Raw genomic sequence first — 72,089 nt, 5'->3', positions numbered from 1 at the left:
GTAACAGTGTCCAGACCCCCTCCTTGCCCCACACAGCAACTTTCCCCAGGAGGCCCCGTGGCTTTCCTAGGACCAAGCAGGCCAAGGGAACTCTCGCGTGCCCTTCCCCAGCCCAGCCCAGCCCAGGCCATGTCTAAGAGCTGCCACTCTGCTCTTCTGGAGGCACCACAAAAAGGAGGCCACCGATGTCCAACATTCAAAGTTCACTTTCCCCAAATTTCCCAAATAATTTTTCAATTGACTCTGTAAACTATAACATGACACTATGAAATTCTTATTTTCATTCCCACATGCTAGTGGTTAGAAGAGGAATTAGGCACTCCCAAGAGTCAGAATCAAACTCACTGACCTAAGTTTCTCCAGCAGAGGATCCAAGAGGAATCCAAATTTTTAACTCTTTAACTCTCAAGTGGAGGATTTGGTAAAATCAATTGTTTAATCCTTATATATCTTAGGAAGGTGATATTCTCATTATTTCATGATGAGAACACAGTTAATCGTCACAAAACTAGTACAGATGAGCATCCCTGATCTAAAAATTCAAAGTCCAAAAATGCTCTAAAATCCAAAAGTTTTTGAAAAATTCTGAGCATTTTGGGTTTGGAATTTTAGGATTAGATATGTTGAGTTGATAAACTGTGTGCAAATATTCCAAAATCCAAAAAACTCTGAAATCTGAAACACTTCTGATACTCAATCTGTAAGTGACAGACCCAAGCAAGCCTGATTTACCTAAAAATTAAAGGTGAATTTTCAAAAGCAAGGGAGGAAGCCATTACCTTGTGGTAAAGTCTCAGGGTAGTAAACACGAAATACTTGGCATAAAATCAGGGACCTCGTATTTAGTCAGAGTTTTAAAACCTAGGAAATAAAGTCAAGAGTATCTAATTTTATCCTGTCTGTAGACAGATTCTCGTCCATCCAAGAGGCAAAGTGAGGTCTAGAATTCCTTAGCTAATTAACCCTGGCTAAATCACTTCACATATTTAAGCCTTAGTTTTTATCATTTGTACCTAACTATATTTGAAAGAAACAAAATGGAGGAAAACAATAAACCTGCATATTAGTAGTTATTTTTAATGTATAAATTTCTAAACCTATAGAGCAAGAAACCATGAACTAGAGTTACTAATAAAAGAAATCCGTATTATAATCCAATAAAAGATATTTGGCTCTGATTCAATGGGGGGAAAAAATCTTCCAGACAACTGAAGAACTTAAGAAATCTTATTTGCAAAAAAAAAAAAAAAAAGAATTTCAAATCCTAAATTGATAATGAATAATTCCAAATATATACATGCCTGAATAGAGATGAACAAAAATTTTAAATCAAGGCTTAGTAAAGTAGAATAGAACAAACATGTTAGATGAAGTAAAAGAAATATCCTCTTGAACTAGCTGTGGGTGGAAGTGAATCCCCAGCCTCTTCATGGACCTCTCTCAAGCAAGATGTTTTGCAAGAGCCACCTCAGGCCAGCGAAATCTCAAGGGCTTCTTTGACTCCTGCGCTGCATGTTTGCTTCCAGCTAGTGTGTGTATTTTCTTTTTTGGGTTTGACTATTTGTTTTTCTAATGAAATCTGAATTTTTCTTCATGATTTTTTTCATTTAATAACCCAATTACTTAAAATATCCCAAATACTTTAATACATATAAATATATTTTGTCTTGATACTTCTAAAATATTTTAATTTGAATGGACACATAGTAATTGTGCATATTTCTGGGGGACGGTGTGACCTTTCAATGCATGTCTAATATGTGTAATGCTCACACACATCAATTATTGGTGTAACCATGACCCGAAATGCTTGTCCTTTCTCTGTGCAGGGACTATTCAAAATCCCCTCTATTGGCTGTTTTGAAATATATAATTAGTTATCAATCATAATGATCCCACTGTGCTGTAGAACACCCACCTATCCAGATGCATTGCTAACCATTCTCTCCTCATCTTCCCCACCCACACTCTTTATTTATACTCCTTTAATTGTCCATTCATGAGTAATTCTAATTTATCATCTTGCCCTATTCTCTTTATGAATCTTATGTTTTTCTTTAAAAAGTGCAACCATTTTTATTATGATTTTTTTTGGTCCTAACTTTTTACTTCCTATTACTGGTCCTTAATATTCAACCCTCTTATTGCCAGCTGTTTCACTGCTGTGACCAAATGACTTGATAAGAATAATACAGAAGAGGAAAAGTTTATTTGGCTCATGGTTTCCGTGGTCTCGGTCCACAGATAGCCCACCCCCTAGCTCTCAGCCTCAGATGAAGTAGAACAACATGGCATAAGGGCATGGAAGAGGAAAGCAGCTCAGGACATAGCAATCAGGAAGCAGAGAGAGCTCTGTTCACCAGGGACAAAATATAAACCCCAAAGGCATGCCCCCAGTGACCCACCTCCTCCAGCCATACCCTACTTGCCTACAGTTACCTCCCAGGTAATCCATATCAGTGACTTAATCCAATGATTATGTTAAACCTCTCATAACCCAATCATTTCACCTCTGATAATTCTTTCATTGTCTCACACATGAACTTTTGTGGGACTCTACAAATCTGAACCATAACAAATCCCAAATATAATATGCATATATTTTAAACTTTTCAAATTTACTGGGTGTCATTCTCTTTAACTTTTGAGTTATGTGATGAAATAGATCTTATTTTTCTTTTATTTTAAATCTTACAGTATCCTGTTTTAGGTCTATTTTAACTGGTTTGACCTCCAATGTCTATTACTCCCATTCTCTTGAGAGACAGATGATAAATGATAGGAAATTAACATCTCCACTTGGGATCACCGTGACCTTAATACAATCAGTGCAGAACCCATACTGGGCAGGAGAGACCTGGGCTCCCACTTACTCTGTGCACTCTGATACGTCCTCAGGGAAGTGACTTGCTCTGCATCCTGGGCCTATGACCCTTTCAAGAAACAAAAGCAAACATATAGGAGAAAAGGAATGCAGAAAACTGAACTTGGTAATACATAGCAGCCACTAGAAGCTGATGTTTGTTATCTAATGACAGGTGATTTAAAGGCACGGACAATGATTGAGTTTCAGTAAAGAGATCCACATATCATGACTGATGAGATAAGATGCAGAGAAAACTCTGTGAAGATTCAACAAAGAGACCTAACTCTAAACACTGGACACTACAGCTCTCAACAAGGAAGGGCCATTCCTGACAAATTACCTCTCCTTAGACCAAATTAATGTTTTGACATTCCTGCAGGCTCTGTGAGTAAAGGCCGGCTGCCTAGAGGGGGGAACCCAGCTGACAAGCTGTTGCCTATGTATCTGCCTTAAACCTCTGAGGCTGCCTTCTCTAAACATGGCCATGGTGTTAATGGAAGGCTGCAGTTCTCTCTCAGATGAGAATTTCATACTGAGAGAAACTGAAAGTTTGGACATACAGCAGATGTCTGAGAGCCTAAGAAAGTAAATACTACATGAGGAGATGATCTACTGTAAATAGGATGAGCATATTCCCAGAGGGCACTGCCACCCAGACAATCAATATATTAACCACTTAGGCTTTTTTACCTTCTTGACCTTTATCCTTGAAAGAATTTCAGTAGAATAGTGCCTGAGTCAAGTCCAGGGTTACAGTCCATATTAGGTGAATAAATAAATGAACAAGTGAATAAATAAATAAAGTCACTGCATGGCCACTGGCAAGCAGCCGAAGGATCTCTAGAACAAGAGGCATTGGGGTCTGGCCCAGGTCCACCATTAACCTAGTGTGGATGTGCTATAGGGTGAATGCATTAAATGCATATTTTTATTGGAATAAAATTATTTATAATATTCTTATATTCGTAGTATTATTTGCATCAATATATTCTCCTTTCATCTCTTACATTGTACAATCAGCACTGTGTAATCAGTCTTAACAGGATTTTGTTGATTTTACTACATTTTTTTAGATAATCATACATTGGGTGGTTGATCTTTTGAAATATCTTCAGTTTTAATTTCCTTAACTTTCGTCTTTTTCATATGGAATTTGCTTCCTTCTTTTATTGAGTTTTGGGATTTTCTTCGGCCATTTTCCCCCTATATCTTTGTTGTTATTGTTCTTATAATTGACAGTAGAATGATAGATGGAGTATAATATTACTTCTTGTGGTTGCACATGATGTGAAATTACATTGGTCATGCATTCACATATGCACTTAGAAAAGTAATGTCCAATTCATTCTACTACCTTTCTTTTTCCCGTTCTCCCTCTCTTCCCTTCACCTCCCTTTGTCTAATCTGAAGTACTTCTATTCTTTCCTACCCACCCCCTGTTATTGTTAGTTAGCATCCACATATCAGAGAGAACATTCGGCCTCTGGTTTTTTGGGATTGGTTTATTTCACTTAACATGATAGTCTCCAGTTCATCCATTTACTGGCAAATGTCATAATTTCATTTCTCTTCATGGTCAAATAGTATCCCATTGTGTGTAGATACCACATTTCTTCATCCATTCATCTGTTGAAGGGCACCTCGGCTAATTCCATAGAATAGCTATTGTGAATTGAGCTTTTATAAATGCTAATGTGGATGCATCACTGTAGTATGTTGATTTAGAGCAAGAAGTAAAATCAAGAATCAACAAATGGGAGGGAATCAGACTAAAAAGTTCTTTACAGCAAATGAAACAATCAAGAATGTGAAGAGAGAGCCTACAGAATGGGAGAAAATCTTTGACATCTGCACATCAGAGTATTAATATAAAGAACTCAAAAAATTTAATATCAAAAATAACAAATAACCTAATTAGTAAATGAGCAAAGGAACTGAATAGATACTTCACATAAGAAGAAATACAATCACTCAACAATTATATGAAAAAAATGTTCAACAACTTCCCCCAATCTTATGTTCACTATTGATCTTATTTAGTAGTAGTCAGTCCTTCATATCTTCTAGATTTCCATTATTATTTCTTCCTTGATCTTTGAGTCATTTACAATTGTTACTTCTATTTTCCAAATATATGGCCGGTCATTTTTGAGTTAACTTTTTGTTATTGATTTCTGTCTAGCTGTATTACATCTTGGGAATGAGCTATTATACCAATTCTTTTCAATTTATTGAGTCTTTTTGTTTTTGCCTTAAATGTGTTTAATTTTTTGTAAATGTATGTCTCCAAAGAATATGCTTTCTACAGCTATGGCACTTTTTTTTTCATTTTTTTCCTTTCTTGACTTACTTAGATTCATTGAGGTAATTCTCTTTCATTTCATATTTACCCCTTTGGTAATTAATGGTTATCAAAAATATTAAAATGTGTGTGTTTAACATTATAGAGTTAAATAAACATTTTCATCTTCTCCTGATCAACAGAAGGACCTTGGAATGATTTAACTCTGATCACCCACATACCAAATGAAACATTATTGTTATATCATATTTTACTTCTATCTTAATTTTTAAATTCCTTAAGTTTAACACTATTATCATTTTATAATGTCAATAAGCTAAGACTTACATGCTTATTGATTTTTCTTGCTCACTATTGCTTTTTGCATCTCAAATCTTTCTGATATAATTTTTCCTCTTTCAGAAGCACATGCATTTAGGTGCTTCTTTATTAAGAGCTATGATTTAAATATGTCCCCCAAAGTTTATGAGATAGAAACTTGATCTCCAGTATGGACAAGTTAGGAGGTGACACCTAGTGGGAGATGTTAGGGTCAAGGGCAAAACCCTCATGAGTGGATTAAGGTTGTTATCATGGGAGTGGCTTCCTTACAAAAGGTCAAAATTGGCTTCTTCTTACTCACCAGCATTCTCTCCCTCTCTCTGTCTTCCCTCTCTCCTTCTCTCTTTCCTCTCTCCCTCTCTTTGCTCTTCTGCCATGGAATGATGTAGTGAGAAGGTCTTTATCAAATGCCTGCAACTGGCACTTCCCAGCCTCCAGACTATGAGAGATACGTTTTTGTTCAATATAATTCACACAGGTTCAAGTACAGATGGTCCCTGACTAATGATGACTCTACTTAACAACTATTTTGTCTTATAGTATGCATTATTCAAAAATGACATGCATTCAGTAGAAACCATACTTTAGATTTTGACCTTTACCCAGATTAGCAGTATGTAGAAAGATACACTCTCAAGATCCTGGGTGGTAACAGTGAGCAACTGCTCCCAACCAACCACATGATCACCACAGTAAATAACCAATACTCTACAGTGCATAGTGTTGCTAAGTTATTATGCTCTGTAGGGAAGGTGTATTAAGTGCATTTTCAACATACAATATTTTCATCAAGATGTAACTCCACTGTAAGGCAAGGAGCATCTACATTCTGTTCCAGTGACATAAAATAGACTAACTGTCTACTGAGAATAAATTCTTTCCATTTTTGTTTGTCCAAAAGTGTCTCCAGTTGACTTTCCTTGTTGAAAGAAAGTTTTGCTAGGTAAAAAAAAATTCCAGAAAGACTTAAACACTTTATAGATGTTATTCTGGCTTTGGTTTTTATTCTTGAAAAGTTAACTTACTCATTTCCTTGTTTACTATTGATTTTTGCATCATAAATCTTTGTGATATATTTTTCCTCTTTTGGAGGCACATGCATTTAGGTGCTTTTTTATTAAGAGCTATGATTCAAATATGTCCCCCATGTATGATATACAACATTGGTCTTTTTTAGTAATCTATCCTTTCTCTCTGCTGTTTAAAAGATTTCCAAATTTTAAAATATATATTTTGCTGTATGTAATCTATCAAGTTTTGGATTTCTTTTTATTTATCATCCTGCAATATGGATTTGAAAATTGTCATCTTTTACAGATTCTGGAAAATTCTCAGCCATATTCTATTCATATAATGCTGCTCCCTTACTTTCTTTAAAATATGCTTTTGGAATTCCAATAAGCATATAGTAAGTCTTCTCATCCTTCCTTCATGCCTAAACCTCTCATATTTTCCATCTCTCTGACTTTCCATACAACATTCAGGATAATTCTTCAGTGCTATTTTCAGGTTTATTAATTTTATCACTTAATGCATATTTTTAATTTCTAGAAATGATTAATACATCCCTACTTCATATTTTTATGTATGAAATCATGTTTTTCCCCAGCACTTTCACTACAGATTAATTCAATGAATATATTAATTCAATGAATGAATATATTGATTGAACAATGTTTAAACTTCAGCCTCTGAGTCTTTGTTATAGGAAAAACAGCTGACATCACATAAAAATATTTGTGTCATTTATAACACCCCATGGAATGCCTTGCTCCATGCTTCTTACCCCTTGAATCTCAAAGCGATACAATCTGTAAGTTAAATCAGAACACCAAACCTTCAGTTATTGTGGGAGAAACTTCACAGGTCCAAGGGTATGGACCTTATGCTTCTCTGGTGGAAAATTTTACTTCTTAAAAAGGTTCTTCCAAGTAAGACAAAGATTAATAGCTGTGCTATTCCATGCTCCCTTTTTTAGCCTCCCTGTCCTATTTGAAGACTAGGATTTTCTAATTTCACTACTGCAGAAAGTAAACACTAGACTACTGGGAGTTTGGAATGGGATTCAGGCCAGTATGTCCATCTGGGTTCCTAACTGGGCCTGTCCCACAGGCTGTGCATCTAGAATCTAAAGGGTTTAAGGTCCTGAACCTACCAGGGAATGAGGTCCATTTGACCTGGAGTGGATATTGTCGGGTGACAGCTGCCCCAGGCTGCAAGAAGAAACCTGGTTGAACTCCAGGCCTGCAAATAAACTTGTGGCTATCTGCATTCCCTTTCATGACTCAGCCATCTTTATGAAAGGATTCACTGTGTGAGAAGGAGGCTAGACAATCTGAAATAAGAAACAGCAGAGGAGATTGTTGGGCCATTCAAGTCAAGGTGCAAAGCAGCTGATCCTAGGCTGCGGCTGCTTTATAACAGCAGGAAGAGACTTTTCCACTTAAAGAATAATTACCATGGAGAAAATTAATCTTCATGTACACCATGTACACACTACTAAAACAAAACAGGACCAAGTGCCCTCACCGGGAACTCAGAGAAGAGCAGTCACAGGTGAGGATGAGTCAAGGAGAGGCTGTGATTGTAACCTAAAGTCCTATTCTGTTCAGGAGAGTGGGACCAGGACTCAGGTCTGAATCCTTATTCCAACCTTTCTCTCTTTGGGAATTTGGGCCAGTTTCCTCCCATTCTGAGCTTCAGTTCCCCTTTGTGAGAACTAGAGATGACACATATGCAGGAATGATACAGAAACTGCTGGCCTACTGGTGCCAATTCTCCTCTTCTCCCTTAGTAATAAGAGCCATGGTTTTATATGGGTTCATCACCAAGCAAAATAAAGAAGAGGCTTCCCCAAGTTCCACATCTGTATATGTATAAGTTGGGGCTAATGATAGATTTTAAAAAAAACATTGTACATGATTTCCAGGAATTCTCTTAAAGGCAGGGGAGTAGGTAGTCTTTCCGCCTCCTTTATTCTATTTTGTTACTTGACTAAGTCACTGAGCTGACATTTAGGACTAGGAACACAAAGGCCATGCCTGAGAGATTCAGAATGAAAAGTTGGAAGAATACTGTCTGTCTGTTTGTTTTTAATTAGAGCTTCATAGTGATACATGGTATTTGGTTTCATCCAAACTCATACATGCATGGAATTCAATTTTAGTCATATGCTTTTTATCTCCAAATCCCTTCATATGGAAAAATAAGTTCCTATGCATTTAAATCATTGTTATTTTGAATTCTTGATCACACTTAGCCCAAATAATCTTAATACAAAGAACCAGGCTTACTATCCACCAAAATTTGAATTTTAAAAAATATTTTTTCAACCCAGCAATCCCACTTATAAGGTTATATCCTATAAATAGTATACTGAGTGTATATATAAAGGTATAAATAAATATACTTATTTTATCATTGTTTGTGATGTCAAAGGACTGGAAACAGACTAAGTGTTCCATAGAGGTGACTCATTAAGGAAATGATGTGTTGTCAAGCTGTACATCATTATGCAGCTGTCAACAGTCTGAGAGATCTGTATGGAATCTCTAAGAGGAGTAAATTCCCTTTTCTTGATAAAATATATATTTTTCCAAATATAGCTGCAACCTTGTCTCTCCCCTCTCATGATGTGACCTTGACATTTTTCCCATCAAGAGGTGGGGTCTAGGTGGCCTCCTCTTAAATCTGGATATCAAAACTGACTGCATGACTTTCAAGGCTAAGACAAAAAAGACAAGACAGCTTTCTCTTTCTTGGCCAGAGGTCTTGTGCCTGGAGCCTGACATCTCCGTATGAGAAGCCGCCATACTGTGAGGAAGTCAAGCCTTTCGAGGTGGCCCTGTGTAAGTTACCTGCTCTGGGGTCTAAGTTTTCAAGTCTGCCCAGTCCAGGGCCTACACATGGGGACAAATAAACTTTAAGATGACTCCAGCTTCCTGACCTTCCAATTTTTATGAGCTAAGGATACAAAAATTATGCAGCAAGATTGCCCCTGCTCTGCGCTTGATGAATTTCTGAATCACAGAATGACTGATAATAATAAAATGGTTGTTTCTTTACCACACTAAATTTGGGGTGGTTTGTCATACAGAGCAAATTCAGTTTTACATTTTTCCTGTATGCTTTTTCACACTCTTTCTGTTTTTCTCCCACCATGTTCATGTGTCATTATACTAAGCAGCTGTGAGAGTTGAGTGGTTCTCCTAGCTGTAGTGCTTCTTTGCTGGTGGCAGGAGGATGGGCGCACAGGACCCTCCTGTTTAGTGGGGCTCCAGAGTTTCCACTATCATGAAGCTCCTTAGACGTGTCTCGAAGGCCCAGATGACTTTCTGGAACCCAGGCTAGCTACATTTGAAAAGAGTTACCTGGTTGTAGTCAGAATCCTTACTCCCTTCCCCTCTGGTCTGAAACTTAGCTTATGGGTGGCTTTTCTCCCAGAGGCTCTCTCAGCACCCTGCACAGTCTACCCACACTCTGCCTCTCAATTCCTGCTCCACTGGATCAACAGACATGCCCACGCAGCTCTAGTCCCTGGGTGTGAATATAATTTGGGTTATTTCCTAAGAGACTCCTCCTTCCTGATGTGAATCCTGGGACCTCTCCTCTACCAGGCTGGTCTCACCAGCTCACCATGAGCCAGCAGGTGAAGACATGTCTCATGCCACCATGAGATGGGAGGCTGTGGTTCAAGTGCAGCTCCACAGGAAAGCATGTTTGAGGGAGAAATAGCAAGTCATTGCATAGATGAGAAAATCCATAAGAGAAAGTCACAACTTTTCATATGTGTCTCTATCATAGAAACTCAGGAGGGGTTTTAGGCTCAAGAGAAAGGAAAATGCCTTCCCTTTTTGTTTGAGGAGGGGTGTTAAAAAGAAACCATCTAGGGACCAGTTTTATTCCCCATCCTTCTGTTTTCTCTCTCCCTTCTAATATGTGGTTAAACAAAATTGGAAGCATACATTGCACATAGCTTGTATGCTCTAGGGAGTGTTGGCTCATATTTTTAAACATTCTTTTATTCACTCCCATATGTTGAACATTGTGCTTGTTTCCAATTTTTCATTTTTTATAAACAATGCTGGGGTGAATAATTGGTTCATAAAACTTTAACTGCCTATTTGGTTATTTTTGTTTTTTAGAAAAGAGACCAAAAAATTAGATTAATAGGGTAAAGGATACTAACACAATGAAGACTATTTACATTATAAAACCATGTCCCCCAAGAATCACAATGTTTTTTGCTTTGTTTTGTTGGTACCAGGGGTGCTTAACCACTGAGCCACATCCCCAGCCCTGTTTTATATTTTATTTAGAGACAGGACCTCACTAAGTTCCTAAAGCTGGTTTTGAATTTGCAATTCTCTTGCCTCAGCCTCCTGAGCCACTGGGATTACAGGCGTGCAACATGACACCCAGCCAAGAGTCACAATTTATAGTGCTGGGAGTGCATGTGATTTATTCCACATGCTCACCAACCTTGCTTAATACCACTACTTTAATATTGGTAGTTACTCTTTAACTACCATATCCAGGTTATATACTTTGTTAATTCTCAGGAACCATTGCTCCCCTGCATTTTAACCTCTCTGAATGCACATGCACCATAAAATAGCTGGCATCCCTTCATTCACAACTTGGTAGCCATTGCGACTCTGTTATCTGTGATGAGTGAATGTGACTGTTCCTTCTGGTTTGACCATTGGACAACTACTATCATGTACAACATGTCAGTGAGAAAGCACTCAGGGACCATCTGAGGAGAGAATGTACTTAGAGACCATCTGAGGAATGACCGTAAGTCACGGTTGTTGACTTATTCTGGTGAGATTAGGACAGAACCAGCATTACAATGTGCAGTGCAGGCATCAGTGACCCAGAAAAGAATCCTGACACCCAAAGTAGAGTACATGCTTTAGCAAGCTGTGACCCCCAAGCTCAGGATGGCACAGGGAACAATGGCATGCATAAAACACAGGCCCTGATAACTCTAGTGGGGAAAGCAACTCTGGAAACTTGGACTCTGCCTGTGAAGTTTTAGGCATATCTCAGTTCGTGTAGTTCTCTTTTTTCTTCTTTTTATGTGTTAAATGTTCAAAAGAGATAAATATCTCTGTTTCCAAACTCAAAAGAGCTCTTTTGATAAACATAAAATAAACAAGTGACAAGAATTGTGTTACAGTCAAAATTGAAGCTTTTCTTTCTTTCTCTGTAACATAAAAAATTTGACCTGATGAAATACCATATCTTACAATATGACAGTAGTCTATAAAAATGGAAACTGAAGACATTTTTAAATATTTAATACTTGTAACAAGTCACTTGGTTTTTACTTTAATCTGCTTGTAGGTCTTGCCCTCCTAATCTGTTGTCACTTTAAAAAAGAATTAGTAGAACCGGGAATCTTCCTGGGGACTTTGTAGCCACTCTAAGAATCAAGATCAAAGCTTCATTTGGTGTTGATTCCTGGGAAACTGGTTCATAGCTTCAGGGTCCTCAAGCCAAAACTATTTTGAAAAGAATCCCCTATACTCTTTCTTCTTTCATCTTTCTTCTACCAAAGGGACCTCATATTTCTCTTTAACAATCTCTGAAAACTATTAAAGTATTATCTATACCCAGATCCATTTTATTCAACAAATGTTTCGTGCCCACTATTGGGAGTTCCCATGCTTGGCACTGAAGATAGCCTGGGGAACACAGAATGCTTCCTGCTAACTAGGAATTGAACATCTAATGAGACAAATTGCTTATTAGTTACAAAAGAAGATATTACTATACAATGGAGAAATTAGAAATGCATGAATTAAATGATTAAAATTAACATCACCAGAAAGGGGCTAACAGACATCAGCCTTCAGATATGATATGGAAGACATCTGACTTACACAGTATTCCACCCCCAAGGGTATAACAAGTATGAATCACAAGGAAACATTAGACAAACTAAACTGAAGAACATTTTATAAAGACAGGCCTGTAATTTTTTTAAAAAAATATCAATGGTATGAAAGAGAAAAATTGCTGAATTCAAATATTAATTCAAGTTAAAGATGACTAAAGAGAGAGAACAACAAAGCAAAAAATGGAATCTGATTGCATTTGTTAAAAAAAGAAAATTCTATTGATGACAGAAAAATCCATGAATCAGAAATGTAGATTGAATTGTATTGCAATGTTGTGTCAGTGTTCAACTTCCTGATATAACAGAATTTCAAAACTGTAAGGAAATATTCTTTCTTTTAGAAAACATATCCTGGAGTATTTGGAGGTAAAGAGGAATTATGTATGCGAACCATTTCAAATGGTTCAAAAATAATAAGTCTAAACACACACATATACAGAAAGAAAAAATTGACAAAGCAGATATAACAAAATGTTGGTAGGAGAAATTTCTTTGGTATTATTTTTGCAATTTTTCTGCAATCTTTGAAATTATGTCAAAATTAAAATTAAAAATAGATAATTCACATGAAAGTCTATTGTGTATACTTGTACAGTTGTGATATAACTAAGAACAACTCCATTCTTAAGCTGAAAGATAAAATTTAGTAGATGAGGAGTCTGGATGAATAAACCTGCAAACCTCAGTGTTAGGAGTTCCGCCACATTAATTACCAGACCTTCAGAAATGAACCTGAGTGAGGTCAAGGTCAAAGAGGAAGTTGCCAGCATTAAATGTGATTTGTTAAATGCAAATTAAGAGAAACAAAACCTTCCATCTGTCTCAGCATTCCTGAAATTGCATTTTATTAAGAGATTGACATTTTTATAATCAACATAATTCCTTCTAATCCTTTGGAAATAGGTGAGGTGTAAGTAAATTAACAGATGTATGATTCTTATTTTGGTCTCTTTCTCAACCATATGCATTACATTGGATCATTTTTTCCAGAAAGCTCATAAGTCTAAATTGTAAATGGCAATTCTTCAAATTATGTCCACTTTGTTTGTGCTCTGCCCGCCTCGCTTTCTCTAAACATCTGTTGCTGTGCTTCTTTCATAGTTTAAATTACAGGTCATCTTGGGGATTCTTTTAAATTTTCCCCTTTGGTAAAGGGATTGAACCCAGGGCCTTGTGCATGCTAGACATGTGCTGTGTCACTGCTTGACATCAAAGCCCACATCTTGGAGATTTTATTCATATTGTCAACAGAAAACAGGGCTATTTTTTTATTTTCCAAATCACTGAATACCCAAACACGGGTAGTGATAGTCCAAGAAGTTAACAGACAGAGAAAGTTAAAAAAAAATTCATCTGAAATTCAAAACTTGGGATTATTATATGATTTTAAAATATAACTTCTCTCACTGCATCTTGGGCATAATATATGCTTGTTCTTCTCTTGTTTGTGTTCTATGGTCACCATAGAGCTGAGGCCATAGCTTTACCCAGGGGAGGGAGCAATGCCACACACACCATCAGACAGCCAAAGACAAGGATGGTTTTCATAAACAATGTCCATTTCCAGATTTCTGCAGGTGCCAGGGGAGATGCCAACTTCTGTGGCTTCATCAAGCAGGGGCTCCTGCAGTGTCTTGTCACAGCATAGAGAGGTTCCAGACAGCCTGAATCTAGGGTCCATCTAGGTTTTATGCCTATACATCTTCACGGAGCAGCCGGTCAAGTCAGTGAATGAAGTGAGTGAGGGATTCCATGCTTAGGGCATGGCCACTATGCAGCCATTTGGAAATTCAGACTTAGTGAAACCTCCAATTCTTAAAGAGGAGATGAAAATCCAGGTTTTAATAGGAAATCCTTAAATATTGCAATTTTAAAGTAACAAGTAATGCAAACCAAATTAACATTTGTAGACTGAATATGACTCATAGGCACCCAGATTGGGATCTTTACTAAGGGTATTCACCAACTGTCTTCTCACTGAAGATGTTGACAGTCAGGGACAGCTCTGCTACATAATCACCAAATATCCCCACACTTCTCCAAGACCTTAAAAGACACCAAGTTTAACTGAACTCCAAAGCCATCATGGTGATTTAGAGGCAAAGACCACAGTTTTTTCAGAAACAAAGAGATATTTCCCACCTTCCCTCCTACCAGTCTCCCTCTCTCTCTTCTTAAAGGACAAGGCACACAAGCCTGAGAAAAAAGACCCTAGAATTGTGGCTGAAAGAATAGTGGTTATTGTGAAAACCGAGGGGAAAATGGCAGAGCATCTAACATTCTTCGACAAGAGCTGCCAGATGCCCTGCTTTTGACCAGGAGGAAAGGACTTCAAATTTTCTTTGGTTTCAGTCTACCTTTGCTCCACAATTAATGGCCACCTCTCAAGCAGCATCTACAGAATCTCCTGTCCAGAATTAGGAACTGAAACAAGTGACCATCAGTTCCCAGGAGATGGGTGACAACCACTGGGCAGGAAGCTGGCAGTGCTCTATGGCCTAGGAAGCAATAACAGCCGGTCAGCAGGGAGGAAGATCTGTTTTAAATTCTCAGTGGCACCATGCTGTGGTCCAGTAAGGGACAAATTAGGAGAAGGCCATTGCCTGACATATAATTACCAATGGCAGCAGTCTACTAAAGAAGCTAGTGGAGATCCCGGGCTTTTCAAAAGCAGATTCAAAACTATGTCAGGACAATGAAATCCACATTTCCTCCCTCTCCCTAGTACACGTCCCCACCTCAAGTGGAATGCACAGGACACCGTGAAGAGTTCTCAGTGGATGTGAGCTAGGCAGGCTCTCATGGTTTGTTTGGGGAGCTTATTTAATGAAAGCTGGAATCTGGACCAGTACAGCTTTCATTTTGGCACCTATTCTCCAAAATAGTTCTCTGATGACTTAACTGATAAAAAAAAATTTCTTATCCCAAGGGAGACAGCTACTGGAGTCCATCTGCTATTCGCAATCTCCTGTCTCTTTCCAACTCACTCCTGAGTAAACCAACCTTCACTTACCTGCAAAGTTCTCTGCTGAAACCCTCTCGCTACTTTGCTGCTGCCATGTGCTATACAAGAAACCCAGACTGCCTCCATCTCTAGTACCAACTCTGATGTCAGCCAGTGTGTGCAAAACTGATGAACTCGTTCCAATCAGCTGTCGTGCTTCTCATCACTTTAATCACAGGGTCAGGGAGCATCCTCTCTGAATTGCAAAGGGTCACAATTTTCAACTCCCCTTGTTCTAATTATGTAGTTACTATCAGCATGCAATTCTCCTGTCTTGTGTCACTTTCAGGGTGTGCAACTCCTACATGTGAGTGCAACAGCTGAGGTGCAAGTGGGCAGCCATCTAGGTTCTTGGTTAATATGTGCCCAGACTGTTTATGTAAACCAGTGTGCACTGGAAGGAAATGCAACTCCTACAAATTCTCGGCATTTACAATAGCTTTTACTGTAGAATACTGTATTCTAATTCATAATTTTGTGATCTCTAGGGAGAATATGAAAAGAAGGAAAGGGGCAAAAAATGAAGGATTATTTTTGTCCTCTGTCATGCTAGCTGTGGATGCATTTGTCAGGCTCACCGACCCCCCCCCAAAAAAAAGAAAGAAAAATAGAATAACAAACAAAAGAATAGAGAGCGTCTACGATCTCCTGAACCTAGCCCTCCATGTACCAGTCCTTCTGTTTTTGCTGCCTCTTTCTCTGAGATGGAGAGTGCAAGTTATTTTTTGGAATCCACTATTCTTCTAAGTATTTTGTGCAAAAGTTCTTTGCAAGTATTTTAGAACACTGTACAATACTGCATCAATACAAACACCAAAAAGAAACTACTTGATCAGAGATTTCAATAATCACTAAATCTAAATCCAGCCCTGAGTGTGGTGGGATCCTCCAGCATCTAAGATCATTAAAGGAGAAATACATTTCCTCTAAACCAAACGAAAACACAAGGATGGGTCATATTTCAAAATCCTTTTTCTCAAGAGAGAGAGAAAAAAATATTGAATCTAATTTTCATGGTGAAGTATGGATATCTCTTTGAAACAAAGATTCACAGTTTGTTTTTATTAAACTTAGTATCAGAATATATGAACTGTATATTTTCAGTGTGGATGTGGAAGTTCTAATAAACATAAAATTCTTCCTCACTGCTGTGCACTTTGAAATGCATTTATCCCTATCGTCAAATAAGCAAAATTTTTAAAAAAGGGCTCCACAGAAGAGAAATTAAAATAGCTATTGAAAGCAGTTAAAGGAATGTTATGGGAGATGCATGAGAGCACACCAAGGGTCTCAGGCCAGATTTCAGTCAGTGCCTGACATGACTGAATGATGAGGCTACCAGGAGAGGGTAGGATCTGTTACAAGTTTGGGAAAATACATAAGTTAATGATAGAGGGGGAGATGGGGATCCGGCAAAGAGCATCCACGAAGGTCCAGAGGCCAGAGAGATTTGTGGCCCCCTCTGGCATTTCTATACTATTGCTGCAGGAGAAACAAGGGCAGGATGGGGAAGGATGGGCAGGGGAACCAGTAGAATCTGATAGCGTGCAGGGCCTGGTGTGCCTTTCCAAGACAAATGGATTTTACCTCCAAAGGTCATTCATGGTTTGGGAGTGGCGTGGCCAGTTTCACCTAAAGGCACAGTACATACTAGCAGTGTGGACAGTAGGTGGATTGGTGGGGGTTAAAACCAAAGGCAGAGCAATCAAGATGGGAGATGACCTTGACATGAAGGAAGGAAGCGACAAATAGGGAAAAGTGAGAACATGCTAGAGGGTTAAGTAGGTAAAGCTGGCAGAATTTGTTATAGAGAGAAGTCCCATGTGGATGTAAGGTTAAAACGCACGGGATCTTGTCCTGGGGACGGCCAACTTCGCCAGCCTGGCTCCGCGACCCTCCGGGCTCTCAGGCAGGGCCTGGTCCTGCACCACCATGCTCTGTGGGGCTGAGCTTCTAAAGGGAGGGAGGCGGCAGTTCACTCATTCCTCAAAGTCCTGTCAGTGACAAGTGTTTAGTGAATGAGTAAATAAAAGAATGTGGCCTTGCCCTTGCACATCTGCTAATTTGGTAAAATGGAGCCTGTTGTTCTCACTTCCCTGCACGGGGACCTACAGAACATTCTTAGTTGTAAGTTCCACACAGCAGGTTCCTGGGCCTGCCATGAAGTCATTCTGTTGAAAGTCAGGAAAGAAGCTACAGAGAGAACAATAGCAGCAGGTGACAAGCCAGAGAGTTCTCAGGATGCCTCCTGAGCAGTGCAGGAGATTTATTAAAGGAAACAAAAAGTTCTATATGTAAAACTAGGAAGAGATGCTAAGCCCCAACAGTGGATGTGATAGACAAGTGCAGTATTCAAACATGTTAGAAACTCTAACTCATTAGGATTTATTGACAGTCACTACCAACCTTAGTGAATATGCTGAAGGACTTAAAATGTCAAAGGTAATGCTATAAAAATGAATTCTTGCACCAAGCCTCAGATTGTCATGGGTGGTTTTATTTATAGGCACATGGTAGTTTCTGAGGCCATACACAGTTAATAAATGTGACAAAATGATTTTTATGCACAAAATGACCCTTAATTATTAAAAATTATCTCCGTGTCAAAATTATTTAGAATTTTCCCCTTAGATTATAAATTATCAGCCACTAAAATTGTTGTCATTCACTGAATTACTCCAAAGATCCAGGAGGGAATGACGAAGCCAGCTGGAAGTAGAACTCCTTGGGCTAAGAACTGTGCAAATTCATGGTGGCAAAAGCGGCCATACGGAATGTCTGAAAATCATTTTTATTGTGGGAAATGAGTGTGAATGAGTGTGAGTGTTAAAATACTATTCTTTAATTTGGGGATGCTGTTTTTCAGTAGTGAGATTCAGTGTTGAATAAAGCTTAATTTCATTAATCCAGAAAATCCTGACATGAGCTTTAATGGAAAGATCAGCTGGTTTGTGAGATAATCAAAAGTGAATGCAAGATTTTAAAAGGAGTCTTTGTACCATTCAAGTGGCACCGTGCAGCAACAGGACAGGTGCTGGGTTTAAATCCAAGGACCTGGATAGGGTTGAATCCAGCTTTTATGGGGTTTTAGGCCCCACAAAAATTTTGTACTCATTTAAGAAAAATATAAAAAATTCTATGTGTATGAATATACAAGTAACTATTTTAATATCATGTAAAAGTATATAAAGTGAGTATTTATTTTGAATGAGAAAATAAATTACAACATTTTAAAAGCTGAGAAATACCACAAACATCTAAAACCCACAAAAAAATTTCATGAATTAACTGCCTGATATTCTTCTATAAATTTACTTTCTCATATTTTCATTTATATACTCTCAACTTCTTCCCAAACAGATATATATGATATATTTTTATATATGCAGAATATAAATTTGCTTTCTTCCTTTAAAGTTGATAAAAATTTCCTTTTTATTATTAACAGTTTAGAAATTTGCAAGCCACTGCTGTATTGGTGGCAGTTCAAATGGAACTTCCAGGCTTTGCCAGGGCAAGATGCCTCCAGTCTGCCAGAGTACAACCTGAGGGGTTACTATGTAGAAGACACTTGTGAATTTGGACCTGTGGTCTTGTGTACTCACTGTTCATAGTGCTGTCATAGGCTTGAGTTCTTTAAAAAACAAAAGTAGTTCTGAAACCTTCTGCTTCACATGGTGCCCATAGGAAAAAAGAAGTGTGTCTGGTATTTTTATAATTATATTCAACTGTATCTGCTGTATTACTAAGTATATTTCTGACATTAGTTTTGTTTTGAGCAGACATTAATGAGACCCACATCATTCACTTAAAACTGTCCATGTCTGATGAAGTTATGTTAGTTAGTTTTTTTGTTTCTGTGCTCATAATACCTGACAAAAATACCTTCATGGAGGAAAAGTTTATTTTGGCTCACAGTTTCAGAGTCCATAGTCTGCTGACTCCATGGCTCTGGACCTAGGTTGGGCCCACAGTGCAGCATAACATCATGGCAGAAAGGCATGGCAGAGGACAGCCAGCCCCCTCATAGTAGCCAGGAAGCAGAGAGAGGGGTTAAGGGGCTACATGGAAGATGACCTGGGCATGCTCCTCGTGACCCACCTCCTACCCACCTGCCTACAGTTAACACCCAGTTAGTCGGTTTAAACTAGGATGGACTCATTAGATCACATCTCTCATAATTTAATCATTTACCACTGAATATTCCTGCATGAATATAGGAATTTGGTGGAGGACACTTCATAACCAAACTATAATGAAAGTATTTTCCAGAGACAAGGTTCAATTGTTATTTCTTTTCTACACCCCACTTACTTCTCATACAGGTCCTTCATCTGGGTGCCAAGTGGACCTTAAGAGTAAAGCACTGCATGTGGAAAGAACTGTGAGTCACGTGATCCCACCAACCCCAAATCACATGCATCCTGAGTCAATGTCCCCTGAACCAGATCACAGATATGCCATTGCTGCTCCAGGACCACCCAAAACAAGAAGTGTGATGGAAGGGTCTTAGCCAATTTATGATTAAATATTTCCTTTTGCTGATTTTATGAAAACAAATGTGAATATATTGTGATGGGTCCTCAGCAAGGGGACAGAGCTCACCCTTAATTTGCCTCTGGTCCTGGGCTAGGTCACTACTACTAGTAATTATGTGTGTTTCATGGGATTATTGTGAGTTCACTCATGGAAATTTATCATAATCCTTGGCACACAGGATTCAATAAACATTAGCTGTCATTATTAAGTGAAAGGCATTATAAAATTCAGGGTGTTACGTCATATAGCAAACTGTTCAGAAGAATAATTGCTATGCTAGCAATATATATACACTAAACAGACACAATTAGTATATATTAATTAAAATATATTATCTAAGAGTATCAACAAACAACAAAACTACTTTTAAAAATTATATCTGAGAGATCTAGCTCATACAGAGGACACCCTCCCTCTCTCCCTCTTCCTGCCTTACTACATTTGAGATGGGCTGGGTGATCTGCTGCACAAGAGGGGAAGGATGCTTCTTTTCTAGTATTAATTATTCTAACTGATGTGTTATATTTCCTTTCCTAGGAAGCATAGACAGAATTCCACTCCCATAAATCAAGCTTTCAAAACATCTTCAGAAGCAAAGCAAACAAGATGGGAAACAAATCCGAACAATGATTTCATTCATAGGAAAATTTTTTTTGATTGCTAATAAAGTCAAGGTGCACTAGAAACCTTTTTTTCAGGCTATACACACATTCTTCACTCTACCTTGAAAATCTAAATATTTAATAAGATATAAACAGTAATGCTGCACAACATATATAAATGGAAAGGTGTGAGATATTTTGGAGCCAATTTTTGGCACAGAGACCTGTACAGAAATGAATATGCAATCTCTGAATGTCATAAATTAATATGCTGGAAGATTCTCTAGACAGCAGGGATCAGAATAAATTGAGAAGGAAGAAATATTTTCTGCCAGTAGCAAGCAGTAAGAATGCCAAATGCAGGGGAGCAGGGGAAGCCTTTTGAAAAACAAATCGAATTTATTGTGGAATCATACATCTGCTTAAAGCAAACCAGATTGCAATTATGATTTTTATTAGAGATTAGACTTCGAAACATCTTGAATTTGAAAACGCGCATTTGAACAGCTGGGGTCTTTCCCTCAGTCACTGTCCATGTGCCCCTCCCTTTCAAAATAAATGAATCATTGCTCTCTGCCTTGATATTTGGCTCCTCTGTATCAACACACTTCTTGGTGGCACTATATGAGGAACAGAGAAAATGCCATGGTGACCTAAAGAATCTCAGTCTTGCGAGGTCTCCAGTAGCATTTGTGAAGGCTCAGGTATGAGACAGAAAAAGTCCTGGCAGCTATTTTTTTCATGAAGAAGCCAAAGCTGATCTTTGCCAAGCAAACACTATGAGCTCACTGGTCTGAAATAATTACTCATTGAGACTTTTCCCCAGGACAAGGCTAAGGGATTTAAGCAGGAAACATAACTTGAATATTGATTTAAAGGGGTTTTGTTTTTAAATCAGTAATCGGTACCCTTTGCTTATAATCTTGGGCCTGACAAACTTTTCTGTTATATTAATTGATAAACTAGAAAATGAAGATAGTTTTTCATTCACATTCTGCATTTGGTAATCTGATTCCTGGTTTAGAAGATAACAAAACCAAAGCCTCAAACAATTGAAACTGACAGAAGAGTTTTAAGGGGTACAATACTCTGTAGTTGAGACAGAATACATTCACAAACTCACAGATGCCCATAACAAATTGTTGTGTGTAGCCCAGAGCCAATCTGAGAAATCTTTTTAATCAAGAAGACATGTCCTGTCACAGCAACCAAGGGATCAGGGACAGCAAAGGTTGACATGTGCAGATGATTTCTGGGGAAAGATAAGGAGGATTCAAGACGCAGATCTACGTTTTTGCAAATTTTTTCTCCATGCTTAAGGAAAACAAATAAAATTACAGGAGAACAACAAATTATCACCTAAAACCCAGTATCTCTGCTGTAAGACTAGGAGTCCTTTTAAACACTCCTAACCTGAGCTTTAAATGAGAGATAAATGCTGATCTGATGATGCTCAGCACACATCTGTTTTTAGACACATTGGATGGTTTGAAGAATGTCTCCATGTATTGTTGAAATGGTATGTTTAATTTAATTTAATTTTATTCTCAAATAAAGCACTTTGATTTTTCATGAGCACCGCCTCCTTGATCCTGTTAATAATGGCATTGCCACTGGTGACAGTAGAGCCAAAAAAGTCCTATCAGAATATTCCTCTGTGAAATCAGTATGCAGAGGATCTTAAAGTAGGGAATTTGCTGACATAATAAATAAACTTTAATACACAAAGCCTTGAACAGGCAGATGTTAAATTGTAAAGGTAAATGGATTGGTAAGAATTAAAAATATGCAGCTATTGATATTGAAAACTGATCATATTTCTCCCAAGAACAAGCTCAAAGAATGGAATGTCATTCAGAAGGCACATAACATTCAAGAACAAAACAGCCTTAGTCATCTTGCTTCCATGTGAGCCCATTCCCTGACTTTCTCCACCCTTCCCCATCCTGCCACCTACCACCTTGACAAGGCAGCTCCTTCTCTTCATTCAGGCCTCGGCATCAATATCAACTTTTTGAAAAGCCTTTCAGCTGGGGCTGCAATTATCTGAAAGCTCAACTGGACTGGAAGATACACTTCCTAGGGGGCTCATTCACATGGTGACAAGTTGATTCTGGCTGTTGGCTGCCAGCCTTCTTCTCTCCATGAAGGTCACTCCTTGGAGAGCTTGGCTGTCCTGTGGCATGGAGGTTGGCATCCCCCAGAGCAAGAAACCATGAGACCACAATGGAAACTGTAGTGCCTCCTACCATCTGGCTTCAGAAGTCACATGCCCTCACTGCCACCTTGGCTATTTGGTCACATGACTCAGCATGGGCAGAGACCACAGAAGGAGTCAAATCCAGGATCCAAGATTAGTGGCCACCATATTGGAGGACGGTTCCCACACTGATGATTACAGTTTGGTATTTTAAAAAGTAGACTTTTGAGATATGGAAAGAAAATATCCATGCAACCTCATATATTTACACTTTATTTCAACAAATAAAGGTCTTTTGTAGAGATTATCAAAGCTTTCTACCTTTCTAAGAAGCCTGAAAAAAATGTATTAATTTCTTCTGGGTGAAAAAATGACTGAAAAGAAACATAAAATGACTATTTTTGTCAATTGTACTTTTTATTTCACAATATGTTCCTGGTATGCCTTACTGTTTACTTCCTTGGAGTTGTGCAGCACTCAGAGTGTCTGAAATGTCAAAGTGGGATTAAAGCCAAGTTCAGAAAAAGCGGGGAGGAGTCTGAGCTAGCATTTGGAAGCGGGTCGCTAGACAGAATCTGCAGCCCATTTCTCTTTTGAGACAATGACATATGCAATTCTTCTATCCAAAATGATCTCATTTGTTAACAGTAGATTGTTCAGGGATCTGGAATTGATAGCATATTATTTTACCACCCAGAGTGAAATTAACTACAGACTGTGGCCATCTGTAACCTTTATCTTCCCAAGGATCAAAGGCTAAGGAAGGCAAATACTTTTTTTTAAGTTGCCCCAAACAAGAATAACCTGTCTAGATATTTTAAAGTCCTAATCATTTTCTACAAGATGAAAGGAAGAACAGCTTCTCCTCATTATTTCAGACAAGACAATTGATTTCTACTAAAACTAATTACATGGATAAATAAATGTATTGATAAATCTGTTAACCAAGGCCAACCCAGAAAAATGCCTCTTTGGAAACTTGAATAAGGAAGAATTGGAAAAGAGAAAATGAGGCAAAATCTATCATGTTAGTAAGAGCAGGGAGTGAGATTTAATTAAGATGAGAACTCAAAAAATTCACTAGGAAGAAATTATTTCAGGAGGTAAAACTATGGCTATGTACTCTCTGTTCCTTTGGACTCAAATGATGGTGTTCCTTTTGAAGAAATTATGTGCTCTCTAGTTCAAATCTACAGAATATCAAGTCAATTTATTATATAAAATTTGACAACTGATATATTGATCAGAGAAGCAACACTAAATTTCAGGTATTTTGTTACATGGGAGAGAAGAGGGGACTTCAAAATCCATCTTATTTGGGGGTGGAAATGGTTCTAACCTTGGTCCACTGAATCCCATGTACTATGATATCAAGGTACAAATTCATTAGGGCATCTTCTGTGACCATGCCTGAGTCCCAGTATTACCAAGCCAGCCTAGAATAATCTAGCTTCAGTCACACAAAACAGCTGGCACTGGATTTTGGGGACCTGTCTGGAGGGACCGCGACGAGCACTCTATCCCCTCATCCAGGGTTGGGGTATAAAGAAAACTTCTGAGAACTGAAAGGTAGGGAGTTGAAAGTCTTCCTGATGGGTCTCCCCAAATTCCCCTGTGCCGGAATGGGGAGGAGGCCACCCTGATGGTACATCACCCATATTCTCTCCAGCAAGCCGGTTATCCCTAGATCCCTAGCACCCCCAGAGTACACAGACCTGCGCGCCTTTTCTCAGCGCCACCTCGCGATCCCAAGGACCCGCACAGACAGCTAAGGATGTGCGAGCCAGGTGTCCCGCGTGCCCTCGTCCAAGCGTGGGGCGCTGTCCCTGCTAGACAGCCGCTCCCGCCTCCCGCCGCGACAGCCCGTGGCTCTTGCCGCTCACCATATGGCCATCCTGCTCTTGGGGTAATCCAGCCGCTCCAGGCAGCCTAGGAAGTGAGGCAGCGTGTGCGCAGCGTTGCGGGCGAGGATGGCCACGAGCACCGTGGGTTTCTGCAGGGGCGACTCTGGGAAAACCAGCGGCTCTTCTTCATCATCCACCGAGTCCGGCTCCGCAGCAAAGCGCGCCCGGCAGCTGCCGCCGAGCAGGGCCAAGGACAGGAGCAGCAGCGACCAAGCGAGGGTGGCAGTGGGGCGCGCAGCCATGTTTCGGACTGGGGCCGGCGGCGGGCAGGTCCTGCCGCGAGTGTGGAGCCCGGCTGCCCGAGGGCGCCAGAGGCCGCCGGGAGGGGCGGCGGCGGCGGCTCTCGCAGAGCTAGGAGGCTGCCAGCGGCGGCCGGCCGGGGGATGCGGCTGGCCCAGGACAGCCGGCACGCGCGCGCTGGCACCGACTGCTGCAGCTCCCAGGACCTCCTGCCGCCGCTGCCGCCACTCAGGCCCTGACGCTGGTGCGCACCGCGTACCTGCCCGCCAGCCCTCGCCTGTGGCTTAGCTCGCAGACAGTCGTGGCCGTGAGTCTGTTTGTCCGGAGTCCTGCGGAAACTTTCTCCAGTCCAGGCTCAGTCGGTACAGATGAGGTCTGTGGCTTTCCCCAAGCTGCGAGGTGTGGCCGTGTCTGCCAATGGGCGTGTGTGTGTGTGTGTGTGTGTGTGTGTGTGTCTGTGTGTGTGTACACATAACGGTACAACCCCAAGAAAATTTATTCTGCTTCTGCAAACCGCAGTCTGAAGTCCTTCACAGTGATGCAATGTATCCAGTTTTTCATAATGCACCTATTGACAAATGAGTCGAATTCTGAAATGGAAAGTCACCCCAACTTTTCACGACTATGATGAACAATTTTTAAACTACCACAAAGGCAGAATGTTTGCATTTCCTTAAGACACTCGACTTCTTCTGAAATTTATTCTTGACTGAGTAAACACCCAATAACACCAAACTTGAAGACGTGGAGAATTTTAGAGTCCGGGGAGACCCCTGGAAATAAAAGTAAACTCTTTACAGGTCATTGTTCTGAAGCCCCGCTCCAAGTGAGGATGGGTGTGAAAGATGCGAATAATTTAGTTGTTTTCTTTCTTTCTTTCTTTCTTTCTTTCTTTCTTTCTTTCTTTCTTTCTTTCTTTCTTTCTTTCTTTCTTTCTTTCTTTCTTTCTTTCTTTCTTTCTTTCTTTTTCTTTCTTTCTTTCTTTCTTTCTTTCCTTCTTTCTTTCTTTCTTTCTTTTTTTCTTTCTTTCTTTTCCTTCCTTCCTTCCTTCCTTCCTTCCTTCCTTCCTTCCTTCCTTTCCTCCTTCTTTCCTTCCTTTCTTTCTTTCTTCCTTTCTCTCTCCCTCCTTCCTTCACCCTGTTTCTTTCTTTCTTTTTTCAAAATGACCTAAATTAACCCAGAGTAACAGGGAAAATCCAATCAGCACATCCAATGAAATTGCTTGGATACACTCAGGAAAGATATTTACTCTTGAAGGTAGCTCAGGGAAGTGAGTATGGAATGTGAAATTTCTTCTTTTTGTTTGAACTCCTTTAACCAAATGTGGAGGATCCCACTCGTCCTTGGCTCTGTCCCTTGGCCCATGTATTTTCTGTCAACCTTCTCAGCTCTTAAGCCTTGGTCACTCTCCTTTGACCTGCTCAGTTCCTTGGAAGACCATGGCTTCCTCCATCCAACTCCCTTAACACTCTCCCTTAACCAGCATTCTTGGTACACTCCTTACTTGCAGGTTCCTATTCTCTCCAGGGTCATCTATAACCTCTGTTCCCTTTTTACCATGATTTTTCGCCTTCATTTATCTCCACTGTCCACTGAATCCTCAACTGGTGACTTCCCACCAATTCTTTTCTCTCAACCTAAAACCCTGAGTCAGTGCTTTCTCTTATTTTAAAAAACAAAACCCAAAAAAAACCCTTTGGCCATCTCCTTGAAAGAGAGGTTTGCCATCCTTTCCAACTTCCTCTCCTCTCAGCCCTCTTGCCACAGCCAATGTGGCTCCAGCTCTCTCTACTGAGACTGTTCTGGCAGAGCCCACAGATGACTTCAGTGTTGGCAAATTCAGTGACTTCTCTTTGATTTTCACTTTCTCTGACCTCTCTTACATAATCTCTTCTTCATGATTTCTTCTGATCCTAGTTGTCCACAAGCCCCTTCCCTGTGTACCGTTTTCCCATGTGCTGATCCTCTGTTCCTTGGGTTCTCCTGCAGTGATTTCATTTTCCAAATCTATGCCTCCTGCCCTTCCTTCATGTCTAATATTCCTACTCTTACATCTAACAGCCTAAAGACATTGCTTGCCTCCACCATCCTATGGGAACTGTGCTGTTCTTAAGGGACTCACAGTCTTGTAGAGAAACTTGAGTTAAACATTTCTTGGAATTGTCACAACAAAACTTTGTACCAGCTACATCAGAGGGAGAGAGGAAGGCCTGGTCACTTCTACAGTGCGGGGGGTAATGGTGGACTAGAAGAAGTGTTTCACAGAGATAATTTCCATTTTGTTGTATCTTCTTTCTTTTCTCTTTTTTTAGCATGTCATGAGATGTTCAAGACTAGGATTCCCATGCCTTAGAGACACTTGGTTTAATATTCATCATCTGTCCACTGTACTGCTAATAGAGGGAGATTAACGCCAGGAGACCACATTTCTCTCTTATTTTCCTTCAGCTACCTGAAGTCCACAGCTTAGCTGAGCTCATTGTTTCAATGGATGAAACACCTAAAGTCCTACTTGTGCTGGGCCTTATGGCCATTTCTGATATTTTAATGAAATCAACTCCACAGAGTTCTCCTGGAGGAATCAAAATCTGGTCTGTAGATGAAATCAAACTTTTCCTAGTTATATAAATTGCAAAACAAGTATTTAAAACTTTTAGCTAACTTAGTGTGCTAATGTAGTCACTGAGAATATTAAGGGCACAGCAGGGTGTGTTAAAAGTAGAAGATCATTTTAAATATAGGAGCAGGGTGGGGTGGGAAAGGAGGAGGAAAAGCTTAGGAAAAGTTGGGTCCCCAATTTACTCACAGAGTTGTTCCATAAATTCTTTAGAAACCAGTCATGTGGATCTTGGATTTTTTTGCTCTCATAGAACCAATGTTCTAAGATATTTACTTTGTAAAACCTAATTAAAATGAAAGCCAATTGTATTTTTAAAATATCCATTGCTTATGGTGTTCTCTCCATGGAAACTGATGGTATGGGAAGTCAGGGTTCTGCACACCTCTCTTTGTCCCTGGACTGCCCCAACAGTCCCCACGTGAGGTTGGAAGTACATGCTTTCTCTCATAACCCCTCCTCACACTCTTCTAGCACAGTGGGCTTCCTTTGGGGACAATAAAGCCTCATTGACTGTCACCCTTAGCCTAGTAGTGGCAGGAGGAAAGCCTCTGAGGTGGGCAGAGGGATTCTTGCAGGAAAACTTTTTAAGGTTTCAGTGCCCCCAGTAGGCAAGCTGCCTTTGTGGCAGCTGTGACATTCTAGAAAGAACGATAGATGCTTGAATTGAATTTCCATCTCATTTGTGTCACTTATTTTCTTTGTGACCTTGGGAAGTTGAAGACCTCTCTGAAAATCAATTTCTCCCTATGTAAAAAAAAAGTGAAGACTTGCCTTATTTTTTCATTGAACAGACATTTATAAAATTACTTAGTGTCTCTCACTTGGGTGTTGTGCATTTGAATTCCCTCCTGGAAAAAAAAAGGTGGGGGGGGGGAGAAAAGGTCCCTGGCCTCCATATAGTCTTGCTGGGCGGCACTTGGCAGAGAGAATCTTGAGGCAGAATCATCCAGGTTTGTTTCTTCTGTTTGTTTCTAGCTTCCTTTCACTACCTGACTAGTTTTTATTCCCCATCTTAACCAGCCTAAAATCCTACAATGTAAAATCCACTTGAACTGAGACTATGCTAATTTTAACATAAAACACTTGAGAAATAGGCATTATCTTAGGCAATATCTTCTGTCATTCCTACATTTGTAAAATGATCACATCAGACTTCATAATCTTAACACCTAAACTGAAAGGTACTATAAGAAGCTTTGATGGCAGAGATTGGCCGATGGGATCGCTACTTGGAGCATGGAACATTTTGATGACAAAGCAATCTCTATAGATATCCGGTGTGTGGGTTTGAGGACTCTGGGTCCTAGAAAGGGAAAGGCAATGAGGGAGGAAGAGCAGTTACTGAGTTACAAAGAGCTCAAGTCAAACTGTCTCAAAGTTTTGTCCATGAAAAATGAGAGTATCTTAAGGAAAGGACAATGGGCAGAAAGGGCGACAGAGGTTGAATTCCAAGTAAGTAGAACTGCACAACCAAGGAATGAAACAGCATAGCATGTTTGAGAAACTGCACTGAAGTTATGGAGCATGGCTACAGGGTAGCATGGGAAGTAGAATGAAAGCTGGAAGATCATATGGTTTTATATAATTTAATATGTAATCATTTCTTAAAATGGGCAAAGAGTTGGAATACATCTTTCGACAAAGAAGATATATAAAAGACTGTTAGCACATAAAGTTTCTCAACATCAGTAATCTTTAGGGAAATTCAAACTGAAACTCACATTAACACCCATTAGGATAGCTACTACCAAAAAATAGGAAATAATAGGCATTGGAGAGGATGTAGAAAAAACGGAACCCTTGTGCACTGGAGGTAGGAATAAGCTACAGCTGCTGTGGAAAATAGCATGACAGTTTCTCAAGAAATTAAAAATAGAATTAACCATATGATCCAACAACTCCAATTTCCCTTCCAAGCATATAACCAAAAGAATTGAAATCAGAGTCTCAAAGAGATATTTGTACACCTGTGTTCATGGCAGCATTATTCAGAATAGTTAAAAGGTAGAAGCCACTCAAGTACCCAATGACTAATGAATGAATAAGCAAATTGTCTATATGCCGACAATGAAATATTATATATAGAAGGAAATTGGGATGTAAGCTACAACGTGTCAATCTGGGCATTAGACTAAGTGAAATAAGCCTGTCACAAAGAGACAAATACTGTAAGATTCCACTTACATGTGGAATGAAGAATAGGACAAATCATAGATAAATTAGACTGGTGGTTGATAGGGGCCGGGGTAGGGGACACAAGGAGTCACTATTTAGGAAATATGAAGTTTCAGTTTTACAAAATGAAAAGCATTTTAGAGATAGATATTGGTGATAGCTGCACAATATATGAATGTATTAACACTATTGAGCTGTACATTTAAAATTGGTCGAGAAATAAATTTCATTATATGTATTTAATCACAATAAAATAATTGGAAAAAATCAATCAACACAATTTACCATATTGATAAACTTGAAATGAAAAACAGTATGATTATCTCAAGAGAAGCATAAAAAGCATTTTACAAACCCAACATTCAATCCTCACTGAAATCCTCTTATTCACAGGATTACAAGGGACCATTTTTAACCTGAAAAGGACATCTGCAAGAAGCCTACGGCTAACATCAGACTTAATGGTGAAAGACAGAGAGTGTTGCCCTTAAGATCAGGAACAACAGGAATGTCAGGTCTCATCACTTCTGCTTGATCTTGTACTGGAGGATTTGGACAAGGAAGGAAGAAAGGAAAAGTGGAGGGAAGAAAAGAAGGAAGGAAGGGGGAGGAAGAGATGGAAAGAGGAGGGAGGACTTGAAAGGAGCAGGAAGGGGCATTTAAAACAAGGTTAAATGTCAGATATATTTTTTAAAAAATATTTTTTATTAGTTGTTGATGAGCTTTTATTTAATTTACTTATTTATATATGGTGCTGAGAATCAAACCCAGTGCCTCACACATGCTAGGCAAGCGCTCTACCACTGAGCTGCATCCCCAGCCCAGAGATATTTTAACATGAATATGGAGGGCTGGATTTGTCTTTTTAGGCCAAAGTCTTTAAAATTCAATAATTTGTTTAAAAAATCTACTTTACTAAATAATTTTTTTTTAATGTTGGAAATGGAAAAAAAAAGAAAGATGGGGGAGGGCAGAGAGAGAAAGGATTGAAACGAAAGAAGGAAGGAAAATCTTCCATAATCCACTACCCCACCAGAACCACTATTAAGATTTTGGAGTAATTTTAATATGGTATTTTCAATTTGCTAATTTTCAGTGTGGGTTTCTGTTCAGTCTGCAGTAAGGTAGGTTGATATCATTTATTGAATAAACAGCTAGAGACAGAGTTGGGGTTTTTTTTGAACAATGAATTGCTTTTAATGCTTTTTCACATCTGCAAAGCAAATATGAAATACAACTTCTAAGTTTTTGTAGTTGCTTTGTTCAAAGTGTAAGCAGCTCTTTAAAAATTAAATAATTAGCTGGGTGCGCATGCCTGTAATCTCAGTGGCTTAGGAGGCTGAGATAGGAGGATGGAGAGTTCAGAGCCAGCCTCAGCAACAGTGAGGCACTAAGCAACTCAGAGAGACCCTATCTCTTACAAAAAAAATACAAAATAGGACTTAACTCGAGTGGTTAAGTGCCCCTGAGTCCAATCCCCAGTACAAATAAATAAATAAATATACTATATCTTGATTTTATAAATGGGAATAGATTGCACTCTTAAATTTATGGGGAATGAAGAATAACATCTGGATTATTCTAATTTTTTTCTACATGATGGAGACTCCTCACATATGCTCATGCATATGAATAGCAAAACACTATAGCTTTCTAAATATTTAATTAGAAGAATTAATATCTCAGCCATTCTTGAAACAGAGTGGGAAATTGCATGGTTTGTATTAGAAACAGGAAGATATATATGAACAGCTAATGAATGAAAAGCTTTTCTAGAATGCTAGCCTACATTTTTCAGCTTGAGATCATTGTCTTATACTATATTGTGAAAAAACTTTTTCTTCTTGTTCCTTTTTAAAAAACACATTAAAGGTCTGCATCATAATTCAATGTTTTCTTTTCCTCTTGAGATTCTAATTGAATTAATATGTCTCTGCCTAGACAATATAGATTTTTTGTAGGAATAAAATGGTCTGACTCAGGATATCAAATTGGGAAATCAGTATAGAAAGTGCCAGATTACACAGAATTTGATTAAATGCAGTATACTCTGGAGGGAACTTTATTTGTTGTTACTTACCTAGCTTTTTTTTCTAACCACTTTGCTTCTCTAATATAGTGAACTATTGAAGCATTTACAAAAGAATTCCCTCCTTCTATCAGAAGCTGAAATTTTACCCTGTTCATTCAAATGCAACATATTCTAGGACAGATTTCACTCTAGAGTGAAACAATAGCCATCTTGATTCTGTACTTAAAACACCTGGTTGTCTAAGTGTCTCCAAATCCTTTGTGTCCATTTATAGGCATTTACAATCAGCAAGACCTATTTAAATTCTTTCATTGCTTAATCTGGAAGCCAAGGGACACTCCAATTTCATTCTTCAACTCTTTAAATAGGCAATGATATTATAAGTCAGAAGTATTTGATATTTTTGAATACTTGAATATGTCATGTTTTTTCCTAAGCAATAGTACTTAGTCTATTTGCCAAAGGATGGCACTTATTTGTTGTTTTTTCAGTTTATGGTTCTTTTTTTATCCTTCTGCCTCTCCCCAAACCCCAGCCCCTTTTCAATTTAAACTTAAGCTGGAAATCTTTTCTTGAAGATGTCTGAGCCTTATTCACACAGGATCTGATTCCATTAGATCTCATTACTGATTTATAAAATTTCCCCAGTACTCAGATTAGCAACAACATGCTCTTAATGCTTCTATAAATACCATCATGTCAACTGATTTAGATCTTAGGGACCAGAGAGATTCATTCACTTCCAATTACTTGAATTAGTGTCAGTGTTGAGTGCTTCAATAAGCCTATCAATGTCAGTGCTGTTTGCTTCTTTGGGATTTAGTAGCTGCTTTATGTGGCAAAGGTTAATGACTTCATTCAAATGCAACATATTCTAGGGCAATTTATGAATCTCATCTGTGGCCTCTCCTTGTAGGTAATGTGGTATGATTCTTTTGATAGATTCAAGGTTTTCTTCTTTTCTTTGACTTTCAACAGTTTGGAACAGTATTTATTTTAATTGGTGTTCATTTAGAATTTGTACTGGTAAATTTTTGTCTTATCTAATTGGGAAAATCTTGGCCATTATTTCTTCAATTTTTTTTCTTCCTCATTTTTTTTTCTCTTGCTGAGAAAATGTATACTGAATTATCATGTTAGCAAGGCTCTGAGTCTTTGTTCATTTTTAAAAACCAAGGTTCTGTTTAGGTTTATTTATTTATTTATTTATTGCCTCGGATGATTTCTTATTGCTCTACTGTCAAGTGTGCTTGCTTCTTCCTCTATAATTTCCTTTCTTTTTGAACCCAAGGGCACTTACCACTGAGCCACATCCTCAGTCCTTTTTTTATATATTGTACTTAGAAACAGGATCTGGCTGAATTGCTTAGGCCTTGCTAAGTTACTGAGGCTGGCTTTGAAATCACGATCCTCCTGCCTCAGCCTTCTGAGCCGCTGGGATATCACAGGCCTAAGCCAAGGCGCCAGGCAACTTTTAAAATTTCTGAAACTATCTTCTTTATTTATAGAAAGTCCATTTGATTTTTAAAAGTCCTTCCCCCGCCCCTCGGCTGAGATTTTGTTCCTCGTGTGATTTTCATCTGCTGAAAACATGTTTTGTTTTACTTCATTGAGGATAGTTACAAGAGTCACATTAAAATCCTTACGTGTCAGTTTCAGCAACAGCTTCTTAGTCTCTCATGTTTGGAAGCAGAATTTCTATCCTGCCGGGGATTTTTTGTTAATCCTTTCTTGTCCTGGTTAATGTGATGACCTCCTAACTACTCCCTGCTTCTGTTCTTGCCTGCTACAGTCCATTCTCAACACATTAGAGTGATCCTGCCTCCAAAGGTCCCCCTATTTTATTCGGTAAATCCATAAAGATGTTTATAATGTCCTCAATGCTGGTGGAAACTGCTCGTCCATGGCCTCCGGGTCTCGTGCTTATGCTGACTTCTGACCATCCATAAACATCTGTGCTACTTACCTTGAAAGGTATGTCTGCCCTAAACTTACGGCTCTGCTTACATTTCTATGACAAGGACACTGAATGAGCACATACACACCCCCCCAAAGGAGAACTCAAAGAGGATTTAAGCGTCCCCCACTTTTTCCAGAGAGCAACAAAGCGCACAGGCTGAAGGAGGGTTAAGAGCTTCTGGGCTCACGGTAGCCCAGATTCGAATTCGCACAGGTGCTGCTACCTGGTCAGAGGGAGTGACCGACCCAACTTTCCTGCGCTCCTTCTGAGCAGGCGCCGGGGGAGGTGGGTGGGAGGCGGAACCCTGACGCGCGCCCCCCTGCTTCTGGTCGGGCCTGGGTCGTGGTGCACCACGGGAGCGCCGCGTGGGCGGGCATGGAGGAAAGTGGCGATTCTGAGCCGACCCCGGGCTGTAGTGGTCTGGACTCGGGCGGCGTTCGCGATGGCGGCGGCGCTCACAGGTGGACTCTGGCGGACGCCTGGATGAGCACCCACCCGAAGGTTAGGAGGCGCTAGAGGGGCAGGGCGCCAGTTCTGGTCCCTGAGGCGGGCGGAACTCTCGGGCAGCGCTCGAGTTCTAGTAGGCCGGCTGGCCTAGCGAGCGGGACCAAAGCGCACCGGCCGAGCGAAGGCTCGTTTGTTGTTTAAATTAGTAGAACCCTGGATGACACCTCTCCCAGCAACTCCAGCCCCGCACCAAGCCATTCTTAAACTGGACCCTATATGGGACCCTTCCCTTCCCAGTCTGGAGACCCTCATGAGCACTCCACTCTTGTCCGTTTTGCTATCCAGAGAGAGCGTCTTTCGTGTCTTAGCTGGTTCCCAGGGACCGTGCAAGTCGGAGTGTGGGCCGTGGATGAGATCTAGGACCCCCAGTGATAACGTTTAGGCAGTCACATTTACACTTAGCCTCGGACCTGGGGTGTGCACCTTGATTCTGCACAGTTGCCAATAACCAGTTTTTTAGATCTCTTGGAAAACTTTGAGGAAGTTCTTGCTCAAGATGATTAGCAGCAATGAAGATAAAGATAGCACCTATCTTGCTTCTGCTTGGGGAATTGCTGCCTTATACCAATATTGTCCCAATTCCTGAATAGACAGTGAATGGATATGTGAATTTTGTAGGAATCTTAGGGACTGAACTGGTACAGTAGACTGGCTCTCTTCTATTTGAAAGCTGTAATTCACAGATAATTGTCTGGAAACAGTCAAGAAAAGGAAAATTTTGAAGATAGAAGTCTGAAAAGAGTGATTTTTTTTTATCTTGCCCGAATTTGTCTTCTGTCTCTCTTTTCAGCCTCCCAGGAAAGAAACAATAACATGGAAATGTTGCTCAGTGCCATAAAAAGAAAAACAATAGCAAGGATAGCAGCATAGTGGTTAGGAGAATGAACTCAAATGCAGACCCCCTTAGTGGGAATCTTAGTTTTGTTCCCACCTTGGTCTGAGTTGCTTGATCTTATTATGTCAAAGTTTCTTTGCTTAATTTCATTATGCCTCAGTTCCTTTACCTAAAAAGCTGGCATATTGGTACTTACCTCGTAGTGTTAGTAATTTTTTGTAAATCATTGACATGTAGAAAGCACTATATAAGTATTTAATGTAACAGAGTTTTTTTAATCTGGATTTGATGTTGCTTTCAGACAATTTTCATATTTGAGGATTTTTTCTCTTTGAAGCTAATAACTATATAGACCCTGATCATCAAATCTTTCTTTTGATTTTTCTTCTTGAAGGAGTAAACTGATTTTTTTAAAAAGGAATAATAATGAGTGTCTTTACAGTTCTGTCTTTTAAAAAATTCAGTTTGAAAATTACTTAATAAAATGACTTCAGTGAATCAAGTAAAATATTATCAGGTTCATCATCCTTGGGCATACACTCTTTTTATTATATTATTCTCCTTCTTAGAAATCCTCAGTGTTTGTTTATGGATAAAATTCACACTTTTGGCTTGGCCACAAAGATCTTGCAACCTCTCCCCAAATCACATTTTCAGTGTCACTTTCAAATACATTTGATGTTTGGGGCAGACAGCTCAACACCCTTCTTTTCCTATACCTATGTATTTATCATGAAGCAGATGGGAGAAGGTAACTTCACATATGCCTGCATGTGGAGTCTCCTTTTGTCTTACCTTACATTAGTCTGCTTATATACCTGGTCCCTAATGTGTATTGATAATTTCCAGCTTCTCCCGCAGGGTTAAGTCCCTAAAAAATGTTCTTTTGCCCACTAGCAATTCTGAAAGAAGCAGAATTTTGCTTCTTTAAAATTCAGTAATTAGATAATTCCCTACTCTTGAGAGAGAAAGGGTGGAGAGGTAGAAAAGAAAGTAAGAGGATTGGAGCCCAAGGTTTTCTGACCTACGATGTTAGGTTGCATGACTGTTGGGAGGATAAAGAAGAGCAGAAAAAATGCCTTGATATTGAGTGGAGGTGGTGAGTTGAGTTGTAAAATTTTGAGCAGACTTCAACATAAGACAATGGAGAGAAGTTACCAATTGTGTAACAAGTGGTGCTGATGGCGATGATGGAGGCAGGGGGCTGAACAGGTTGAGAAGGCTCTTAGCTGGGAGCGGAGAGAAGACAGATTTTGTATTACAAGAAAAGTTGACGGTTCAGCACAAGTGTGTGATGTAAGAATAAACTTTTGTATCTCCCTAACATGATGCAGGTGACATACTGATCATAAGAGTCTCTACCACATCTTCTAAAGTCTGCAATGGAGACCTTTCCTTTTCTTTTCAGTAAAACTTTTCTGAAGATTTGCTCTATGCCATGCCCCCAATATAGTAGTAGAGAGGTTGGAAACATTGGATTTTAGAAAAGCAATAGAGCAGGCCTTCTCCATCCATGCAGATATTCCAGTGTCTCAGAATCACTTGAGAATTATTCCTCCCTCCGTTACTGCATAGTTCCAGCTTGCCTCTTGTTATAGATGTTATAGTTCTAGCTTGCCTCTTTTTTAATCCGCACCTTATACTTGTTGTCCTCTCCACCCCCCTTTCTCTCTCAACTTTCCTCTCACTCTTTCTCTTTAGTAAGGGATTGAAAAAAATCAAAATGGGCTTCTAAGAGTCTTTAACTCAGGAACAAAGTATCAGTTGGTTAATCTAAAGTAAATGTGTAGTTCATCCATAGACTTTTTAATAGATGAATTCTATAAACAGAATCCAAACACATCTCAGAAAGAATATCAAATGCAGTATTATAATATCAAATCATAGGGAATTTTTTTAAAGGCATTAAGGACTTAATGCCTTTATTTGGTTTTATGTGGTGCTAGGATCAAACCCAGTACCTCATACTTGTGAGGTAAGTGCTCTACCACTGATCTACAACTCCAGTCCCTAGGGAATGTTTTTTAAATTTTATAAATGACCAGGCACAGTGGTGCATGCCTATAATCCCAGCAACTTGGGGGGCTGTGCAGGAGGATCACAAGTTCAAAGCCATCCTCAGTAACTACACAAAGCCCTAAGAAACTTAGTGAAACCCATCTCAAAACAAACAAATAAAAAAATAAATGGACTGGGGATATGGCTCAGTGCAGTGGTTAAGCACCCCTGGGCACTTCTGGTACCAAAAAAAAATCTTTCTGAATGTTTAATTGTGATAAAGTACATATTACAAAAAAATTACCATCTTAGCCATTTTTTGGTTTACGGTTCAGTAGAGTTAAGTATATTGATATTATTTTTTTTAAATATTTTTGTTTTAATTAGTTATACATGACAGTAGAATGCATTTATGCACTTTGATATATCATACATAGATGAGATATAACTTCATTTTTTCTGTGTACATGTTGCAGAACCATATTGCAGTAGTAATGTCTGTTTCATTCTACTATATTTCCTAGCCCCACTTTCCCTCCCCATCCCATCACTTTCCTCTACCTAGTCTAAGGTAACGCTATTCTTCCCTAGTGCCCCCCACCTTATTGTGAATTAGCATCCTCATATTAGAGAATACATTCAGTCTTTGGTAGTTCCATTACCAGTTTTCTGATGAATCTCCATACTGCTTTCAATAGTGATTGCACCGATTTGCAGTTCCTGAGTGTACCTTTTTCTACACATCCTCACCAACATTTATTGTTGCCTGTATTCTTATTTATTTATTTATTTATTTATTTATTTATTTATTTATGTGGTGCTGAGGATTAAACCCAGTGCCTCACACATGCAAGGCAAGCACTCTACCACTAAGCCACAACCCCAACCCCTTGTTGCCTATGTTCTTGATGATTGTCATTCTGACAGGAGTGAGACTGAAATCAGTAGTTTTGACTTTCATTTCTCTAAATGCTAGAGATGCTGAAAACTTTTTCGTACATTGTTGATCAGTTGTATTTCTTCTTCTATAAAGTGTCTGTTCAGTTCCTTAAGGTTATTTGTTTTTTTGGTGTTAAGTTTTTTGAGTTATTTATATATCCTAGAGATTGATGCTTTATCAAAAGTGCATGTGGTAAAGATTTTCTCCTAATCTGTAAGCTCTCACTTCATATTATTGTTTCCTTTGCTGAAAAGAAGCTTTTCAATTTGAATCCATCTTATTTATTGATTCTGATTTTACTTCTTATGCTTTAGGAGTCTTGTTAAGGAAGTCAGATCCTAGGCTGACATGGTGAAGAATTGGGCTTATTTTTTCTTCTGTTAGGCGCAGGGTCTCTGTTCTAGTGCCTAAGTCTTTGATCCACTTTGAGTTGATTTTTGTGCAAGGTGAGAGATAGAGGTTTAATTTCATTTTACTACATATGGATTTCCAGTTTTGCTAGCACTATTTGTTGAATAGGGTATATTTTCTTGAGTGAATGTTTTTAGCACCCTTGTCTAGTATGAGATAACCATATTTTGGTGAGTTTATCTTTATGTCCTCTATTCTGCACCATTGGTCTACAAGTCTATTTTGGTGCTAGTACCATGCTGTTTTGTTACTGTAGCTCTGTAGCATAGTTTAAGGTCTGGTATTGTGATGCCTCTCACTCCACTTTTCTTGCTAAGGATTGCTTTAGCTATTATGGATCTCTTATTTTTCCAAATAAATTTCATGATTTCTATGTAGAATCTCCCATGCTTCTGGATAGGCAGAATTAATATTGTCAAAATGGCCATATTACCAAAATGTTATACAGATTTAATGCAATTCCTATTAAAATCTCAGTGATATTCTTCATAAAAATAGAAAAGGCAATCATATATTATTATTATGTAGCCAATCTCCATAATTTTTTCATCCTGCAAAACTGAAGCTCTGCACACATTAAACAATTCCCTGGGCTGGGGTTGTGGCTCAGTGGTGGAGTGCTTGCCTCATATGTGTGAAGCCCTGGGTTCGATCCTCAGCACCATATAGAAATAAATAAGTAAAAATAAAGATATTGTGTCTATCTACAGCTAGGGAAAAAATTAAAAAAAAAAATTCCCTATTTCTCCCTGCCCTCAGCCACAGACACTCACCATTCTACCTTCTATGCCTTGGAGCTGGACTACTCTTGAATATCTTGTGTAAATGAAGTCATAGAGTGTCCTTTTGTGACTGTCTTACTTAATATTACATAATATTCTCAGAGTTCATCTGTGTTGTACCATGTGTTAGGATTTTCTTCCTTTTTCAGGATGAATAATATTCCTTTGAATGTATGTGCCACGTTTTGTTCATCTGTCACGGGACATTTGGGTTGCTTCTACATTTTGACTCTCATGTACATTGCTGCTATGAACATGGGTGTACAGCTATCTCTCAAGATCCTGTTTTCAGTTCTTTTGGATATATTCCCAAAAACTGTACTGCTAGATCATGTGGTAATCCTGTTTAAAATGTTTTTAGGAATCATCATACTGTTGTCCATAGAAACGTAGGGAATCTTAATTTCCTGTTTTACTTAGATGGTAACTTCACTGAAATCCTGGTGGTTTGTTTCTTGGCCTCTAATTCTTCCAATATTAGGAAGTATTATATATAAACTTTTGCTTTCCCAGTTGTCCTCTGGTACTGTGTTGTGGATTCCAACCCCTCTCTGCCCTACCTTCATATCTCAATCCTATTGAAACAATCAAACCTCCTACATTTTTCACTTAAATTGTTTGAAGATCTGGAGAAGTAGTTGGAGATTGGAGATTCAGTGGTCACAAAGGGAAATTACTAATATTGTGAATGTAATTTTAGGTCCTCTCTTGTCTGTAACTTTTTCCTAATAAAGTTCCATGACCTTTAGGTAGTGAGCTTTCCGTCTTCACTCACCTTCCTCAGAACTTTCACTAACTGAAACCCTTGAGGTTTTGTGTTCAACTTGTTGGACAGTAATTTTTGCTTGCTGGTATTTTTTACTTCTTAAGTGAAATTAATCTCATTTTGCATTTATTGGGGTTGCATAGAACATATTTAATTAGTTCATTCTGCACTAAATTAAGAAATAAAAGGGAGAAAAGGATTAGCAGTTTAAATATTCCCTTCTCTCTCAGTAAGTATGTGCCCTGGAGTTAACCGGAGATGGAGATTAGGACTATACTATCTCTTTAGTGTTTCTGGCTGTCCTGAATATGATTCAGTGCTGATTTTAACTGTATATAATATTTACCTTGGTCACTGGCTGTAGACCCTCCTTTCCATGTAGGATGTATGCTGTTTCCTTAAATAAACCATAAATTCATAAGATTATCTTCCTTGCACCTCCAGGTCAGGAGGCAAATGTAATCTAACTCTACCCCTGGCCCAGCCACAAACCTGGCCCTCCACTGATCTTCTGGTCCTCAGTAAATAGCACTACCATTCACTCAGCCTCTCAAGATCACGTTTTGATCTCTCCCTTTTCTCTAGTGTGGTTTCTCATCTACCAGTATCTGTACTTCTCTCCTCTCAACCTCCACACTGCTGTTCTTTTCCAGTGCTCACTTTTTCCTCAGACAGTTGCATTTGCCTCGAATCTGACCTCACTGCTTGTTCTTTCTCCCTTCTAACCTATTTTCTATATAGAACAGAAGGGCCTTTTTAAAACAGGTGAGATTAACTTAATTCCCTGCATAAAATCCTTTTGTCATTTATCATCACACTTAAAATCATCTTTCTTACAATAGTTTATAAGCACCAAAAAGACCTGATCCAGCCCATGTCTCCAGTCTCACCCCTTTCTGCTTTCTTCCTTTTATTCAACCCTAATCCCATAGGCCTTTCTCTAATCCCCAGGCTTTTTCTTGCTCCTGGGCCTCAATACTTGTTCTTCATTCTGCTTAGAAGGCATGCAAGCAAATGTCAACAGATACTTGCAGAGTGAATTAGTGCTTCATAAGGACAGAAACTGTACTAAATGCCACCTTCCCAAAGTGGCTGTGATGTGTGGGTGCATACAGGCTAGAGTGCTTAGTACAATGGTTCTCAATCCTACAATACACAGAACAACACCCACAGCAAAGCATCTTCCAGCCCCAAATGTGAGTACTGCTGAGTATGTAAACTCTGCTTAGGCTACTAGAGTTGAGCTCAGAGAAGTCAGGGTTTTTATTCTTGTGGGGGTTTTTGGTACTGAGAATTGAACCTAGGATCTTGTGTATGTTAAGTAAGTATTCTACTACTGAGCTACATCCCCAACCCAAGAAGTCAGTTTAGTAGCTCTGCTGGGCCTTCAAGTCTATTGTATTACATTAAAAGCTTACTTGACTATGAGGAAAAGGTATCCTCCTGATGAAAACCAACCTCCCTCAACCTCAGAGATGCTTCTCTCTAGAAGGGTAAACGTACCTAGTCCACAAATTTATGAACCAAGACTCCCTTGTTGGTGGGCACCTTGCTCATTTCCTCATAATGCTCAGCTGCTGTACATTTCTTTTCCCGATGATAAAGTAGCTCACTGACCACTGAAGTTGAAGGCATCCCTCGGGATCAGGTTAGAAATTCCTCTCTCTTTCTCCTACCACTTCAGAGGTTTCTTGAGTGAACAACTTTTTCATGATAACCAGGATTCTTCCTTTTGTGGAGACATGGTTCATGCATACATATTCATACACCTTAAAAATAACACTATAATGTGTGATCATAAGCCTAAATTCATTTTATAAATATCCAACTATCCATTCTTTGAGACTAATATACATAGGAAAGACACTTGGCTTCCTTTGAATAAAGCAAGGGCAAACTGGACAGATTCACCCAGAAAATGACCTAAGTGGAAGCTGAAGCATTTGTTAAAGTGTTACCTGATTTGGGTCACTTGGGAAATACTTAGGAAAACAAGAATGTGCTTACATTACTTCACCTGTTTTAAAAGAGTGTGCCTCTCAAAGCAACACAAAGGAGCTCAAAACTGTACCTCTGAAGATGGGAATTTATAGAACATGTGCAGTTGGGAGACTATTAAGGATAAACCTCTAGAGGGTCATAACTAACAAAGCTAATACCTTCAAGAATCACCAAATTATTCTTTTGAGACATCTAACGGCACAACTCTTAGGTGTAAACCACAAACACTGAAAATTTAGCTTTAAGGCAAAAAGGGCAAACTTGGTAATAAGGACTATACTTCTTAAAGCACCCAAGGGATAATAATTATTTGTCTTTGCCATACACCTGTCATTGTTGGGAAGTGTGGTAAGATGATTAGCCAAAAAGCATAGTCTCTGTAAAAATCATCAGAGACCACTAAGAAAGTAAGTGCTGCTAAGGAACATGCCACTAAAAAAGGAAAGAAAAAAAAAACAAGAAGAGTAGGAACTCAGAGGCATAGGAAAGATTCTAAAAGAGCAGTGTCAAGAGATGGCTAGAAGGAGTGAGGAGAGATGCTAACACAGAGAGAGATGTGTGGTGAGCCGTTCCTGCGGACTGTGGTTGCCATTACATGATGGCGCTGGCTCCGTTGTGGTCTGTGAAGGACAACTCCATATCAAAGAGAGTTGGCGTGTTCCCAGCTCCTTATCAGAGAAAGTTGGCATGTCATTTTCTAGCACCCTGTGAGAAGGGTACACGTGGCAGCTTTGCATTGGGGTTCGAGGTGCTTTATTAAGGCTGGGAGGGGCATCCAATTATTATTCCGGGTAGTAGAAGAATCATTAGAAGAATATCAAGGGCCTGAATAAACTGCTGAAAGAAGATTCCTGAGTCACGTCTTCCTTGCGGACAAGGGGGTCGTGACAGAGATGCTGCAAATTGCCCACATAGAGCATACCATCCATTAACATGGTAGACAAATTTCTTAAAGAGTAATTACAAAGCACTTCACAGCATCCTTGTTAGATGAGTTGTCTTATTAGCTCCATTTTATAAGTGAGAAAATGAAGGCTCAGAAAGGTTTAAGTAATTTTCTAAGGTCACTAGCCTACTCTTGGTTACAAAGCATGTGACCTGACAGTTGTCCTGGGCTCCTCACCTCAGTGCTTGTGACAGTTTGGGCTGGATAATTCTTTGTTCCGAAATGTTGTATCGTGCCTTGTAGAGCGTTGAGCAGAATTTTTGACCTCTACTATGTGCTGGTAGTTCCCACTTTCAGTTGTGACTCTCAGGAATGTTCCCACTTTCAGTTGTGACTCTCAGGAATGTTCTAGACATTGCCAGATATCCCCCAGAGGTACAGTTACTGACTTAAAGACTGAAGTTTATCAGTATGAGTCTGGTGGAAACCAAGAACGTCCTCTTGTCCCACTGCTGTCAGTCCCGGGAGTGGGGGGCGTTGTTAAAGGGAAAATCCATCAAAGTTTTGAACTTTAAAAACCTGGTTCTCAGAACCTTCCAGCAATATAGTGAAAAAGGAAAGTCCAAAAAGGTTCATAGCATGGTGGGTGGGTAGTGACGTCATTGTTTCACTCAGCTGTGCGTCCAACAAATAATAGTTCCAGGGAGAATGGTTTCATAGAGGCATCAGTGTTTTCTTTTTTTTTTTGAATTTTTAATATTTTTATTTTTTAGTTCTCGGCAGACACAACATCTTTGTTGGTATGTGGTGCTGAGGATCGAACCCGGGCCACACGCATGAGAGGCGAGCGCGCTACCGCTTGAGCCACAATCCCAGCCCCGGCATCAGTGTTTTCGATGGAGCAGATTTAGAGGAAAGATTCTGAGTTTCCTCAAATGAGTTTGGGAGATGATGAATTCACACAAATCCCATGGCCTGTCAGTAGGTGAGGAGGAACAGGCAGATGGTCTATCACAAGCATATCCAGTCTTAAGACTTGCATTCATTGGGCATCTTACCTTGTTCACCAGCCCATTTGCAAGGAGTTTCATTGTTTACTTTCACTATGGAGTTAACTATTGCCTTGCAAGTATTGTTTATCTCAGCCCGCAAGGTAATTGCCTTAAATTTAAAATCAAATCAACAAACTTTTGCATTCCGGCAAGGTTATGTAAGGAGATAAAACAGCATGGTTTACTTAAAAAGATAAATAGCAATCAAAGCAACATTTCTTATGTGCCAAATGAGTGGTTCAGATAATAAATACTGTGGGATGAGAGGATGGAAAGATTGCCATGACCTGGAACTTTGCAGAGGGAGTTGGGGAGCTGAGCCCTAATGGACGAGGAGAAATGATATGAAGTCTTTGCTGTAGACTGAGAATTGTACTTTGGTTAATTCGCTTAGCATGCTGATGTAAAAGGTATCTTTTAGGTGATTATTTTAATACCATGTGAGGTTTGTTATCAAGAAGTTTGCCTAGTAACAGTTACAAAGTTCAGTTAGAAGCTCATTCATGATGACTGCTCAGAGTTCATTGTCAGCTCACCTAAGAACACTCCTGAATCAAGAGGTTTTGAATACTCTTAGGGATCAAAGGAGGCTCATAGGATTGATTTCACTGGCCCTTTGCTTCGTTTAGATCTTATAGAGTTGCCTTCTCTGAACAGTGATACTCTCTTAGGAAGCGGAGCTCAGGATTTGGAAGGACCTTACTGCTACTTGTCTGTGGGATGTTGGATGTCACATAGCTCAGCAGGATTATGGGAGGTTCAGTTATTAATAAAAGGGCTACAAGAGGCCTTCACTTGAGACACAGAAGGGTTTATTCCACAAACCCCAGCCATCCAGTAGACTTATAATTCCACACAAAATGGACACAGCAGATGTTCCTGGGCCTGGCTGCTGAAGGTGTTGAGTGGCAAATGAACAAACAAACTGCAGGGAGGGGGGTGGAGTGGCCACCCCCGTCCTGTCTCTCAGGGCTTAGAGGGATAATTTTTTTCCTTCCTCCATTTGAAAATATAAACACTTTATAAACAGTTGTCACTTTTTGACTTTTAAAGATTCACAGTCTTTTCCTTTTGTTTACTTTGATGACCCTTGAAATAAGCTGCAACCGAAAGAGTAAAAGAAAACAAATTCATCCTCATTTTTCAAAAAGAGGAGTCTGTTCATTACCACGGTACACAGGAAACCCTCAGACTCCATGGCTGCCACAGTCCAGGCCCTGGTTTTTAAATGTTTTTGCCCCAAACCCTTTCTCTGGACAGCTCGGATAATGTGAGTTACCAGCCTGAAGACCAGATGCTGAATGCTCATCTAATTTCCATAATTAAAACTCTTTACAAGACAAATTTTAGAGCTGCCTTAAATTCTGGAAAGTGCAAATTAATTTAATAGATTTACATGTCCTTGGACCTTGTTCGCTGAAAATCTCACTGCCACTTTTGAGAATGCTGCTGCATGTTCACACCAGGGGCAGCCTTCTCTCCCCTCAATGGTCTTCTCCTCTGATCTGCCCTTCCAGGGCCACAGGGCTGCAACTTAGATGTCAGAGGAGGACACCAGGGAGATGCCTTGGCGATATCATGAGATCTTCGTTGTACTGATGCTTTGAAAATTCCATCTTTTGGTGAAAATACCACATAGACACCTGTCCCAATAATTAGTATGTGGATTTTCATTCTAACAATGGAGTTAAGAAATATATGAATGTTTCTGGTTCCAAAAGTAATATACTCTTCCTTTGTGATGATAGGACCACATTGTATCTTGATTGTGGTAGAACTTACACAAATCCATACACTGTATAAAATTATCCCCTGCCACAATGCGTGTAAAAAAATGGTGAAAACTGAATAAGATACATAGCCTAGTTGACAGTAATGTTTCTGTTCATTTTCTAATTTTGATATAAACTAATATAAGGTACCACTGTTGGAATAAGCTGAAGGAAATGTACACAGATTACTGTTTTTACAAATAAAATGAGTATAATTCTTTCAAAGGAAAAGATTTTAAAGTAATGTATTTTCTTACTGTAAAAGCTTTCTAAATTACAAAAATATGAAACATTGAATATAAGAATCTCACCCCCCACTATTAATAAAAATGAGATCACAGTGCCTTACAGCCTGTCTTTTCACTTAAAAGTGTGATTTGGAGCTGATATGGTGTAACATGCCTGTAATCCCAGCAATTGAGGAGGGTAAAGGCAGGAGGATTGAAAGTTTGAGGCCAATTTCAGCAACTTAGCAAGATGCTCAGAAACTTAGCAAGATCCTATCTCAAAATAAAAGAATTAAAAAGGGCTGGAGATGCAGCTTAGTAGTAAAACAACCCTGGGTTCAATCCCCAGCACATTTCCTCCTCCACAACCCAAAAAAAGAAAAGTATGATTTGGGGATATTTCCAGTTCTGTCCATATATATCTCCAACACTTCTTTTGAATGGCTATATAGTTTGGCTCCACTTGTAGGAATATCCCATGATTGTTTTCATCTGGTTTTGTATTGGTCATTTCTAAACTTTCCTGGTACAACCAGTGTTGCTGAAGGTTATCCTTGAGCATCTGTATCTTAGTCCGCCCATGGAAGGATGTCTGCAAATAAACTCCTAGAAGTAGATTTTGCAAGATTGAAGAAAGTATGTGTTTTCCATTCTGATGGCAACTGCTAGACCTCTAGATTGTTGCTTTGCCCCAGTAACATGGGGGACACATTGTGTATGCAACAACATGGCTCTGCTGGTTACCCTCCAAAGAGGTAGTGCCTATTTATATTCCCACCAATGATGAATGAGTATTTATTTTCTTATCCAGATATTAATTGGATCTTACCCATTCAATAAAAAAAGATTCTGTGCCAAATTTATGAGTTGAAAAAAAAACATTGTTGTACTTCTTTAAACAATAATGAAACATTTTCTCATGTTTATTGGCTATTTATATTTCATCTGTGAATTGTTTGTTTATTTTATTTGCTAAATACTTGCAGTTCCCAAAGTGTATGCCAAATTTTAAATTTGGGGGAGAAGCACAGTGACACTTGCCATCTGTCAGATGATATGTGAATGACTGACTTGAAGTAATTTAGAGTTAACAACTCTAAATTATACTACATTCCTTTTGATAGTAGTAAAACTGAGTATTTGATAGTTACTGTGATAAAAAGCAAGAGCCATGAGAAATCAACATGGAACAGAAATTAAAGTGGTACAGTCTAATGATTCTAAGGCTTGGGCAGTTATGAAATATCCAATAGGCACACGGGTCCCATGAGTTAAGTATTGTGGTTATTTAAGAATGAAGTGATACACATACGTTCTTTTAACTTTTATGTGTCACTTTTTTAAACAACCATTACTTTGTAAGGGCATAAATACTTATTGGGTTGTTTGGATATACCTACTTAATGAAACTATTAGGTATTTCCTTTGGCCAAGAGAGCACCATTAAAATATTATTGAGGTACTGAACGGGCTATGAACTGAAAAACTCTTGGAATCCCTGCCGTATTTAACTTTATTTTTGTTATTGATAAGGAATCAGCAAATATTTCCCCCAGTTTTTATCTTCACTCTTGAATATTCTCACAGTAGATTTTGGTATGCAGAAGTTCTCAGTGCTTTTTACACATCCATACATCCTTTGTATCCATCATGGCTTCTGCTTTTGTGTGTCTGTGTGGAGTGCTATGGATTGAATCTAGTGCTGCTCTACCTCTGAGCCACTCCCCAGCCCTTTTTATATTGTATTTTAAGATAAGGTCTTCTAAATTGCTGACAATGCCCTTGAACTTGTGATCCTCCTGCCTCAGCCTCCCCAGTAGCTGGAATTACAGAGGTGTGCCACCACACCCAGCTTCTTCATAAAAACCCTTTTTACCTGAAGATTATAAAACATTTTTTCTCTAGCATTTTTATACTTTCTTTTTTTACATTGGACTCTTTTTTTCTATCTATCTGGAATTTACCTCAGTACAAGGCTTTAGGTAGTTTTCCAATTATATTATTTCTCAAAGGACTGGTTGGTTGTTTTAGTATTTTTTTCTTGAATGAATCCGTCTTTTCTCTACAGCCTGAATGTCATTTTTATTATGTATTCTATTTCTATATGCAGAATTTCCAGCAAGTTTATCTCTGGACCTTGTATTTTCTATCTTATAGCACTTATATTTTTTCCACTTAAACTTCAGTTATTTATGCACATTTCTTATTTCCTTCACAAGATCATAGCTCTTTACTAATTTCATCTTTGTATCTTACATACATTTTACTGTTTTTTCTTTTCTTCCCTCTCTGAATATTTTAAACTTCATATTGTAGAAAACTTTAAATGTATACAAGTAATATAATTAATCCCAGTGTATCCATCACTCAGCTTCAACAGTGATCAATTATTGACTAATTTCCTTTCATTTATTCTTCTATCCACTTACCCCCTCCTGCATTGCTGTTGTTTGTTTTTTGGGGGGAGTGGGAACTGAGGATTGAACCCAGGGAACTTGACCACTGAACCATATCCCCAGCCCTTTTTTGTATGTTATTTGGGGACAGGGTCTCACTGAGCTGCTTAGCGCCTCGCTATTGCTGAGGCTGGCTTTGAACTTGAAATCTGCCTACCTCAGCTTCCCAAGCTACTGGGATTATAGACATGAGCCATGGCACCCAACTCTGATTTGTGTTTTGACTGAACAAATTGTTATTTTTCATTAATTAATAAGTTTGCTACATCAAAGAGTTCCTTACAGATCTCAGTACTATCTTTAAGGAATCTCAATAGTTGAAGATCCAGATAGACAGAAAAGTTAAATTAGCCAGTATAGAAAAGGGTTCTCCTAAGGAATCTAAACAGAGCCTTATTTTGCAAATAAATATAACTTAATTTTTTATACATAGTTTCTCATAAGTGAAATTAGAAATTCTTTGGTTAGAACCAATTTTATGTCAGTGTAGGGGCCTTTGACACTACTGCTGGGTGACAAGACTCCTGATTGTGTTGAAAAATTGAAACATCAGGCCAGAGATGATCCAAGATAAATATATACTCACTCACTCTATAAAGATGATAGGTTGTCAGGAATGGGGAATCATCTCCTGTGGTCATAGAACAGGTTTTATGCAATAGAGAATGTACAGGAAGTGAAACCAGAAAGGTTAGTTGAATCTTCAATTCCCAGTATGTTCTTAAGAAGATTGAAAGTCATTAACAGATTTTGAACTTGGGAGTGATACCTCTGAGCTTGGCTTTAGAACTTCTGACAGCTGTGTGTGAAATCTGTATAAGAGGGAGAGACCTGCCAGATTAGGTTGTTCTCATCATCTAGGTACAAGGTCTTTTGGATTCTGAACAGGACTGTGGGAATGTTCTGGAAAGGAGGGGTAGATTTGAGACACAAAATGATTTGCTCAGTTCTCACAGAGATGGTATTTTTGTACATTATAGTCCTTAAAGATATTTATGGCCTATTTCCTACAATTCTCTTCCCCCAGCCAGAGTTAGGTAGGAAGTAATTACACTTTGTAATTAGTGTCCTCTTCCTGGTAGCATCAACATAATATAGTGAAGTCACCTTTTTGGAACTTACCAAGACCTTCCTAAGGATGTGGTCTCATCTGGTAGACAGGGAGCAACCACTTGAAATGCTTCCTGGCCTGCCCTCTGGCGAAGGGTTCAGTCGGTGGGTGAGTGTGAGTGGCACATGCCCACTAAGTCATTCTTCTAGGGAATAACTGGACCAAGGGGCTCCAGTTTCTTAAGGTTCTGTCTGTAGCCCACACTGACCCTCAAGACTGGTAATAGTTGGTCTGTCAATAAAAAATAGGACATTGAGCTCTCCGTTCTTGTGACATAGGCAGGTACATATGCCTTGCAAGCATTGCCCTGAATTTGGAAGTCTGTAGCAAGAGGGGTGCTCCTGAGAAAACACAGTTGGGCCGGGATTTGATTGATATGCCTGAAGCAGAAAGCAAATCCTAACCCACCTTGACATGATTAGAAATGATATATAGGTTAGACAACTTTTTTCTCTCTTGCTTTCCCATCTCCTCCACACACACATGCAAGCACAGATCTGCCTTTTAAATGACTTTTGCTGTATCCGTTTCCCAGCAGTTATGTGATTAGGCATGTTTCTGTGAATTAGAAAGTTTAGACCCTCCTTCAGCCTCCCCCCACTTCCAGCTTGCAATCTCACTTACAGCCATAAAATACTTCTGCCTGCCTGCCTGCCTTTAGTTCTGTTTGTATGAATTAAGTCGATAGGATAAATATTCACCTTCCCAACTACAGGCTGAAACAATGTTTGCCTGTTCTGCCCAGTGAGTCGAGAAAAAAAGGGGGCCTGACATCACCCTATACTGTACATTCCCGGCATAGATCATTTATTTAAGTCCCTGAAAAAATACAGATGTTTTACCAGCCGAAATAAAACCCTGTGTAAACACTGAGTTTGGAAAAATGCAGCACTGACTTAGCTGGGGGATTAGAGCAAAGCAGAGAGAAGAGGCAGAAAGGCAGAGACAGGACTTTTATACTTGGCTAAATGTGATAGGGTCAAAAGTACGCACTCACAGTCTGCATGCTGCAAAAGGAAAAGATTGAATTTGATTTTAAGAAAATACAGTTCCAAAAGTGGAGGTACTGGTTGATCTCGAAGAGTTTGGGATTGCTAATGGTTCCAGTTCATTCACTCCATAGAGATCTAGCCTTTGAAATGAGAATCTCTTTTCTTACTGGCATTAGCCTTTTTCATGGCCTGTCTCACTGTCCTATTATTGCTGGATCCTGCTGGTTTCTGGAGCTCAGCTGCTGTTGATTTTATAAGGGGGAAAATTGCCTGGAAGCCATGCTTGGTGAAGAGGAAAACCCATTTCAGCATTGCATTCCCAAACAGCAATATATCACCTTGATCTTGTCTAACACAAGTCACTATTTTAGTCCAGCAGCATAAACCAGACATATTTTACTGGTGCAGTGTGAGTTTTTTCAGGGAACTGCCTCATGACTCCTTTTAATCCTGTGGCATTTATTCAGAGAGCCTTATATTTTGCTCTCTGGAGTTGCTTTTAAGATTTTGTGCTGCCCAAGTGGACCCTGAGCTTTGTACAGATGCCTGGGGCTCCCCTGGCCCTCTCTGTTTAGAGTTGGGGTGGGGTTGGGGACAGAAGGTAACCACTTACAGGTTCTCCACATGGAGTTTCATTGAGCCTTGTGTCTTAGGGGCAAGAAATCCAGCACATTCTCTGGCCCTCTTCTGCATTTCCTGCTTCTTCAGTGACCACCCCTCTCCAAGGCAGGGCTGACCGTCCCATGCCTGTGATAGTCATGGGAAGTGCTGTTGGTCTTCTGTACTTTTGGTCTCTTTTTTGCTGACAACTCTAAGTCTACCCCTCACCCTTCTCCAAGGGGCATGCTGTAGCTAGGGGGGTAATAACTATCTTTTCTTTGTTTGTTCTGATGTGATTATTAATTGAGCTTTCTTTCCTCACAGATGAATTCCTGGTTTTGCCCTAATTAGAGCAGCCATAACCTTGATGTTCCCAGCCAGACTCTTTAAGTCCCCTCCCTCATTCTCAGACCTGTTGTGTATTCTCTTATGAACCTGGTCCTGAAAGATGCCCCTGGTTCACCAGCTGCCCCTCAGCTCCATGTCCACAGCAGTTGTCAAGCCCTACTTTGTAGCCCCCAGAAGAATGGATCCTTTCCTCTGAACCATTGCTGCTGGAGTTGAGATAGGGTGGGTGAGATGGGAAAGTTGCAAAATGAGAGCCCTGCTCAGGCCAGGTAGCTAAGTGAGCCAAGACGGGCAGTGAGGATAAACTCATGGCCCTCTCTGTCCACACTTTGCTCAGCCACAGCCAGGTGACTGTCAGCCAGCAAGAAGGTGGGCCAGCTACAGCTAGATCTTTTGACTTTCCAAAAGAACTGGGGAATCAGGATGATTTCGATGTGATCTCCCAATTCATAAATGTTGGTTTAAAAGTACTGTAGGGGCCAAGTAAAGCCTCAGCCCACAGACTGTTGGCCTTGAGCCCTGTTTTCAATGCGCCCATCTCTTGTCTAGACTCTTGCTGTGGTTCTGGCCCTCCACACCTTACCCCCCTTCCCCGCCCACTGACTTTTCCTCTCCAGGTCACAGCTCCCCCACTGAAGTGCTCTCTGAAGAGGCCTCTGCTGTCCACAGGGCAATGCTCATCCCAGCAGGTTACCTTTAAGTACTTTCCCAGTCTGACCCCACCACCCTCTGCACACCCTGGCTGTGCTCTTGTCACACAGGATGCTTGCTGTCCCCCAAGCTATATGAATATGTATGTTTTTTAATGACTAGACTATTTTCAAGAATAATTTTAGATTTATCAAAAAATCAAATTGATAGTATTAGAAGTTCCCATATATTCCTCTCCTCCCTGGACACACCAGTTTTCTCCTATTATTAATATCTTCATTAGAGTGGTACATCTGTTACAGCTAATGAACCAATATTGATAATCATTATTAACCAAAGTCCATAGTTTATGTTAAGATTCACTGTTTCTGTTGGCAATGCCAATATTTTGATACCATTTAAAATCTTTTTTGTCACAGTGGCATGCACTTGTAATCCCAGGGGTTCAGGAGGCTGAGGTAGGAGGATCACAAGTTTAAAGTCAGCCTTAACAAGTTTGGTGAGACCCTAAGCAATTTAACAAGACTGTGTCTCAAAATAAAAAATAAAAAGGTCCGGGAATGTAGCTTAGTGCATAAGCACTTCTGGGTTTAATCCCTGGTACCAAAAATAAATAAATAAATAAAAAGATATAAAATAAAAGAGAAAGTTATGGTCATACAGCTGTGCAAACCAGCAATTTAGAAGGCTGAGACAGGAGGAGCAAAAGGTGGAGGCCAGCCTGGGCAACTTAGTGAGACGCTGTTTCAAAGTAAAACTTAGAAGGTCTGAGGATATAGTTCAGTGGTAGAGCACCCCTTAAGTTCAGTCCCCAGTGTCACCAAACAACAACAAGAAACCCCACCAAACTTCTCAGAGTTCTCATGTGTGTTCAGTTAATTACCCTCCACCTTGGGTCTAGCAGCTTTGGATTTTCTGTGCTTGGTTCAGGATAGTGTGGGATACAGGCTGTTTGCAAATTATCCCAGGCCTGGGCCCAACCATGCTCTTAGCCCAGAAGTTCTTCTGGATCAGAACTATAGGCAAGAGGTAAAAGGAGAAGGAGTAGCCTTGCCTCTGGCAGCCTTAAGAGCTGGTGGACAAATGACCTTTCAGGTTGGAGCTGCCTAGTATGCCTGGATCTCACTGTAGATCCCAGTTCCAGAGGCCTGGCTGTCTGCCTGGACCTCACACCAAAAGATGGCCTCTTTTTCCTTGAACCCAACACTAAATGTCATGTGAAGGTGGTTGTGTGTTCAAATATTTTCATTGATTTTTTTAAAGAAAAAATATTATCTGAAAGTCACCAAATTACTTAATACATTTGCTTTTAAAACTTTTCTTCCCTCTCCCCTTCCTCTGTTTTTCTCCTCCTTGTCTTTTCTACTTCATTTCCTCTGTGACTGCTCCGATTCTGTGCTTCATTTATATTACTCTGTCACTCTGCTTGCTTCTTTCTGCCAGTTCTTCTAAGTGTACCTCTCTCTTCATTTGACCCATGGGAACAGATCACTTTCCCTTCCTGATGAATAACCAGGATCACAATTGTTGTCTGGTTTGTGCCCAGGGTAACAGAACTGATGGGCCTGTAGGCTGATTTTCCTAAACCAGAGCTACCAAGCGTTTCAAAAACAGTCTTGTTTTTGCCAAGCAAGGTGAGCAAATATAGGACTAAGTATAAACATCCATCAGGAGTTATTTTTGAAGTGATTGCTTCTAAATGAGAAGCATTTGAAAATCTCACAGCTTTCTTTACAAGTAAATTCCAAAGTCATGTATTTTGTGGTGTCTGCTGATTAATTACAATCCTGTGACACCATGAAAAGCCTGGTGGTTGGTTTTGTGCAGCTGTGGAGAAAAGAAAGCAAGGCCCAGTGACTGTGCCAGCTCTTTCAGGACAGTGGGGATTGAGGCTGAGGGAGGTATTTTTCCCTCTGGCAGTTACCACATAAGAACAGAAGCCCCAGCCAGACCCACTTCTGCAGACTCCAGGCCGGGTGGTTTGGGTCCCTGCGGGGGTGTGGTGAGGGAGTGACATTTGATCTGTTGCTTCTGAAATAACAGATCCTTTATTAGAGAAAGCATTTCCAGTCTCCACACTGGGACTGTGTGCATTATTCTATACAGTTACTTCTGTTTCAGAAAAAAAAAATAGTAGTAACATATAACAGAGTAATCAAAACTTACTTTGATTCTCCAAACAGAATGTGTTCAGCATGTATTTCTTGGTAGTGATTGCAGATGTCTGACCCCAGAATACCTGGCAGGTCACCCAGCAAGGTTCTGACAGCTCTGGGGGGTTTTATTTGTTTGTTGTGTTTTTTTTTTTTTTTTTGGTGGCTGGGGGGGGACTGGGAATTGAACCCAGGAGCATTCTACCTTTGAGCTATATCCCTAGACCCTTTTATTTTATTTTGAGATAGGGTCTCCTTAAATTGCCCTATCTGGCCTTGAACTTATGATCCTCCTATTTCAGCCTTCCTAGTTCCTGGGGTTATAGGGGTGTACCGCTGTTCCTGACCTGATCTATTTCATCTTGGCCTCTCACATTTCTTGTTACTTCTTTCCATATTGAACTCTCAATTATTTTACTACCGTGAGCCCAGCCCCTTGTTGGCAGATGGGAAAGAAGAAAAAGTTGATTCTGTTTACTTAGAAAAAATTATCTGCAGCTTCAGCAAAGGATCTGAATAGGGAAAGAAAACAAATACCATTAAAATAGGCTTCAAAGTTCTTGGTGCATTTATCTCTTCTTGCTTTCCTCCACCCACCTACCTCTTCCCCTGGATTTAGATAAGGGAGCTGAGACCAAAGATTTCTCTGACATGTATCTTTCTCCTTGGCACTAGCTAAGGTCAAAAACTCTTGCCCACCCCTTATTCTCTTTCATTCCCTGCAGATTTGTACTCCTCTCAGAGCTTCATGGATGTCATTGCTGAGTGTGAATTGAGCACACACACTTGCACTTGGCCTTAGTCACTTATCTGTTGGAATATGGCCATCATTCTAAATATAGGCACAACAGGACCTGCTTTGCTCTGTTTAATTCTAATGTATAATGTCATGTAAGGCTGGGGGTTACACATCTGCATTGTTGTCCCCACTTCTGACCCCTAAGGATAGATCTGCTAAATATATATATATATATATATATATATATATATATACATAATTTTAATCCACATATCATTATTCAATATTTGCAAGGCAAGCATTGGTGTGCCTGCTCTTTTAGTCAAAACTATTCTGATGAACCCACAGTGTTAAACCAGCTTGGACACTCAAAATTATTTTTCCTATAGGAAGACTGACTTGAAAATGCACATTTTATTTGCATGTAAAACTACTGACATATTTGTGTTTCTTTGCTGAAATAAATGATAGATTGTTTCTAATAATAAATTTTTGTGTGGTCACAGAATAGTCCCCAATTTTTGGAATTGTGTGAGGCACACAGAGCACAACTATGGGTCAAGGCCACAGGTTTGACACCACTGCTCCCTCCTCCAAAATCCACATGCTTTTCTGCAGAGAGCAGCACCCCATTCTTCAGGTGTCTGTTTTCTCCAAGGGAAGTATTTGGAGGAAACCTAAAGGGAAGAACTGAGCATTTAGGAAAGATACATTTTCACAGCAGAATGTTGCTTTTTCTCTCTCTCGGCTTAGGTTTTTCATTTGTTGAAAGCCTACATGGACTCCAAACACAGAACAAGTTCAGACTTTCTTCAGGAGCTGACTGACATCACTGTTTGTACCAAAGCCAAATTCTGGCTGGCCAAGAGGTATGTTAAAACCCCACGTTAGCAAGGAGTTATTGGGGTTAGCAGCACATTCGAAAGTTGCCATTATCTACTTGTGAAGAGTTTTAAAAGTCATTGGCATGACTTTTCTAAACTTACTGGAGTATGTATCCTTGTAGAACTTTAGGTTGTAGTAAAGAAAGAAGAAAAATATTTTTCTAAAATTGCTGAGTTACTAGGAGGGCATGTAATATGGATTTTTAAAAAAAAGTCTATGTAGTTTTTTTTTAATATCTTTATTTATTTATTTTTTATGTGGTGCTGAGGATCGAGCCCAATGCCTCACACATGTGAGGCAAGCGCTCTACCACTGAGCTACAGCCTCAGCCCCTGAGGTACAGCCCCGGCCCATAGTATGGATTTTTACTGCCCACCAAGTAGCTAATACCCTTTATGTGCCCTGTGTTAGAAATAAACAGTGAAAGACAGTGATTCTCTCAATCATGTGCTACAAACTCTTAAGTACCCTGGCAGCTCACAGCTGTGGGATTGATATCAGACTTAAGCAGCACTGAGGCTCAGAGAGATATCCTAGGGCAAGGATAGGAATAGGAGAGGGAAGTCACCATTTTCAGGTGGGCACTAGGATAGCTTGACATTGCAAGGCAAAGAAGGGGGCTACTTTTTTTTTCATCCTTGCTGTTGTTCATTTATTTTAGAACTTAGAACTTTTTGTATGTGAAAGATGAAGGAATAAAAAGAATTCTGCATTTAATATACAGGAAGGGTTGTCTGTAACACTGTGTTCAAATGTATGTTGGTGTACCTGATACTGGTAGGACAGTAAGTGCCCAGCGACTGGGTCCAGAGAAGACCCACACACTTCCTTACCACATTCCATGCTGCAGTCTGCTGAGAGAGCAGCCTCTCTTCTTTATTTTTTTTTTAAAATGTGCTTATTTTTTACTTTCGTTAGGTCCCCCACCTTATATGGCAAATCAAGTAATGGGTGACATGAGGCCCACAGATCATTTTGGTCCAAGAAAATATTGTTAAGCAAAGACTCCAGGCCAACTTTTGTCTTAGGAGAGGTGGGGATACACAGAGAAAAGTCGTTCTGGCTTTAAGGGCCACCAGAGGTAAGAGATATGTAAGTAGATGATTTTCATTCAACATTTTTATGTGACAAATGTATGTGGTACAGGAGTAGCCCAGAGGAGGAAGCAGGGAGGGCTGACATTGAACCAGCCATCAAGAGATGATTTGAATATCTGCCAAATTGGCCACATACTGTGACATTACCTTGTAATCCCAGTGACTTGAGAGGCTGAAGCAGGAAGATTGCAGGTTCAAAGCCAGCTTAAGCAACTTAGTGAGGCCCTGTCTCAAAATCAAAAATAAAGGAAGGGCTGGGGATGTGGCTCAGTGGTTAAGCACCCCTGGGTTCAATCCCCAATACCAAAAAAAAAAAGAAAAGAAAAGAAAAGAAAATTTTGCCAAATGGCCAAGGCAGGGAGGAGAATTCCAGACTTAGGTAATAGCATAAGCAGAAATATGGCAGTTTGAAATGGCAGGGTAGGTTTGAAGAAGTGTAAGAAAATTAGCTCTCCCTGTGGTACAGAATAAGGCTGAGGAAACATGCAGAAGCCACAGTGAAAGTTCCTTAAGGAAGCTTGGGGAAGGGGAGCCAGTGGCAGATATCCCACACAGCAGGCCTTAGTGATTGACCAGCAATAGCTTTGGACAGGGATGTTGATGGGGAAATTCTCTAGCATCTAAAATGCCAACAAAGTTATGTTGAATCTCTCATTTTTAATCTAAATTTTGTTTTCTCCATTTTATTTAGAGGATAAAAATTGCCTAACCATAAACTCTTCCCCTCAGCCTTGTCCTATTTGCCCTCAGTGGACTCTTAGCTCCCCCAGAACACATTTCCTGGAAGAACAGGGACTTGTGGTCATATTTGTACTCAGCTGGTTACCTATTAACAGGTCAAATCCTCCTTCAGGGGGATCAGGAAGTTGGGGCTCTCCAGAAATTATCCTGTTGAAACCCTCCTTCCAGCCAGAACTATCCCAAGCTCCAAACTCTCCAGTTTTTCAAGTCCTATAGTGAAGAAGTTTCTGGCCCCTTAGCTTGCTACTCTGTCATGGGTCTCATAGAAGGTCATTGCCCACCTGCTTCTTGAGTCCAGCCTTTCTTGTTGCCTGGGATGGAGAAGGCATAGTGACCCACCAGCCATTGGCTCACAAAGTCACCCCAGCTTCCTGTTCAGCTGGGGAATTTCTTTATAAGCCTTCCCGGTGGCCCCTATTATTACTCTCCAATTGGGCTTCTCATCATCATCATCACTGTCCCCCACCCTTCTCTTGATTTTTCTCCATGCCCTAGAAAATAAAGACATGGATCACTGCAGTTCACTGGGCTTCTACCTTCCTTGCCCAGAATCCAGGAAAGCCACAGTCTGTTTCCAGTACAGTCAACTCTCTATTATCCAAGTGTGAACTTTCCACTTGGTGGGTGGTCTGTGGATGGTTCCTAACACCAGCTTCCTCTTGCTCCCCAACTCACTTTTACCAGTATTAGTCAGGATGTGTTTAGAGACTAGAATAGTGTTTGGAAGGAAAACATGCTGCCAAAGCACAATGCATTCCAAAGCTTTGTATCTGTCTTTCTATATTGTCTACACCATTGAGAGGATAACCCTGATGATCCTGAAGAGGAAATTATAGAATTGGGGACAAGTGATGAAGCATCAGCCTGCCCCATGCCTTCCATGTCCCTAAGGGTGTCTTGCTTCAGGAGGTGTTTGTCTACACCACTTAGCTCCATGCTCAGCTAACCCACTCAGGTCCTAGTGGTCCCCTCTGAAAACAGACCCATCTTCCCTTCACCTGCCTTTCCCATGAAGATGTTACAACGCAGAGTATTCCAAATTCCACTGCTCCTTTATGTCCCTTGAAATTTATACATGAAAGAAGAATGATGTTCTTTTGAGCCCACTAAGGATTTTCTGTATCTTTTTAATATAAGCTATGAAAAAATGATGTTATGGCAAAAAGAAAATGTTGGTTTAAATTTTAGCACCAACACCTTTTTCCTCCTAAATTTATTTGATAATCAGCCTCAGTTCATTCAGTCCAATAAGTACAAAAATTTTAGTGGATGTGTCATTTATTTGTCCTTTTATTCCCAGAAAAGATTTTTAAAAAATTCATTGGAGCCAGGGGATCACCAATTCAATTTTTAAATTTTGACTCTGAAATTGAGGGCACATAAAGACTTTTGTCGTGTATTTGGTATTTTGACTTTGCAAGATTATTAAGGATTTATATGAGGTCTTTGAGCAATAGCCATGGAGCTGTTGGGGAATTTTGGGTGATGAATGGCCAGCTGGCAACGTGGCCTAAGTAAAGGACTGGGTTTCTGCTCTTACAGGCTACTTTTCATCCCAAGATGTCAAAGCCTTTATGGAAATCAGCTCATTAATCCTTCAAGTCCCTTCCTTCCCATTTTCCTCCATCCCTCCCTCCTCAATCTAGTTCACTGTCTCTTCCCTGGTGCTAAGGCAATTTGCCAACTATTGAAAGAAAACTAAGCTGACCCAGGTCAGGGACTCGCTGAGAATAAGGGTCAGCCACTGGCCTGGAAAGAGCAGCTGGGGGCCCTTAAAAGAGAATTCCGCGCAGTCCCCAAAGGTAGACAGTCTGCAAGCCTTGCTGTTTGCAGATTCCAGGTCAGCTGACCCAGCTGGATCTCAGGTCCTGCCTGAGTAGAAAAGACTTTTAAAAGCCCTGTCAAGTAGGACTAGGAGGAGCAAAAGACTGGCTGACTTCAGTCGAGGGCTGGGATTACTATTATAGTGGGCTAAAAATTTTGAGAGATGAATTTAGTTATCTAGTGTTTCCTTCTTTGGTTATCAAAGGGGAAAAAAAGGGAGTGTGTGTGTGTGTGTGTGTGTGTGTGTGTGTGTGTGTGTAGTGTGTTCCCTTTAATAAACTTAGTGAACTGAACAAACTATTCTGACTTAGCACAGTGTATGATGTGTTGACCAAAAGTTTTCTACTAAACTTTTTTTCAATTTTTTTGATCGTCAGTGCAGCATATATTTAACACAGAAAATAAGTGCAAAATTTGGAAAGGAGAATAGAAATCTGCTCCTGACCACAATCCAGTGGAAACCACTATTATTGGTTAACAATTTTATGTAGTTACTTCATCTTTTTTCCTATGTCTTTTTTTTTTGGCATAGTTAAGGTTAGACTGTATGTGTAAGTTACAGCTTCCTTATTTTACTTGACAGTATCATGAAAGCATTTGCCATTACTATTATCACTAAAAACTCTGTGGTACAGCTACTATGGAAAATATGGTGGCGGGCTGGGGATGTGGCTCAGCGGTAGCGTGCTCGCCTGGCATGCGTGCGGCCCGGGTTCGATCCTCAGCACCACATACAAACAAAGATGTTGTGTCTGCCGATAACTAAAAAATAAAATATTAAAAAAAAGAAAATATGGTGGCATTTACCAAAAATAGAAATTGAAAATAGAATTACTATAATCAGCAATTCCACTTCTGGGCACATACCCAAAAAAATTGGAAGCAAAGATATCTATATAGCCATATTCATAAGCAACATTATTCATGGTAGTCTAAGTATGGAGACAACTCAGGTATTCATTGACAAATGATAAATGACTAAACAGAATATTATATATCTATGTATATATGTATACACACACATGTATGTATAAATGTATAAAATGAAATATTATACAGCTTTAAAAAGGAAGGGAACTCTGACACAAACTACAACATGGGTTAGGGTAGTCAATAAAAGAAAATATTGTCTGGTTTTACTTATAAAAGGTACCTAGAGTAGTTACATTCATAGAAACAGAAAGTAGGTTGCTAGTTCTTAGATACTGGGGGAGGAGAGAATGAGGAGCTTCTAGTTAATGGAGGTAGAGTTTTAGTTTTACCAGATGAAAAGAATTCTAGAGATTAGATGCACAACAGTATAAATGCACTTAACCCCACTGAGCTATACACTTAAAAATTTTTAAGATGGCAATTTTTATATTATATTTTGTTATGATTTTTAAAAATTGAATGACAAACATTGAAATCATAAAGCCTTTTACCATATCACTCCTTCAAGCTTTTCATTGTTTTGACTTTTTGTGATAATTCTTAGCTTTTATTCCCTTGTGCAACCCCAAAACTAAAATATTTTGCCAGTTTTCAAATGAAGAACATCTTTGAAAACATCATTCATTGAAGGCATATTTCTGTCATCTGAATAATCAGTCATTAAGTTTACCTAACCATTATTTTATTGCTGGCCATTTAGTTTGTGTCCCATATTTTAGTGTTGTAAATAGTGTTTCAGTGAAAATCTTTGTGGTGATTGTGTGCGTGTAAACGTGATTGTCTCATGCTTGATTTCCAGAAGTGGAATAAGTTGATTGGGAGACACAAAAATGTTGAAAGGTCTTGATATCACTGCTAGATTGTTTTCCAGAAGGAAAATTTCAGCTCATCTTTCCACCAACAATGCTGTGGTAGACCTCTACCAAAATTTTACTAAGGATTTTTAAAATTAAAATTAGGTTAAGGAAACTTTTCCTTTTTGAATGCCTACTTTTCTCTGTATGAGGAGATTAGTATATGTTATCTCAAGAACTCTCCTCAGAACTTTCTTAGTATAAGAAATCAAACCCTGTGTGTACAGCACCCAGTTTAGTTAGCCTTTCACCTTGGCCTCAGTTAACAGATAAGTCAGACAAGCATGGGTAATTTTTCTTTCAATTTTTGCTTCCTGCATCACAGCACAGTCACTGCTATACTTGCGAAGTATTGTGTTTTATTTGATCTGCCTAAGAAGGGGTCTTCCCCCAAGCTCTGTACAAAGTACTGCTCAGCACTGGGCAGACTGCACTTTCAGTCAGAGGGGTCAAACTGTCAGTGCATTTGGATCACGTTGAACATGCATGTACTTTGTTCGGCTTGTACATGATTTAATTTTCTTTCTTTCTTTTTTTCTTTCTTTCTTTCTTTCTTTCTTTCTTTCTTTCATCTTCTGATCAAGAAATTTCACAATAAATCAAGATATTCAACTTTTTTGAAAAACTAGAAGATCTGGCAGCATCAGACCCCTGTTGCCACCTGGCCTTGGTTTGCCAGAGCTCTCTGGATGGAGCATGCTCTTCATGCATTACCACTGTCCCCACCATTGCTCCCTGCTGAGCTCTCTTGGAAATAGGAATTTGTAACTATTGGTATTGGCATTTATCAAGTACCAGGTTGGCTGATGGTAAGTTTTTACTCCAAGCAGTAATTCTTAGTGCATGTTAGAATTGTCTAGATAGAGTTTTTTAAACCTATGCCAGGCCCCACCCCAGAGGGTTTGTGTGTATGGTGGGGGGGCTGTATACCAGAGATTGGACTCGATGGCACAAAACCACTGAGCCACATCCCCAGCCCTTTTTTTGTATTTTTATTTAGAGACAGGGTCTCACTGACTTAGTGCCTATCCTTTGCTGAGGCTGGCTTTGAACTCATGATCCTCCTGCCTCAGCCTCCCAAGCTCTGGGATTATAGGCATGTGCCACCAGCCCAGCTAGAGTTTTTGATTTAGATATTTTGTTTCCTTTGCCCTCAGAAGTGTCATTTAACGCTGATGGATACTCTGGTATGGTGGTTATCCTGGCAACTGTGGCACATTTTCATTTTTGGGGTGAAGCTTGAATAGAGGGGACTATAGCTATGTCACTTCATTTGATGATTTAGTCAACTTTTTCATTGCTGTGCCCAAAACACCTAACAATTAGAGGAGGAAAATTTATTTTGTGGCTCACGGTTTCTGTGGTCTCATTCCACAGATGGGTCCCTAGGCGAGGCAGATGTCAGGGGAAACTAGTTAGGACAGGACACCAGGAAGCAGAGAGCAGCTCTCCTCACCAGATACAAACCCCAAAGGCATGTCTGTCCCCAAAGAGCCACCTCCTCTAACCACACTCTACCAGCCCACAACTCATTTAATTTCTATGAGGGGATTAATTTGCTAATGAAGTTAAAGGTTCTTATCATCCTATCATTCACCTCTAAACTGTCATGCATTCTCACACATGAGTTTTCAAGGGGACACCAATATCTAACCTGTAACATTCAATAAACTATTTCTTTTTTTTAAAGAGAGAGAGTGGAGAGATAGAGAGAGAGAGAGAGAGAGAGAGAGAGAGAGAGAGAGAGAGAGAGAGAGAGAGAGAGAATTTTTAATATTTATTTTTTAGTTCTCGGCGGACACAACATCATTGTTGTTATGTGGTGCTGAGGATCGAACCCGGGCCGCACGCATGGCAGGCGAGCGCGCTACTGCTTGAGCCACATCCCCAGCCCAATAAACTATTTCTTAAGCCCTGCCATATGCCATGCTGTATCAAACACTTTGCCTGGTTATTAAAACCACTACTTCAATGTAAAGAGGGCAGAAAATTAGAGTTTTCTGAAGTATACTCATAGACCTGGAATTTTAGATCTAGAAAAAACATGCAGCTTATTGTCATCCACTCCCAGCACCATGCAGGTGGAAAACTATAGCCACGGAGGTTGGGGCTGCACGCATGCCAGATGAGTGTGCTACCGCCTGAGCCACATTCCCAGCCCAACTGCTAGTATTGTTGAGGACTAAGCTCCCAGCTCTCTGTGGGACTCACTCCTCTTGGCCCCACTGCCTTCATCTGTCCAGACACAGTTTTTATATCAAGGCTTTGAATAGCCAATAACTTCAGCATCTGCTAGAACAATACTTCTCAGGGAAAAAAAAGAAGAAGAAGAAGAAAAAGAAGTGCCCATGAATCCCCTGGAGATCTTGTTAAAATGGAGACCCTCATTGACTAAGTCTGGTGTGGGGCCTGGGAGCCTGCATTTTTGTACTAGTTCCTATGTGATTGACTCCACTGCTGCTGGGACTCAGTAAATACTTTGAGGAGCAAGGGCCAGCCCCTTTGGTGGTCCAGCGCAAGGTTAGAAATACTACCACCCTTATGCTCTCGTTCCCCAGGGATTGGGGCTGCAACTGGGAGCTCAGGAGAAGGCCAAGGTTACTTAAGGTGTCCACCCAGCATTCTCTCCTCACCCACCTCAGATAACTTGCACTGAGGAGCTGTTGGCATGAGTGCTGTGAAGTCACATTCCCTGGTCCAGGTAGACATCCCTGTGTCCTCAGTGCCTGGGATAGGACCAGTGTTTTGTTGGCATGCAGTGAGCAGTTATCATTTTGGAAACTAACAGTCTGATACTGTGGTGGAAAAAACAGCCTCTCAGCAATATAAGAATGGGTCCCAAGGTTACTAGGAAAGCATGCTTGGGAATAAATTTTTGAATAAAATAGTGTTCATGAGGGGAAGAGATGATGGCGGGGAGCTAATGTTTGCCAAAGACCTAATGATTTGCTACCCTGCATCGAGTCTAATTTACTATCCCAAGTTAATTCTAAATTGCAGGCTGTGTATGTACCGTGTGATCCAGCTACTTCCTCAGAGCTTTCCCCCAGTGCTCCTCACCCTTCTTTGTGCCCCTGATCTATTTCTTCTCCCCAGGACATATGCTTCCAGCCACCTTCTGGTCTCCTCCCCTGGCCACCCCTTATCCACACTCCCATCTCTTCTTCCTTTTCTGTTACTTACCGGTCCCTGCAAGCTGAGTGGTATGCCCCTTGAGAGCATGTGGATTTAAATGCCTAAGGAAAACATGCTTATAGACAGAGCTGGGCTTGCTTTTGTGTGGCAATCCTAGTTCTTCCCTAAGGGGTCTGTGGCTAGCTGCAGAAAATCTGGTTTAGGATTCTCTTTTGCTCTCCAGCAGCTGAAGACAGCATTTATTTTCTAACCACCAGATTTATTCACACAAGAGATTCAATTCCCAGGCGGAAATACTGGGGCTTAGGTCTGATTTCACCTTCCCAAATCTGCCCTGCCTCCCAGACCCTTTCTTTCCCCAAGAAAGAGGTCCTTCTTTTGCAACAGCTTGAAATAAAGAGAGGCTGAGCCCTCTGCCAAGCTACAGGTTGCTGTTTCACTTCCATGCCACTGCTGAGAATCCCTAAGGAGGGTTATTAAAATATTCAGATGGTGTGGCATTTTAAGGCTATCATTTGTTGTCCCTGCCAAAACTTTCAGGGAAGCAAGTTTCAACAGGGACGTTTAGTCACACAGCAAGTTTCCAGGCATTGCTGGTGGTTGTGTTTTGCTTTTTAGTTTCCTTTCTCTGTCTGTCTCTGCACACCACCCCCCACTCATCAACAGCCTGGGCTCATAGTCTGGGTAAAATCAGTTAAAACTGATCAGTATGTTAAACTGAGACTTTGAGCAAGTTGTCCAAGGTCAAATCTTCTTCATATCACAATGAGAAACATAAAATCCTTTTATACAACTGCACTCCAAGAATTCACCCCCAGTAGTGCCCTCAACTTTTTAAAATATAGAAATCTGTAGCCTTAACCTGGAAATCATAATTTATTCAATAGAAGGCTCAGAAACATCTTCCTCCCCTTGTAGCTGTTGGCTCACTGGGGTCTTGTTGCTGGAAAATTCGGACAATGTTGTCATTGTCTAGCTCACAATGAGTGCTGCCTTAGTGTCCTGAGCACATTCTCATAATGTTATGTGAAGCCCTCATGCAGTGGGATACTTTTTTCCCTTTGGCATGTAACTTGTTCCATCTTTTGAGTAAATCAGCACATTCCTTACTTTCATTGAGCCTTTCCTGTGAACTAAAGTCAATTCAGATGCACAGACAGAACAAAGCAAGGTAGTAGGCAGAGTGGGGAGTAGAAAGGTGAGCAATGAGTCTGTGTTTGAAAAACCATGTGAGTAGGACAGGTACAGATTTAATTAGCTATGAACAAGTAAGAATTTAGTAAATATTGGAATGAGACAAAGTGTGTTACAGGAGCTGGGAAGGGAGAAATAAGTGCCAGCTCATGGGGGTAGAGGTTCCCAGGAAGTCTTCTAGGAGGCAGGGGAAGTTTTTAAAGGCTAGGGGAGAGGTAGTTATTAGATAAAGTAATCTTAGATTGGATAATGAGGAAGGTGATGCTGGGATGGAGCCTGGCGCTAAGATCTCATTGCCCAGATACAAAGAAGGAATCTTGGAATAGAGCTGAGCGTTGGTGGCCAGCACATTAGACATGTATAATGGAGCCATAATAGGGTCTCAGTTGTCAGAGTTGAGGTGAGAAGAGAGCTTATTCCTATGAAATGATTAACCAACAGTGGAGCACAAATAAAAGTATATAGAATAAGTACAAGAGCTTGGGAGTGGGCAACGAGTGTGAACTGTGATGGGGAAGACTTTCTGGGGGAGGTAGGTATTGAGCTGGGCCTTAGAGCAAGGGTCTGATTTGGAAATGCCAAAAGCAATGCCGAAAGAGCAGGTCCTGAGGGGGAGCGTACAGCGAGTGCAGTGTGGCATACTGCAGGCAGTGCACGTCGGTCTGTTGTGGGCCGCAGGGAGATAAAGGTGAAGAAGAGGTGCTGTGCTTAGGGAGCAGTGCAAGATTTGATACAAGACCCGTTGTGTCAGCCCTTAAGTGTCAGCCAGAGGAGTGTGGCCAAGGTTGAAGAGGAAATACTAAGCTCAGGCAGATACTGGTGAGAGGATGCTATGTGTGCTTACATGGAACCCGCCCAGAGAGGCTTTAAGACTTTCCAGCCCCACATTGGTCAACAGAATTTCCATTCTTTCCTGGTGATCAACCAGAAGCTCCCTAGTAGCAGTCTACCCACTTCCTGTCTTGGTCACCTGGAAGTCCTTGTCTTCTGCTTGGGCCACTACTCATGGAAATAGAGACACTTGTATGTACCAGAGACCACATCGCTTTTGTCTTCCTAAGCTTGCTAATACGACCATAGAACCTTAGAATTTATAGCAGGAAAGGGAATTTAGAGTCACTTAACCCAGTGGAATTCTTTCTTCAAACAGAAACTTTTGTGGAAATTCAAGATGGGGGATGTTGAAGATAGTAGAGGTGGTAAATACAGTTTAAGCTGGGATCGGGGCCAGGAGACCCACCTACATGACTTCCTTCCTATTGGAAGCCTCAGAAGGGACTAAGAGAAGCACTCCCACTCCCTATTAATAAAAAAAATCTTATCCAAACTGATATTTGCAGAAGAGGTAATTAGACACGGGGTGCGGGGGGCAGGTGTGTCTGGCCCAAGAGGTGGCTCAAGTTATTGGAATGTAAATAGCAACTTTGCTTTTTTGCTATTTGAGTTGCTTCCCTCTCCTGCTTCCTGATCATCCTTTTAGAAAATCCTGCAACCCTGCGCCCCAGAGCTGACTGGGGTCCTCCCTCAGTAGTTGCCCTTGCTGGCTAGGGCACTCGGCATCAGTCCTCTTTGCCATCAAAATAGCTATTCCAGATCCTTTTTCCTTAGAAATCCACTCACAGGGGCTGTTGCTGGGGCTCAGCAGCAGCGGTCACCTAGCACATGCAAGGCGCTGGGTTTGATCCTTAGTACCACCTAAAAATAAATAAATAAAATAAAAATATTAGGAAAAAAAGAAAGAAATCCACTCACAGCCGGTTGACTACCACTGGATCTGACCAGCTAGTCGTGCCAATAGGTTCTGAGTTCTAACATGATAGTAAGTTAGTTCTCCTGGGTTGCACAGTTGTTTGCAGCAGTGATCCTTTGGAGAGAGCACATTTGATGAAGTTAGTAACAGACCAAGGCTTTCTAGCGGTGTGCAGACCTGGTTGGAACATGTCCCTGCCCTCATTTTGAGCTGACTCAGCCCTAATATGTTTTTCCTGAGTGGCCAGGCTTTAGGCTACCTTCAGAAGGGCTTGTGGGGAACGTGGACTGTTCTTATGTGAATGGGCCAAGGGAGCAGCTTGGAGAGGGGCCCTCCTCAGCTCCCTGTTCTCTCCCTCCTTCAGCTACCCCTGCTGCCCAGCCTTCCAGAGTGATTGGACGGACCTGCACCCTCATGGAGTAACACCATCCAACAAAAGTTTAGGGGCCATTCCAGGACTCCCTGAGCCAGAGAGGGCCCCCATCAGCCTGTGGGCTCTGTATTTTAGAGTGACTGTGCAGAGGGTCTCTTCTAGAGGTGCTTGGTGAATGGAAAGCCTCTAGTCTGAAAACAACTCTGTGCTGACATTGAGAGAGGCAGAGTATTCTTACACACACACTAGCATGGTGTGGCCTTATCTGTCTTTAGTCCTGAGTTTTCATCTGTAAAATAGAAAGCTCTAAAATGTGGGTGTGAAATACATGAGGATGGAGAAGACATAGTAAATAATGGCTGTAAAAGCATGAAAGAGTACACAGATATGGAAAGTATCTGTTCCTAAGTTTTGGTTTTTTATACTGGGGATTGAACCCAGAGGTGCTCTACACTGAGCTACAGCCCCAGCCCTGTTTATTTTTTTAAAGTTTGAGACAGGGCCAGACATGGTGGCACACAACTGTAATCCCGGTGACTCTGGAGGCAAAGTCAGGGGGATGGTAAGTTCAAAGCCAACCTTGGCAACTTAGCAAGGCCCTGAGCAGCTTAGAGAGACCTTGCCTCAAAATTAAAAATAAAAAGGGCTGGGGATATAGCTCAGAGGCAAAGCACCCTTGGGTTCAATACCTAGTAATACCACCACCCACAATCTTTTTTTTTAAAGATAGGGTCTTGCCAAGTTGCCCAGAATGATCTGGAACTTGGGATCCTCCTGCCTCAGCCTCCTGAGTGGCTGGGATTACAGGTGTGCGCAACTGTACCCGGCAGTAATTTGTCATCAACATCATCAGCATGCTGCAACAGGCCCTCAGGCCGATCATCACCAGAGCAGCAGTGCTTGGAGCCTTGCTTTTCCCCAGATTGGCTCTCAGGCACAATACCAGAGCATGTGGGTACAAACTGACATGCTGTAATTGTGTGGCACAGTATCTTCCTTTCATCTGATTGTGTTGGGGACACAAAGATAGAATTTGTTTGTCTAGAAAACCTTAATTTTGTTCTTGGCTTTGTGCTGATCCTGGATAGATCACTTGAGCTCTCCGAACAACTTTGATGATTTGCAAAAAAAAGGAATATAGGGATGATAATGCCTATTTCCCCTCCCTCTTAAGAATTTTATAAAGATTAAATGAAATAGAATAGAAATATTTTTGAAGATAAGACTTTTAGTAAAAAAAATGCAGTTTACTATTATGATCATGATTACTTTTATTGATGGGGCTGAGGTCCAAGCATGTGCCAAGTTCATGTCACCATGGTTCTATGGAGCACGCTGTGAGAAATCCTCATCTTGATGTTTCCAGGCTTCTCATGCAACATCAAGAAGCTCCATTCTCCTCACCTATTTATCTTTTTATGCTCTTAGAAAGAAAGGGGACCTCTGTTAACATTCTATGTAATAATTGATGCTATATATCCTCCAAGCCCCAAACTGTAAATAAAAGTTTTCTTGAATACTACTTTTCCCCCATAATTCCCAGCACATAGCTTATTAAGTTATTAACCAGCAATTTTTCTGGCAGCATATTAAACTTTACTTTTAAACAAGTCAGGGAGGAAAACATGCATCTCTCATAAAAGGAATAAAAAACATACACCCTCTAAAACAGTTTCCCCGGGCTTTGAACAAATCCCAAGCCTCACACAAGGTCTCTTTTTCATCATTCTCTGCACACAGTTTGAGTGTTAGTGCATTAATGAGAAAAAGATGCCTAATAGAAAGATGGAAAAATACGAGGGCCTCTGGGGGTGTGGGTGGCTCCTTAGGTTCTCTGAAAAGGCAGGTGAGCCTTCATGAAGGAAAAAAGGCGAGGCTGTGGCTTGAGGTTCTGGGCTTCTTCTGCAGCAGTGGCATTCCTAGGGGATGCAGAGCGGGCCATGGCTTTGGCCCTGCCCTGGGAAAGGGACCCTGGTACCTTCTGCAGAGTGAAGAACTTGCAGAATGCCTCCCTGTGAGTCTGGTAAAGGGGTGAAGGCCCTCTACTTCCATGGATCCCACCCCTTGGAATGAAAGATGCTTTCTCAAGGGAAGCCCATGCATTTGTAGTGCATGGACCGGGCCTTTGCTCTCTTTCTGGACAGACTCACAGCTCATGGCTCTCTTTGTGCATGGTGACCACAGAGAATTCCCTGGAAACTGGTCCACCATCAGAGCAGGGCATGGAGGGTGGCTTCACTATTAAAGGAAAATCCAAGTACGAGTGCTGCAGGGCAGCTTGTACCTGAGGGCAGGAGTATAAACACTGGCAAAGCTCCAGACCAAGGAAGGCTGGGTGGTTGTAGGAGCCCAGCATAAAAATGCAGCCCTGCCGTCACACCTCCCCTGGTGAGGGCGAGGTAAATGTGCAGGCCCAGGTAGCCTGCCAGACTCTGCATGCTGCCTCCAGCTGGCCGGCCTACAGATTTGAATTCCCACTGTTCTGGTAGAGGGAAACAGCCTTTGTGGAAAATACATATTCTACAACTCATGACCATTGGCATCTTGGCATATTAAACAAATACCCTGTTGCTTCTCCAGGAATGCCATATGATGGTAACTTGGCTGGGGGCTGTAGTAAAAATGGAAATCAGAACAGGGTAGGAGGCTTTTTTAAAATTTAACTTACACTTCAACTTTTACTTGACTTAATGTGGCCTGCATCAAAGAAGGATCTCCTAACTCCTAACCACAGCAATTCTTCCTTTTATAATCAAATGGGATGAGAGACATCATCTGCTCTGTCGAGAGCCACCATTGCAATGACCAGAACTGCCAGCACTACAAAGATGGCCTGTGGGATCTCTGGGAGACCAAAGGATGGTCAGCAAAATATCTGGGGTCAAGTCAGCTGTTCAGATTGTCTTCCGAGACTGTTTTTGATGGTTAGTCAGGAGCATTTTAAATCAGGGCATGGTGTGGCTGGACATGTGTCAACTGGGGGGAGTCATACAGCATGTAGGAACATGTGTTAGACTTTTCCCTCTCCTCGTCCTGCCTCCTGCACCCACTCTGCCTCTTCCCAGCCTGACTCCACAGCCCTTACCCTCTTCCCTGTGGCTTCCTCCCATCTCTGTGGGTGTTCTGAGAACCCCGGATGTGGCTTCCCTTGCTACCTGCTGGCGCCCAGGCTACACCCTGCTGGTGCCTCTGGTTCTTTAAGGGCTGTCTTGGAGCCTTGATTACAGAAGATGGCTGTGATGAGCCCCTGTTGGGTCTCAAGACTGAGAGTCATTTCAAGCCATTAGCTTATTGGATACCTGTTTGATATCTAGAATTCCTTCTCCTTCCTCTTATCAGACCAAATCCTTCCATGTCTTTAGACCTTTCCATGGAATTCCTTCTGATTGCTTTATGTATATTTTGCTTTCCTCCACATACCTCCTTCCCCGTGTCCTCAAAACATAAGACTGCAAGGCCAGAACCCTGCTCTCTCCTTCTGTTTCCCACCTCAAGAATGATACCCCATGGTTCTCACTAAGTTTCTGGATTGATGAAAGAGAATCATGGCTCTAATCAGTGTTGTAGGGGAGTACTTCACTGGGGACCAGAGTGACCCAGGCCCTGACTGTTGAAGTCCAGATTGGGTTTCTTTACTTAGAACTTAACATATACCAGCAGTCTACACCAGCAGTCTAGGTCAGCTGTTTCTGACCTTCTGAAGATGGGAGTGAATTCTTCAGGAAGTTTGCTGTATCCAAAATGAATCATCTGTTTCTTCCAGGAGCCCGCAAAGGCTTCACAAAATTTTTTGTTTGTTTTTTGTTTTCGGTACTGGGGATTGAACTCAAGGGCTTTGCTACCAAGCTACATCCTTAACGCTTTTAATTTTTTATTTTGAGATAGGGTCTTGTTGAATTTGCTTAGGGCCTCACAGAGTTGCTGAGGCTGGCCTTGAACTTGGAATCCTTCTGTCTCAGCCTCCCCAGTCCCTGGGATTACAGGCATGTACCACCACTCTAGCAAGCCTTCACAATATTAAACAGGCACCTGAGCACTCCAATGTGACTTGAGCTGATGAGGCCCTACTAGACTCTGAAACCCTTGGGAGCTTTTGGAACTCTTAAAAATCATTCAGAAGCTCTCTGATTTTGGGCCTCTGTTCACACATTCTGTATCATTTCCTCCTGTCTCTCCCCATACCATATCCCTTTAGTACTTACTATTATTCCTCAAACCTTTCATGTCCCAAATCTTCAGACCTGCTGCTTCCACTGCTGGGGTCACTGTCTGTGAACTGCTTCCCTGGCTCCTCTGAGTCTCCATCTGCCCTGGGGTCTCTGACTCCCTAAACAAAAACAGAATGGTCTGCTCTGCCATCATTGTTCAGTTTTATTCTGTTGTCTCCTCCTTGGAGCACCTGGC

General features: G+C 40.4%; 1 protein-coding gene and 1 pseudogene across 2 annotated transcripts; one reads left to right on the top strand and one right to left on the bottom strand.

The window, feature by feature from the left end:
- Nucleotides 1-24,323: 24,323 nt before the first annotated feature.
- Nucleotides 24,324-25,357, bottom strand: LOC144372639 (procollagen galactosyltransferase 2 pseudogene; annotated as a pseudogene).
- Nucleotides 25,358-33,969: 8,612 nt separating this feature from the next.
- Nucleotides 33,970-71,427, top strand: LOC144372640 (tRNA-splicing endonuclease subunit Sen15-like). 2 transcript variants are annotated; one of them, XR_013432591.1, is made up of 4 exons: nt 33,970-34,173; nt 55,653-55,768; nt 56,703-56,865; nt 61,818-71,427. XR_013432591.1 is itself a non-coding variant. In XM_078035962.1 (3 exons), exons 1-3 carry the CDS (start codon nt 34,048-34,050, stop codon nt 56,737-56,739), a joined length of 279 nt encoding a protein of 92 aa, XP_077892088.1. In that variant the 5' UTR covers nt 33,970-34,047; the 3' UTR covers nt 56,740-61,802. The 2 variants fall into 2 exon arrangements, 1 of the variants encoding a protein (XP_077892088.1); XM_078035962.1 differs by lacking the exon at nt 61,818-71,427 and having other exon boundaries at nt 56,703-61,802.
- The last annotated feature ends 662 nt before the right edge of the window (nt 71,428-72,089 follow it).

This window comes from Ictidomys tridecemlineatus, unplaced genomic scaffold (assembly GCF_052094955.1).
Source record: "Ictidomys tridecemlineatus isolate mIctTri1 unplaced genomic scaffold, mIctTri1.hap1 Scaffold_1399, whole genome shotgun sequence".
In the NCBI taxonomy this organism is placed as follows: Eukaryota; Metazoa; Chordata; class Mammalia; order Rodentia; family Sciuridae; genus Ictidomys; species Ictidomys tridecemlineatus.
This window is presented reverse-complemented; position numbering and strand designations above follow the sequence as displayed.

Coding starts and splice junctions, on each gene's coding strand:
- LOC144372640 (XM_078035962.1), top strand. CDS start 34,048: ATGGAGGAAAGTGGCGATTCTGAGCCGACCCCGGGCTGTAGTGGTCTG. Junction 34,174..55,652: donor GGATGAGCACCCACCCGAAG/GTTAGGAGGCGC, acceptor CTCTCGGCTTAG/GTTTTTCATTTGTTGAAAGC. Junction 55,769..56,702: donor AAATTCTGGCTGGCCAAGAG/GTATGTTAAAAC, acceptor TACTTTCGTTAG/GTCCCCCACCTTATATGGCA.